The 71169-nt window shown below is 52.5% G+C and overlaps 1 protein-coding gene across 2 annotated transcripts; it reads left to right on the forward strand.

Moving 5' to 3' along the window:
• Positions 1-12451: 12451 nt before the first annotated feature.
• LOC140193831 (palmitoyltransferase ZDHHC5-like) lies at positions 12452-56535 on the forward strand. 2 transcript variants are annotated; one of them, XM_072250984.1, is made up of 12 exons: positions 12452-12569; positions 30289-31649; positions 46188-46309; positions 46436-46593; positions 46811-46983; positions 47274-47376; positions 48371-48462; positions 48876-49008; positions 49109-49232; positions 51443-51561; positions 53785-54410; positions 55667-56535. In XM_072250984.1, the coding sequence occupies exons 2-12, from the start codon at positions 31546-31548 to the stop codon at positions 55854-55856; spliced, it is 1944 nt and encodes a 647-aa protein (XP_072107085.1). In that variant the 5' UTR covers positions 12452-12569; positions 30289-31545; the 3' UTR covers positions 55857-56535. The 2 variants fall into 2 exon arrangements, with proteins under 2 accessions (XP_072107085.1, XP_072107086.1); XM_072250985.1 differs by lacking the exon at positions 12452-12569 and adding an exon at positions 12621-12700.
• The last annotated feature ends 14634 nt before the right edge of the window (positions 56536-71169 follow it).

Raw genomic sequence — 71169 nt, forward strand, 5'->3', positions numbered from 1 at the left:
CCCCTTGCCCATCCTCTGGGTTCCCCCCCACCCTTGTCTTTCTTCCCGGACCTCCTGTCCCATGATCCTCTCATATCCCCTTTGCCAATCACCTGTCCAGCTCTTGGCTCCATCCCTCCCCCTCCTGTCTTCTCCTATCATTTTGGATCTCCCCCTTCCCCACCCACTTTCAAATCTCTTACTCACTCTTCCTTCAGTTAGTCCTGACGAAGGGTCTCGGCCGGAAACGTCGACTGCACCTCTTCCTAGAGATGCTGCCTGGCCTGCTGCGTTCACCAGCAACTTTTCTGTGTGTTGCTACAAAACATCACACCTTCTGACTTCATTCTTTCCTCCTGACGCCAGCATGTCTGGGTTGCTACTCACAGCCTTTAGGAATGCAAGTTTAATCCACAAAACATTTATCTGGTATTTTATGTGCTAACACAGAGGACAATTAATACTTATAAACTATAGATAAGGCTGTCTTCAAAACCACCTGTAAACCTCACACTTCCATGCGCAGCGTCTGGGCTAGTGTTCCGATATTCACAGCTTTTAGGAAATGCATTGTTGTGAACTCAATCCACAGTACTTCGTCAAACAGATGCACGGGCCAGGCAGCATCTGTGGAAAAGAGTAAACGGCCGGCGTTTCAGGCTGAGGCGTCGCCTGTTCACCCTTCTCCACAGGTGCTGCCTGGCCTGCTGAGTTCCTCCAGCATTTCGTGTGTGAATCTTCTCCAGTGCCTCAGCGCAGTAACACAGTGGCCTCTTTGCACAACACGGGTCTGGTTTTTTTTTTGCTTTGCTTTGATGTTTGTTCATTTTGCGCTGTCTCGTACGACGTGGGCGATCATCGTCTTTCCCTGACCTGCAGGCTAGCGGAGGGAAGGAGTGCCTTACACCTTTGGTAGAGGTGTAGCTTCACCCACACCGTCTACGCCACCACCTATTTTAGCGTCATTGACAAGCGTACTATCCGTGCCTTCTCTGTCCCTTGACCCATGTATCAAATTTAAACTGCATTTGCCATCTCTTGGCCTACTTATCGAAATTAAACAGCATTTGCCCTCCCTTGGCCCACGTATCAAAATTAAACTGCATTTGCCATCTCTTGGCCCACATTGAAATTAAACTGCATTTGCTACCCCTTGACCCCATCAGAATTAAACTGCATTTGCCATCCTTTGGCACATTTCCCCAGCCGCTCAAGATTCCCATGTAAACAGTAATAATCACTTTCACTGTCTCTGTCCATTCGTTTGTTCGTTATGTGCCATGTCGCATAACGTGCACAATCAAGGTCTTTCTGCGACCATGATTTTTCTACAGATGTGGTCTGCCGTCGCCTTCTTCTGGGCAGTGTGCAAGACAGGTGACCACCCCCCACCCCCAGCCATTATCGATACTCCAGCGATTGTCTGTCTGGCGTCAGTGGTCGTATAACCAGGACTTGTGATCTGCACCGGCTGCTCATACAACCATCCACCACCTGATCGCGGGGCTTCACGTGACCCTGATCGGGGGGCTAAGCAAGTGCTACACCTTGCCCGAGGGTGACCTGCGGGCTAGCAGAAGGAAGGAGCGCCTTACACCTCCTTTGGTGGAGACGTATCTCTACCCCTCCACCCCGTGCTTATTGTTTTGATGTGTATGTGATAAAATTTGAATTTTGTGTTCCTTCTTATTAATGTTTGTTTCTTTCCTGAATGCTGTTCCTGTGATGCTACTGCAGATATACTTTTCATTGCACCCATGGGTACCTGTGCATGCAGCGATAAAATTGCCTCAAAGAGGCAGCACTTATTGTTAGTGGAGCTCTCCCCCCCCCGGCAATCTCCCTGGACATGCCCTCTCCTCACTGGCAGGAGGTACAGAAGCCCGAAGGCACACACTGAACGAATCAGGAACGGCTTCTCTCCCCCCCCCCCCCCCCGCCATGTTGAATTGTGTTCGCGGGTCTAGCGAGACTGGACGTGCACTGACTTCGAATAGGCAAATTAATCATTGACTTACAGAGGGTAGAGATTGCACCAGACACACCCGCTCCCCAAGTTACAGACACGACAAAGCTGAATACAGAACAGACGAACTGAGTTAAACGTGTGCGCAGAGCATACCTCCCCAATCGTCATGTGCACCCTTGCCTTAATCAGGGGAACGAGAGCGCAATCTCCTTCCAGGTACTGTTTTGTGTCCCCACGATATTTGAAACTGGTCACCAGGCAGCTCTCCAATGGGGAAAGGCAACTGCAGCCTCTAAGCCAACCCATCACAACGGAAGCAACTTTCAACATTCAGAATGAGGCCCACACGAGGCAACGTTGAACCCATGTGCTCTGCCGCACTGCTTTCTTCTTCTGCATGCAGTCTTGGCTACCTACCTGCAGGAAAGATGCAAATAAGGTTGAAAGAGTACAGAGAAAACTTACTAGGACGTTGTCGGGACCGGAGGGCCTGAGTTTTGAGGAAAGACTGAATAGGTTAGGACCTTATTCCTTGGAATGAAGGAGAGACAAGATTTGATAGAGGTATACAAGACTATGAGGGGTATTGATAGGGGTAAATCTCAGCAGGCTTTTTCCCGCTCTGGTTGGGTGGGACAACAACCAGAGGTCATGGGTTAAGGGTGAAAGGGGAACAGTTTAAAGGGAACTCTGAGCCTCAGAAGGGTAGGGTGAAGTCAGACGGAACCATGGTCACAGGGGACTCGATAGTCAGTGGGGACAGATAGGAGATTCTGTGGCAGAAAAAGAGACACCAGGATCACGTGTTGCCTCCCGGGTGCTTGGGACCAGGATGTCTCTGAGTGGGTGCGGGATATTCTTGATGGGGAGGGTGAGAAGCCGGAGACCGTGGTACATGTTGGTACCAATGACATGGGCGGGACAGGGGTAGAGGCCCTGTGAGGTAGGTTTAGGGAGTTAAGGCTGATTTATACTTGTGCGTCAAATGTACGCCATAGGTACGGCGTAGCAGCATACCCTACACTGTACTCTACACCGTACCCTACGCCGTAGCCTAATGCGCCCCTCCCCAAAACGTAACTACGCGTCGCGGTGTCGCAGACCTCAACAACTGTGGTCCGCTTGATTGTCCGTAAGGCCAGTGATGTTGTGGGGATGGAACTGGACTCTCTCACGGTGGTGTCTGAAAAGAGGATGCTGTCCAAGTTGCATGCCATCTTGGTCAATGTCTCCCATCCATTACATAATGTACTGGGTGGGCACAGGAGTACATTCAGCCAGAGACTCATTCCACCGAGATGCAGCACAGAGCGTCATAGGAAGTCATTGCTGCCTGTGGCCATCAAACTTTACAACTCCTCCCTTGGAGGGTCAGACACCCTGAGCCAATAGGCTGGTCCTGGACTTATTTCCTGGCATAATTTACATATTACTATTTAATTATTTATGGTTCTATTACTATTTATTATTTATGTTGCAACTATAACGAAAACCAATTTTCCCCGGGATCAATAAAGTATGACTACGACTATGACTATGACTGTGGTAGCATCGCATTTCCTCCTGCACTGCAGTAGTTTCCCGTTGGGCGACTGAAGGGCAGGGAAGGAACTCTGGCTGCAATGCGTTCCATAAAGCTTTACAGACCTCTGAAATTATGGAGGACCCCGTGCTTGACGCCAGTTTGTAGCAAGCTGCCACAGCCTGCTGACTTCCACCCGAAGCTAAAACTCGAATGGTGATGCCAGTCTCTGAGTATACGGTGCGTGCGCTGATGAGAAATAAATGGCGGGAGACGATGAACCAAATCGTCAAATCTATCTGCTGACATCCGAAAATACTTGAAATGCGTTTCCTCGTCTGTGTCTCTCAGTGGCCGGACAAGCACAGAAAATTCACCCTCCTTCAGTTTCAGTCGCCGTTGTTTGAAGTTGGATTTTCTTCGTGTTGAGTTTCAACACAAAGAAACTCAACACAGTGGCGTAGAAACCCCACCGTCAACTAGCGTTTTGGCGGTGAATTGGAAGGGGTGACCTGTACAAGTGGGACTGGTTGCCCCTTAACTGGAGGGGAGCCAATATCCTGGGAGGGTTTAGACTCGGTTTGCAGGGGAGTGGAACTGAAGTGGAGAGGCAGAGGATGGGGAGGTTGTAGAGACAGCTTGCAGGGAGTCTGTGAGGAAGGATAGGCAGATGATGGAGCAAAGATGCACTCAGCCTGATGGTTTGAGATAAGTCTATTTCAATGCAAGGAGTGTCATAAACAAGGCGCACGAACTTAGAGCGTGGATCAGTACATGGAACTGTGATGTTGTGGCCATTACAGAGACTAGGACGTCTCAGACAGGAGTGGCTGCTGAGAGTAAAGGACAGGGAGGGAGGCAGAAGAGGAGGGGGAGTGGCATTGCTAATCAGGGATAGTGTCACGGCTGCAGAATAGGAGGAGGAAGTCATGGAGGGATTGTCTACTGAGTCATTGTGTGTGGAAGTCAGAAACAGGAAGGGGTCAAAAGCTCTACTGAGTGACCCCCCCCTCCCCCTCCCCCTCCCCCCGACAGTAACAGAGACATCGAGGAGCAGATAGGGAGGCAGATTCTGGAACGGCGCAATAATAATAGGGTTGCTGTGATGGGAGATTTTAACTCTCCTGATATTGACTGGCATCTCCTTAGAGCAAAGGATTTGCATGGGGTGGAGTTTGTTAGGTGTGTTCAGGAAGGGTTCTTGACGCAATATGTAGATAAAGCCAACTGGAGGAGAAGCCGTACTTGATCTGGTATTGGGAAATGAACCTGGTCAGGTGTCAGGTCTCTCAGTGGGAGAGCATTTTGAAGATAGTGATCACAACTCTATCTCCTTTTCCATCGTGCTGGAGAGGGATGGTTGCAGACAATTTGGGAAAAACATTTAATTGGAGTGGGGGAAATATTGTTGTACTCGGCAGGAACTTGGGAGCATAAATTTTCAGGAAAAGGCACGGCAGAAATGAAACAAATGTTCAGGAAATATTTGCATAGATTTCTGCATAGGTATGTTCCATTGAGGTGGGGAAAGGATGGTATGGTTAAAGAACCATGGTGTACAAAGGATGTAGGAAATCTAGTTAAGAGGGAAAGAAAATCTTACAAAAGATTCAAGAAGCTGTGTAGTGTTAGAACGCTAGAAAATTACAAGAATGCCAGGAAGGAGTTTAAGGATGGAATTAGGAGAGCCAGAAGGGACCATGAGAAGGCCTTGGTGAGCAGGATTAAGGAAAACCACAAAGCATTCTACAAGTCTGTGAAGAGCAAGAGGATGAGCCGTGTGAGAATAGGACCAGTCAGACGTGATAGGGAACATGTGTACTTGGAGCCGAAGGAGGTAGCAGAGGTATCCATTGATGGTAGCAGTGTGAGCAGGGCATGTCCTGAGTGGTGAGGGCCGTCAATGATAATTCCCTCTGCCTCCTCATTGCCCGACCGGGGATCAGATCTGTACCCATCCACCCTTTGCGCAAGAGCCTGGAAGACCTACCACTCAAGGTTTTAGGAACAGTTTCTTCCTCTCTGCCAGAGGTCATGGTACGTATTGGGTAGGAAAAGGGAGGAGGCTACAGGAAAGCAGACTACAGGGAGCGGGGAAGGAAGTTGAGAAGCAGGACTTCAAAGGTAGTAATCTCTGGATTACTGCCTGTGCCACTGGACAGTGAGTATAGGAATAGAGTGAGGTGGAGGACAAATGCGTGGCTGAGGGATTGGAGCAGGGGGCAGCGATTCAGATTTCTGGATCATTAATGATGATGATGATTATGAAGACACACAGTCCTCTTTTATTGTCATTTAGTAATGCATGCATTAAGAAATGATACAATATTTCCTCCGGTGTGATATCACAAAACACAGGACAGACCAAGACTGAAAAACTAACAAAACCACATAATTATAACATATAGTTACAACAGTGCAACAATACCATAACTTGATGAAGAAGTCTGTGAGCACGGTAAAGTTCAAAGTTTCTCAAATATCCCACATCTCACGCAGACAGGAGAAGGAAGAAAAACTCTCCCTGCCATACCCGACTACGGTCCGAATCTGAGTCATCCGAAAACTTTGAGCTCCGATCAGTTCTCTGACACCGAGAACTGAGCACCATCTCTGTCTGAACGATTCAACCCCCTTCTCGGTCGCCAAAAGCAGGCAAGGCCGGGGATCTTGAGGCCTACCCTCCAAAAGATTCCCAGCCACACAGTAATGACAGCAGCGGACGGGCGTTTCAGCAATTTCTCCAGATGTTCCTCTGTGCTTTCACGTCCATTCTCCATCAAATCAGAATTGTCCACGGCCCCTATTTACCAGATACGATATCATTTTTCACCGAAGGGCTGCGCACATGCGGGCGCGCCGCCATCTTCTCCTCCTGCCGTTTGGGACCTCTTTTAGGGCAGGTGTGACCTGTACAAATAGGACGGGTTGGACTTGAATCCCAGGGGGACCAATATTCTGGCGGGGAGGTTTGCGAAGGCTGCTGGGGAGAGTTTAAACGAGAATTATAGGGGGGTGGGAACTGAACTGAAGAGACAGAGGGAGAGGCGGTTGGTTCACAAATAGAGAAAGCCTGTAGACAGTGCGAGAGGGAGGACAGGTAGGTGATTGAGAAGGGACGCGCTCAGAGTGAGGGTTTGAGATGCGTCTATTTTAATGCAAGGAGTATTATGGATGAGCTTAGGACATGGATCAGTACTTGGAGCTCTGATGTTGTGGCCGTTACAAAGACTTGGATCGCTCAGGGGCAGGAATGGTCACTTAGAGTGCTAGGCTTTAGATATTTCAGAAAGGACAGGGAGGGAGGCAAAAGAGGTGGGGGCGTGGTACTGCTGATCAGAGATAGTGTCACGGCTGCAGAAAAGGAGGAAGACATGGAGGGACTGTCTACTGAGTCCCTGTGGGTGGAAGTTAGGAACAGGAAGGGGTTAATTATTCTACTGGGTGTTTTTTATAGCCATCCAATAGTAACAGGGACATCGAGGAGCAGATAGGGAGACAGATTCTGGAAAGGTGTACTAATAACAGGGTTGTCGTGGTGGGAGATTTTAATTTCACAAATATCAATTGGCATGTCCCTAAAGTGAGGGGTTTAGATGGGGTGGAGTTTGTTAGGTGTGCTCAAGAAGGTTTCTTGACACAATATGTAGATAAGCCTACAAGAGGAGAGGCTGTACTTGATCTGGTATTGGGAAATGAATCTGGTCAGGTGTCCGATCTCTCAGTGGGAGAGCATTTTGGAGATAGTGATCACAATTCTATCTCCTTTACCATAGCATTGGAGAGGGAAAGGAACAGACAAGTTAGGAAAGCTTTAATTGAGGTAAGGGGAAATATGAGGCTATCAGGCAGGAACTTCGAAGCATAAATTGGAAACACAGATGTTCTCAGGGAAATGTACAGAAGAAATGTGGCAAATGTTCAGGGGATATTTGTGTGGTTTTCTGCATAGGTGCATTCCAATGAGATGTTAGGGTACATGAACCGTGGTGTGCAAAGGCTGTTGTAAATCTAGTCAAGAAGAAAAGAAGAGCATACGAAAGGTTCAGAAAGCTAGGTAATGATAGAGATCTAGAAAATTATAAGAGTAGCAGGAAGGAGCTCAAGAAAGGGTTAGGAGAACCAAAAGGGGCCATGAGAAGGCCTTGGTGGACAGGATTAAGGAAAACCCCAAGGCATTCTACAAGTACGTTAAGAGCAAGAGGATAAGGTGGGAGAGAATAGGACCACTCAAGTGTGACAGTGGAAAAGTGTGTCTGGAACCGGAGGAGATAGCAGAGGTACTTAATGAATACTTTGCTTCAGTATTCACCAGTGAAAAGGGCCTTGGCAATTGTAGGGATGACTTACAGCGGACTGAAGTGCTTGAGCATGTAGACATTAAGAAAGAGGATGTGCTGGAGCTTTGGAAAGTTATTAAGTTAGGTAAGTCACCATGACTGGACGAGTTGTACCCCAGACTACTGTGCAAGCAAGGGAAGAGATTGCTGAGTCTCTGGCGATGATCTTTGCATCATCAATGAGGATGGGTGTGGTTCCAGAGGATTGGAGGGTTGCAGATGTTGTTCCCTTATTCAAGAAAGGGAGTAGAGACAACCCAGGAAATTATAGACCAGTGAGTCTGACTTCAGTGGTGGGCAAGTTGACGGAGAAGATCCTGAGAGGCAGGACTGATGAACATTTGGAGAGACATAATCTGATTAGGGATAGTCAGCATAGCTTTGTCAAGGGCAGGTCATGCCTTATGAAACTGACTGAATTCTTTGAGGATGTAACAAAACACATTGATGAAGGTAGTGCAGTGGATGTAGTGTATATGGATTTCAGTAAGGCATTTGATAAGGTTCCCCATGCCAGGCTCATTCAGAAAGTAAAGAGGCATGGGATCCAAGGAGACCATGTTTTAGAAACATAGAAAATAGGTGCAGGAGTAGGCCCTTCGGCCCTTCGAGCCTGCACCGCCATTTATTATGATCATGGCTGATCATCCAACTCAGGACCCCGCCCCAGCCTTCCCTCCATACCGCCTGACCCCTGTAGCCACAAGGGCCATATCTAACTCCCTCTTAAGTATAGGCAACGAACTGGCCTCAACTGTTTCCTGTGGCAGAGAATTCCACAGATTCACCACTCTCTGTGTGAAGAAGTTTTTCCTAATCTCGGTCCTAAAAGGCTTCCCCTTTATCCTCAAACTGTGACCCCTCGTTCTGGACTTCCCCAACATCGGGAACAATCTTCCTGCATCTAGCCTGTCCAATCCCTTTAGGATTTTATACGTTTCAATCAGATCCCCCCTCAATCTTCTAAATTCCAACGAGTACAAGCCTAGTTCATCCAGTCTTTCTTCATATGAAAGTCCTGCCATCCCAGGAATCAATCTGGTGAACCTTCTTTGTACTCCCTCTATGGCAAGGATGTCTTTCCTCAGATTAGGGGACCAAAACCGCACACAATACTCCAGGTGTGGTCTCACCAAGGCCTTGTACAACTGCAGTAGTACCTCCCTGCTCCTGTACTCGAATCCTCTTGCTATGAATGCCAGCATACCATTCGCCTTTTTCACCGCCTGCTGTACCTGCATGCCCACTTTCAATGACTGGTGTATAATGACACCCAGGTCTCGTTGCACCTCCCCTTTTCCTAATCGGCCACCATTCAGATAATAATCTGTTTTCCTATTTTTGCCACCAAAGTGGATAACTTCACATTTATCCACATTAAATTGCATCTGCCATGAATTTGCCCACTCACCCAACCTATCCAAGTCACCCTGCATCCTCTTAGCATCCTCCTCACAGCTAACGCTGCCACCCAGCTTCGTGTCATCCGCAAACTTGGAGATGCTGCATTTAATTCCCTCATCCAAGTCATTAATATATATTGTAAACAACTGGGGTCCCAGCACTGAGCCTTGCGGTACCCCACTAGTCACTGCCTGCTATTCTGAAAAGGTCCCGTTTATTCCCACTCTTTGCTTCCTGTCTGCTAACCAATTCTCCACCCACACCAATACCTTACCCCCAATACCGTGTGCTTTAAGTTTGCACACTAATCTCCCGTGTGGGACCTTGTCAAAAGCCTTTTGAAAATCCAAATATACCACATCCACTGGTTCTCCCCTATCCACTCTACTAGTTACATCCTCAAAAAATTCTATGAGATTCGTCAGACATGATTTTCCTTTCACAAATCCATGCTGACTTTGTCCGATCATTTCACCGCTTTCCAAATGTGCTGTTATCACATCCTTGATAACTGACTCCAGCAGTTTCCCCACCACCGACGTTAGGCTAACCGGTCTATAATTCCCCGGTTTCTCTCTCCCTCCTTTTTTAAAAAGTGGAGTTACATTAGCCACCCTCCAATCCTCAGGAACTAGTCCAGAATCTAATGAGTTTTGAAAAATTATCACTAATGCATCCACTATTTCTTGGGCTACTTCCTTCAGCACTCTGGGATGCAGACCATCTGGCCCTGGGAATTTATCTGCCTTCAATCCCTTCAATTTACCTAACACCACTTCCCTACTAACATGTGGATCCAGAACCGGCTTGCTCACAGAAGGCAAAGGTTTAATTGTAGATGGTTCGTATTCTGCATGGAGGGTGGTGACCAGTTATGTTCTGCAGGGATCTGTTCTGGGACCCCTCCTCTTTGTGATTTTTATAAACGACCTGGATGAGGAAGTAGAAGAGTGGGTTAATACATTTGCTGATGACACAAAGGTTGGAGGTGTTGTGGATAGTCTGGAGGGTTGTCAGAGGTTACAGTGGGACATTGATAGGATATAGAACTGGGCTGAGAAGTGGCAGATGGATTTCAACCCGGATAAGTGTGAGATGGTTCATTTTGGTAGGTCAAGTATGATGGCAGAATATAGTATTAATGGTAAGACTCTTGGCAGTGTAGAGGATCGGAGTAATCTTGGGGTCCAAGGCCATAGGACACTCAAAGCAGCTGCGCAGGTTGACTCTGTGGTTAAGATGGCATACAGTGCATTGGCCTTCATTAACCGTGGGAGTGAGTTCAACAGCCATGAGGTTATGTTACAGCTATATAAGACCTTGGTCAGACCCCAGTTGGAGTACTGTGTTCAGTTCTGGTCACCTCATGACAGGAAGGACGTGGATACCATAGAAAGGGTGTAGGCAAGATTTACAAGGATGTTGCCTGAATTGGAGGGTGACCTTATGAGAATAGGTTGAGCGAACTTGGCCTTTTGTCCTTGGAGCGACAGAGGATGAGATAGAGGTGTATATGATGATGAGAGGCATTGATCGTGTGGATAGTCAGAGGCTTTTTTCCCAGGAATGAAATGGCTAACATGAGGGGGCACAGTTTCAAGGTGCTTGGAAGTAGGTACAGAGGAGATGTCAGGGGTAAGTTCTTACCAGAGAGTGTGGTGAGTGCACGGAATGGGCTGCCGGCGCTGGTGTAGTGGTGGCGGATACGATAGGGTCTTTTAAGAGACTCTTAGATGGGTACATGGTGGTTAGAAAAATAGTTCCTAAAATAGGTTGCGTGGTCGGCGCAACACTGTGGGCCGAAGGGCCTGTAATGTGCTGTAGATTTTCTATGTTTCTCTGAGGAGAACTTCTTCACTCAGAGGGCCGTGAGAGTGGCGAACGAGCTCGGTTTCAACGTTTAAGCGAAGTTTGGATAGGTATATGGACGGTAGGGCTGTGGGGGGCCGTGGTTCCGGTGCAGGGCGATGGGAGTAGGCAGTTTGAAGGGCTCTCGGTATGGGACTAGATGGGCTGAAGGGCCTGTTTTCTGTGCTGTACTTCTCGGAGACTTGCCATCGCCTTTCTTGTGCGCCTGACCAGCCAGTGTTCGGCCAAGACGGGAGCGACGTGCCTGTGATCAACTCGCCCAAATGCAGGCTCCGTCTGCCGGAAACTTCCGTCCCTTTAGTAGCGCTGCCACTCCCTCAGCCGACTCTCCCATCTGGAAAATCCCCTTTAATATATCCCCTTTAAGGGCAATCGCTTCTCGCTTCCTCCAGCGCTGTGGAGGACTTGGACTGGCGATTAGTGGGGCGGGGTCTCTCCGGGACTGCCTGGCTGCCAATCATATGACATCACCTAAAACGACGCGTTAAGGAGCCAATCTAAGCGAGATTTAACCTGGTGGGCGGGGCGACATGGGAGGCTGGGCTCATCGCTGAGTAATACGGGTCTCTGATAGGTCCGCACGGGTTAAATCCGCACGATGATTGGGTGTAATTCGCTGAACGGTTGTATGTGGGCGGGAAGAGCGCTGGAGCAATTGGAGGTGGCTGCAGCGATGGCAATCTACATTTCCCGCCACGCGATTGGCTGGGACGTGGATTGACAGATAGATGGACCTACTGCTGAGAGAGTCATTACTAACCGTCCTCCGTCACCGCATGCTATGATTGGGTCAAATCTCCGATTGACAGGGCGAGCACACAATCCGGAGGCACGACGGGAGCCAAGACCCGCCTCGCATGCAAGGGTCAACTGCGCGGCGAAAAAAAAATCCAGTCCGGTGATTGGCCCACAGCTGGGATTGACAGGAGCGGGGTCAGCTGGGCGAGAAGATCCGCCCACCATGCACGTCACTGCGCCGCCACATCCGAGGGTTGGTTCAAACGGAGATTGACAAATGCGTAGGCGGGTCAAATGTTTCCGACCACCTTGTACGTCAGCAGACCGCAGCCTTCGGGGATTGGTTTAGGTTGTAATTGACAGTTCCTCGATCCTTGACACCGCCTCCTCCCCTGACGTCAGCGCACCAGCACGTACGCCGTCGATTGGCACTCGACTGACAGCGTCGTGGGGCGGGCGCTCACTCGCCAACGACGACCCTCCCCCTACTGTGACGTCACTCCGGCGGACCGCTCCGCCGATTGGGTCGAGGCGGCGATTGACACCTAGCTGGGGCGGGAGTGGGGCGAGCGCTGGGCGGGGAGCCGCTCCGGATTGGCTGGAGGACCGGCGCGCTGACTGGCCGCCGCGGCCGCCCGTCACGGCGGGATTGAGGGGAGGGAGGTGAAGGCGAGCGGAGCGGAGCCGAGCGGATCGCGGGCCCCGGGCGGCGGTTATTATTCAAAATCAGCGGCGGAATGCCGCCGAGGTGAGCCTTCGAAACGGTCGTCCCCCCGCCCGCCCAAACGCCACAGCAACCACCCAAAAAAAGCCCCCCCAAAAGATGTCCGGGTTGCGTCGGGACCTCGGCGTTTCCCGGTCCCGCCGCCATTCGCTGAGGTAAAGTGGACGGCCCCGTTTCGGGCCGGCGGTCTGATGGTGGTGGATGAGGGAACTCTCCATACTCGAGGCCCGGGCTGCGGTTGCGGCCTACTCGTCCGGTGGGAGGGAGGGAGGAAGGAAGGAAGGGGGGGGGGGTTGTTGGTGTCGGGCTACGAGGCCGTGAAGATCGGACCGGGAAAGGTCGTGCCCCGGGGTGCGGGGGATCCGGATTAAGAGTCGCAGATGCGTGACTAATCTGGGTTTAAAACCGCCTGTGGCGGTGTCAGGGGTTTAAATGCAGGAGGGTGACTCGATTTAGTGGTATCTGTGTGAGATAAGGGCAGGTTACTGGGGTGTCAGGGCACGAAATGGGCGATTAACCGGGGTTAAAGTCTCCAATGTGTATATATTTGGGGTGTCAGGGCATCAAATGGGGGGCTAACCCGGGTTAAATCGCCAACGTGTGTATATTGGGGTGTCGGGGATTAACCTGGGTTAAAGTCATGAACAAGTACGTATTGGGATGTCAGGCACGGAATGGGGATTAACCAGGGTTAAAAGCTCCAATATGTATATATTGGGGGGTCAGGGCACAAAATGGGGGACTAACCCAGGCTAAAGCCACAAACAAGTGCGTACTGGGGTGTCAGGGGATGAAATGTGGGATTAACCTAGGATAAAGTCTCCGATATGTATATATTTGGGGTGTTGGGATTAAACTGGGTTAAAGTCACAAACAAGTACGTATTGGGATGTCAGGCACGGAATGGGGGATTAACCAGGGTTAACGTCTGAAATGTGTACATGTTTGGGGTGTCAGGGCATGAAATGGGGGACTAACCCGGGTTAAAGCCACAAACAAGTGCGTACTGGGGTGTCAGGGGATGGAATGTGGAATTAACCCAGGTTAAAGTCTCCCAATATGTATATATTGGGGTGTCAGGGGATTAACCTCTGTTAAAGTCAGGTTAAAGTCTCCCAATATGTATATATTTGGGGTGTCAGGGCATCAAATGGGGGACTAACCCGGGTTAAATCCACAAACAAGTGCGTACTGGGGTGTCAGGGGATGGAATGTGGAATTAACCCAGGTTAAAGTCTCCCAATATGTATATATTGGGGTGTCAGGGGATTAACCTCTGTTAAAGTCAGGTTAAAGTCTCCCAATATGTATATATTTGGGGTGTCAGGGCATCAAATGGGGGACTAACCCGGGTTAAATCGCCAACGTGTGTATTTTGGGGTGTCAGGGGATTAACCTGGGTTAAAGTCATGAACAAGTACGTATTGGGATGTCAGGCATGAAATGGGGGATTAACCAGGGTTAAAGTGTGAAATGTGTATATATTTAGGGTGTCAAGGGATGAAATGTAGGATTAACCCAGGTTAAAGTCTCCAACGTGTGTATATTGGGGTGTCAGGGCATGAAATGGGAATTAACCCAGGTTAAAGTCTCCAATATATATATATTGGGGTGTCAGGGCATGATATGGGGGACTAACCCGGGTTAAAATCTCCAATATGTACATATTGGGGTGTCAGGGCATGAAATGGGGAATTAACCCAGGTTAAAGTCTCCAATATATATATATTGGGGTGTCAGGGGATTAACCTCTGTTTAAGTCACAAACAAGTACGTATTGGGATGTCAGGCACGAAATGTGGGACTGACCTGGGTTAAGATCACAAATGTGTGTATATTGGTGTGTCAGGTCAGGTTAAAGTAATTTTTCTCGGTGTCAGGGTATTTATTTCCTTTCTTTTTGCAGTACATATTTAATTTATTTGAAACTATATTTCTTACTGTAATTAGTTTTTTAAATTATGTGTTGTAGTGTACTGCTGCTGCAAGGACAACAAATTGCATGACATATGCTGGCGATGTTAAATCCGAACCTGGGCTGAGATCTTGTGTTGGGGTGCCAGTAGTTTAAATGGTGGGATAGATCTGGATTAAAGCAAAACGTGCGATAAATCTGGGCTGAAATCACGCATTGAGGCGTCAGGAGCTTAAGTGAACTGTGAGCTCAGATTAATATTGTCAGTGATCGAGGTGTCAGGGTTTTATGTGGGTAATAAATGCAGGTCAAAGCCATAAATATGGGATGAATCGTGATGATAGTCACATCTTGTGCAGTCAGGGTTTTATGTGGCTAAAAATCACATATTCGGATGTCAGGGGTTTAGTCATAAACTGCGGTAAATCTGGGAACTGGGGATTTGGGAGTTTAAATGTGGGATAAGGTCCAGGTAAAAATCACATTGGGGTGCCAGGGGTTTAAACCCCAGTTAAAGTCGCATATTGGGGCGTCAGGATATTCATGTCGGGTAGATCCAGGTTAAAGTAATTAATTGTGGTGTCAGAAATTTAAACACAGGGATAAACCTGAGTTAGAGTCGTAAATGTGCAGTAAATCGGCACTAATTAGGGATTCAGAAGTTTTGATTTGGGATAAATCCAGATAAAAATCACATTGGGGTGTCAGGAGTGGGAAAATCCAGGTTGAAGTCACAAATGTGTGATAAATCTGGGCTAATCGGGGATTCAGGGGTTTAAATGTCAGATTGACATTTTGGGGGTGAAACCAGGTTAAAATCACATATGGAACTGTCAGAGTTGAGTGTGGCATAGTCACTTATTGGGGTTTAGAGGTGGGATAGCCCCAGATTAAAATCATCTATCATGTGATAAATTGAACCATGGGTTATTACAGCACAAAGACAGGCCTTTCAGCCCATCTTTTCCATGCCAAAATACTGTTCCACCTGCTGCCATCAACCTGTATCTGCTCTGCAGCCCTTCCATTATCGGCTAAATCTCAGGGTTTAAATGCCCAAGGAATTTCGGTTGGGATTAAAATCAAACATTGGGGTGTCAGGAGTTTAACATGGGGTAGACATGCGTTTTCAGATTTTTAAAAAGTAAGATCTAAAAATATCTCAACCTATGTTAAAATGTGAGGTAAATCGTGTACATTGGGGCCAGGGATTTAAATGTGGATTAAAGTTGTACATCGGGGTGTCAGGGGCTTAGATACGGGATAAAACTGGATTAAAGTCATATATTGGGAATGAGGAGATTAAATCTGAGATGGTCTGCATTAAAGTCCAGATGCGGGTCTAAATGTGTGTTTAAACCTGGCTGTCGAGGTTTTAAATGTGGGATAAAATCATACGTAGTGGTGTCGGGGTCTTGAGGACCACCGTGAACAAGTGTGAGGCACCATGAAATTGAGAATCCGAAGGTGTTTTAGAGCAAGAGGGTAGCTGAGGGCGAGGGAGGGAGTTTGTGTCTGCAGCCAGAGGATGTGGGCGGGGCCCCCAGTGAGTACTCTGCCTCGATATTTACCGAGGAGGAAAGTGTGGACGGTGATGAGATCAGGAGAAGGGTGTGCTGATGTTCCAGGGCAGGTTGAGATTAGGGAAGGTGAGGTGTGTGTATTGAGAAATGACCCCGAGCTAGCAAGGGAGGAGACTGCTGAGATTTCTGTAACTCCTTTAGCTACAGGCAAGGTCTCAGAAGACTCAACTTTGGCAATGTTGTCCATTTGTTTAAGAAGGGTCTCAGGGAATTGTAGGTCAGTGAACCTTGCCTCACTGAGAGGGAAATTAATGGCGGGGGTTGGGGGAGAAATTCCTTAAAGGATCGGCTTTTCTTGGATTTGGAAAAGCATGGGCTGTCCTCGCTGCTGCCATCAGAAAGGAGGTACAGGAGCCTCAAGTCTCACTCCACTAGATTCAGGAACAGTTATTACCCCTCAAGCTTCGGGCTCCTCAACCAGTGGGGATAACTTCACTTGCCCCATCACTTCAGTGTTCCCACTTTCAAGGCCCTCGATATTTATTGCTTGCTTGTTTATTTATTAGTATTTTATTTGCTTTTTCTCTTTTATATTTGCACGGTCGGCTGTCTGTGAGTCTTGTTTTGTGTAGTTTTCCATTGATTCTATTGTGTTGCTTTGTATTTGTGGAGAATCCCCTCGAAAACGAATTCTCAGGGTTGTACAGGGTGACACATGTGTACTTTGATAATTTGAACTTTTTATACGTCTTACAAATTTGATTGAGAGGCCAGGGATGATTGATGCAGGTCAGTGGGCATTATAGTCACAGAGTAAAACAGAACAGATATAGGCCTATTGGCCCAACAGGTCCCTGCTAACCACAATGCCCTCCCATTTAGACCCAATTTCCTGCATTCCACCCTCAATCCTTTCACCCACCCCGCCCCCTGCTAGTCCCTGTCCGAGTGCTTCATAAACAATGAGCCTTCCTCGACCACTTCCGCTGGCAGCTCGTTCCGTGTGCTCACCTCCAACCTCAGAATCGGGACTATTGTCCCTGACAATGTCGTGACATTTGTGGTTTTGTGCAAGAGGCAAAATGTCACCAACGCCAGAAAACCTGCAGGTGCTGGAAATCCTGATGCAAGGCTGTGTCAGCCAGAAAAGGCACCGGCTTCAGTCCCAGTTCCCATTCCCATTCCCATTCCAACATGCTCCGCTGCCGCGATGTGGCCACACTCAGGTTGGAGGAACAACACCTTGTATTCCGCCTGGTTAGCCTCCAACCTGATGGCATCAACATCGACTTCTCAAACTTCAAGTAATTGTTCTCCCCCACTTCGCCATTCCCCCTTTTCTGTTTCCCGCTCTCACTTCATCTCCTTGCCTGCCCATCGCCTCCCTCTGGTGCTGCTCCCTTCCCTTTTCTTACATGGTCATCTACTCTCTCCTAACAGATTCCCCTTTCTCCAGCCCTTTATCTTGTTCACCAATCGGCTTCCCAGCTCTTTACTTCACCTCTCCCCCCTCTTCTGGTTTCACCTGTCACCTACCACCTTGTACGTCTTCCCCACCTTCTCACCCGACTTCCCATCTTCCTTCTCAGTCCTGATAAAGGGTCTCGGCCTGAAATGTCGACTGTCTGCTCTTTTCCATAGACACTGCCTGGTCTGCTGAGTTCCTCCAGCATTCTGTGTGTGTTGATAAAACATTACCCTAGGTTACAATATTTTAAAAAGAGAAATAGTGAGGTATTGTTCACGGACTGTCCACAAAGCTGTTGGTAGAGCGGAAGAAAACGTTAAGGAGGCTGTTCCTAAAACTTTGCGTGGTAGGTCTCCAGGCTCCTGTACCCCCTGCATTGATGGTAGCAGTGTGAGCAGGGCATGTCCTGGGTGGTGAGGGCTGTGAGTGATAGTTCCCTCTGCCTCCTCATTGCCCGACCGGGGATCAGATCTGTACCCATCCACCCTTTGCGCAAGAGCCTGGAAGACCTACCACTCAAGGTTTTAGGAACAGTTTCTTCCTCTCTGCCATCAGATCGCCTGTACGGTCTGCAAACACTGCCTTGTTATTCATCTTCTCTGCTAGTTCTTTTTGTAACTGATGGTAATTTTTATGGCTTGCTACTGCAAAGCAACAAATTTCACAACGTATGTCAGTGATTCTTTACAAAGTCACCTCCCAAGCCCCCCATTTCTCCTGCGCTCCAAGGAATACACACCTTGCCAGGACAACCTCTCGCTATTAATCTACCCTACGCTCTTTCCACTTCAACACTATCTCTCCTTTAACAGGGTGACGCAGACTGTGCAGGCCTCACTAATGACACATACAACTGCAATGTAACTGCCCAGCACTCACATTCAATTCCCTGACTGGTGAAGGCCAGATTGCCGGGCCTGTCTTGCATTCCCCGTGACTCTTCACTTGTCCTCCGAGGTCCCTTTATTCCTTTACACCCCCCCACCCCCCCCCCCCCCCCAAGCGCCCTGCTCTCCACAGTACAAGTCCTACACTTGGCGGCTTTGTGGCCGAGATTTGTGGACTGCGCTGCTGGTGACTGTCGGTGTTCCACGGGGATCAGTGATGGGCCCTCTTCTCTTTACATTGTCTGTCAGTGATGTGGACGACGGAATCGGTGGCTTTGTGGACGGTACGGAGATAGGTGGAGGACAGGACAGCTGGTGTTGAGGAAGCAGGGAGGCTACAGAAGGACTTGGGCTGACTGGGAGATTGGGCAAAAGAAGTGGCAGTTGGAATACAGTATTGGGAAGTGCATGGTTGTGTGCTTCGGCAGAAGGAGTAAAGGCTTCGGCTATGTTTCTAAATGGGGAGAAATTTCAAAAATCTGAGGTGCAAAGGGACTTGGGAGTCCTTGTGCAGGATTCTGTAAAGGTTAACTTGTGGGTTGAGTGGTGAGGAAGGCAAATGCAACGTTAGCGTTCATTTCAAGAGGACGAGAATATAAAAGCAAGGATGTAATACTGAGGCTTTATAAAACACTGTTGAGGCCTCGCTTGGAGTATTTGTGAGCAGCTTTGGGCCCCTTATGTAAGAGCAGATGTGCTGGCATCAGAGAGGTTCCGGAGGAGGGTGAAGAAAATGATTCTCGGAATTAAAGTGTTAATGTATGAGGAGTGTTTGATGGCTCTGGGGCTTTACTTAATGGAGTTTAGAAGAATCAGGCGGGGGGGTGGGGGAAGATCTCATTAAAACCTATTTAATATTGAAAGGCCTTTAGAGTGGATGTGGAGAGGATGTTTCCTATGGGGGGAGACGCAGACCAGAGGACACAGCCTCACGATAGAGGGATGTCCATTTAGAATGGGGCTGAGGGGGGAAAAAAAATCTTTAGCCAGTAGCTAGCGAATCTTTGGAATTTGTTGCCGCAAGTGGCTATTTAGGCCTGATCATTGGGTGCATTTAAAGCGGAGGTTGATGGGTTCTTGATCAATCCGGATGTCAAAGGTTATGGGTGGAATGGGGTTGAGAAGGTTAATAAGTCAGCTCTGATGGAATGGCACAGACTCAATGGGCCCAATTGGCCTCATTCTGCTCCTATGTCCTATAAAACCATAAGAAATAGGAGCAGAATTTGGCCGTTTATCCCATTGAGTCTGCTCTGCCACTTTATCATGGCTGATCCATTTTCCTCTCAGCCCCAATCTCCTGCCTTCTCCCCATATCCCTGTCTACTCAAGAGTCTGTTGACCTCTGCCTTAAATATAAATAAAGACTTAGCCTCCACAGCCGCCTGTGGCAAAGTATTCCACAGATTCATCACCCTCTTCATAAGGACGCTCCTCATCTCCATTCTGAAACGGTGCCCCTCTGTTCTGAGGCTGTGTCCTCTGGTCTCAGACTCCCCACTGTGGGAAACATCCTGTCCACATCCACTCTATCTCGGCCTTTCTCCATTCGATAGGGTTTCAATAAGGGTCACCCCTCATTCCTCTGAATTCCAGCGAGTACGGGCCCACAGCCATCATATTTCAAGTCATTCAATCCTGGAATCATTTTTGCGAGCTTCCTTTGAAGCCGCTCCAGTTTCAGCACATTCTTTCTAAGATAAGGGGCCCAAAACTGCTCACGATACTCACCAGTGCTTTCTGACCTTATGGATTTCACAAAGAACATCACCTCACAATTACCTGTGTTGAAATCCATTTACCTCTTCTCGCTCCACTTCCCCGGGTGATCGAGAACCCCCTGTCATCTATGACAGCCCTCTTCACCCTCAACAGTGCCTCCTAATTTGGTGTCATTCGCAGAGAGACTGACCCTGTCCTGAGCATTTGCATCCAACTCATTGGCTACATTTAACTCTGGTCCCAAAGATTAATTCCCTGGGGACTCACAACAAAGTTGATAAGTTGGGAACAAAACACGAGGAAATCTGCAGATGCTGGAATTTCAAGCAACACACATCAAAGTTGCTGGTGAACGCAGCAGGTCAGGCAGCATCTCCAGGAAGAGGTACAGTCGACGTTTTGGGCCGAGACCCTTATGAAAGTTGGGAACAAAGCTGGCCTGGCCCTGGAAGACAGAAGGTAGTGGTGATGGAGGGGTGTTATTCTGACAGGAGCTCTGTGACCAGTGGTGCTTTGCAAAGTCAGTGCTGGGACCTCTTTTTATCGATCTGGGTTGAAACGTAGCTTTGATGGGCAAGTTTGGAGACAAAATGAACATTGTTGTAGAATCTACACTCGGTGGCCCCTTTATTAGGTACACCTGACACCAATGCAAATATCGAATCAACCAATCAGGCAGCAGCAACTCAATCATTAAACACGCAGACATGACAAAACATCAGAACGGGGGAAGAAATGTGATTTAAGTGACTTTAACCAGGGAATGACTTGATTGTTGGTGCCAGGCAGGGTGGTTTGAGTATCTGAGGGACAGCCGATCTCTTGGGATTTTCATGTACAGCTGTCTCCAGAGTTCGCAGAGAAAGGTGTGAAAAGTAAACTGAAACCTCGAGTGAGCGGCAGTTCTGTGGGCAAAAATGCCTTGTTGATGAGAGAGGTTAGAGGAGAACAGCCAGCCTGGTTCAAGCTGATAGTAACTCAGATAGCCACGTATTACAATGGTGGTGTGTGGAAGAGCATTGGACAGTGAAGTGGATGGGCGACAGCAGCAGAAGACCACTGACGTACACTCAGTGGCCACTTTATCAGGTACAGAACATACCTAATGAAGTGGCCACCAGATCTGCAGATTTGGCCAGAGAAATGGAAGGTGGAGTTTAACCTGAGCACACGCAGGCAGAAGGCATTTCCCTCAGTTCGGCATTGTGTCCAGCACAGATACGATGGACCGAAGGGCCTTTCCCCCGTGCTGTTCCCACTACAGGATGAACCTTGGTGAATGCCCAGGTGTTAGGGCTGAGAGAGTGGTGTCATCCTGGTTCAAATGTGATGCAATTTTGTGGCATTTCGTAACTCTTATCTCCAAAGCTGAAATCTAATTACTGGCATATTACATTCTGACATGTCCTACGCTGTCAAGAAACATTCAAAAGAGAAACGTTAATATTTGCAGGCTGGGACCGCGCACAGTGTATAATTTTTGTAGAGCCACCAATCAATTTCAATTACTGGCAGGTACGATCCAGTCCAGTGGCGAGAGCAAAGCATACAACGTGAGCAACCCAGTACTGAATTCTGTTTTCTTGCGAGTTACTTTGCTGTGTAGCTGTTGCAGTTCATGTAAAAATGCCGTGTCAGGTGCTAAAGTGTAGTCTGGTGTAAATTAAAGCAATGTTTTTGCAGTCCAGTAGAGGCTCAGGCTGCGAAAACATTCTTTTCACTTGCAGGGGTGTGTGTAATTACAAAGGCCACAAACAAGGGACAGGGCCAGTGCTCACCACGGTGCTAATTTCAAGTAATCCCATCTGTTTACACACGGCCCGCGTCCTTCAACGTCCTGCGCAACTGTCTGGTGACACGCCTCTCCAACGTACCCGTTCCACCATCTCCCCAGGGAAACACCGGGTGGGATAAACATTGTTTTCCCTCTTACGAAAGACTGAAATTAGAAACATAGAAAACCTACAGCACAATACAGGCCCTTTGGCCCACAGTGCTGTGCTGAACATGTACTTGCTTTAGTAATTACCTAGGGCTACCCATAGCCCTCTATTTTTCTACTTCTCTTTAATATTGCAACTGAACTCATATCTGGCACTTCTGCTGGCAGCTTTTTTCCACATCCTCACCATCCTCTGAGTGAAGAAGTTCCCCATCATATTCCCCTTAAACATTTCACCTTTCACCCTTAACCCATGGCCTCTAGTTCTAGTCCCGCACAACCCCAGTGGAAAACGCCTGCCTGCATTTAGCCTATCAGAATAGGGTTTATTATCACCGAAATTGCTGGCAGGTTAATGCTGTTATGAAAACATATTGTTTAATAAGCTACTTTGTGAGATCAGGGAAAATGCTGAGGTGAGGTGGTTTAAAATCATGCAATATCACGACATATGCCAGTGATTAAACCTGGTTCTGAACTGAACCCGGATAATCTACCGTCCAGTGTCTGAAATCCCATCGTCTTAGCCGTCGTCTCGCTGGGCGATGTTGCCTGTTTAACCTGCTTGGTTATACGGCTCAGCAACATCTTAAAGATAGATGAATTAAAATTGTGTAGGGGTAATAATATTTCCGTACTGCCAGGGAGCAGTCATAGCATGCGGCTGGTGAAACGAGGGGGATAATTTCACTCGCCCTCAGTATTGGACTGATTCCACAACCTATGGACTCACTTTCAAGGACTCTTCAACTTCCATAGGTACTGCCTGACCTCCTGAGTTCTTCCAGCATTTTGTCACGGTCTCGATGTCTATTACGTCCCCTCACCGGTCGGAGCGTTGAGGACAAGAGTTGGGAAGTTGTATAAAACTCTGGTCAGGCGTCACTTGGAGTGTGGTGTGCACAGTTCTGGTCAGGAGGCTGCAGAAGGGGTTCACCAGGATGCCGCCTGGTTTAGAGGGCGTGAGCGATAAGTTGGGGTCGGGCAGACTTGGGCTATTTTCTCTGGAGCAACAGAGGTTGAGAGGAGATCTTGTAGAGGTTGGTAAGATTACGAGATGGAGTCGACAGCATCTTTCTTTCGACACCAGTCATTGAAAGTGGGCATGCAGGTACAGCAGGCGGTGAAAAAGGCGAATGGTATGCTGGCATTCGTAGCAAGAGGATTCGAGTACAGGAGCAGGGAGGTACTATTGCAGTTGTACGAGGCCTTGGTGAGACCACACCTGGAGTATTGTGTGCAGTTTTGGTCCCCTAATCTGAGGAAAGACATTCTTGCCATAGAGGGAGTACAAAGAAGGTTCACCAGATTGATTCCTGGGATGGCAGGACTTTCATATGAAGAAAGACTGGATGAACTGGGCTTGTACTCGTTGGAATTTAGAAGATTGAGGGGGGATCTGATTGAAACGTATAAGATCCTAAAGGGATTGGACAGGCTAGATGCAGGAAGATTGTTCCCGATGTTGGGGAAGTCCAGAACAAGGGGTCACAGTTTGAGGATAGAGGGGAAGCCTTTTAGGACCGAGATTAGGAAAAACTTCTTCACACGGAGAGTGGTGAATCTGTGGAATTCTCTGCCACAGGAAACAGTTGAGGCCAGTTCATTGGCTGTATTTAAGAGGGAGTTAGATATGGCCCTTGTGGCTAAAGGGATCGGGGGTATGGAGGGAAGGCTGGTACAGGGTTCTGAGTTGGATGATCAGCCATGGTCATAATAAATGGCGGTGCAGGCTCGAAGGGCTGAATGGCCTACACCTGCACCTATTTTCTATGTTTCTCCCTTGCCCAGTGCCTGAGGGAGAGGGAAGAAGCTTTGAAGAGACCTTAAGAGGCAGGTTTTTATACAGAGAGAGTGGTGGTGGCCTACCGTGATGGTGGAGGCAGTTACGGTAGTGGTGTCTGAGGGGCTTTTGGAAAGACCTGAATATTCAGGAAGCGGAGCGATGACCATCACTTGCTGGCAGCAGGGTTGAGTTTAATTTGGCGTCGTGTCAAGCTCAGATGACATGGGCCGAAGGTCCTCTTCCTGTGCTGTGATGCGGAGGGAAGTTGTGTTGCAGCCTGCCATTGTGTGAATGAAGTCACCAGAGAGAAGTACTGGTAGCTGTGAAGCAGCCTCTGTAGTCAACAAAACAAGGCTCGGCAGACGTCGTATGGAGACCCTTTCAGTTGCCCGTGCCCAACTCTACACAACTTTTTATACGCTAAAGATCAGAGAAAATTCATGGCGATTCCAACAAATCCATATTTATGATGTTGCCTTGAACTACACGTAACAGTTTAAAATGTCTGGATCTTCCCACCATCACACCTAAAATGTGTTAATTACTGTTGTAGCAGGGTGTGGATTGGGTTCGTGCATATGTAGACTATCGGTTAAGTGCCTGTTTCCTGCTCCGTCTGGTCTGCATTTTAAATTTAATCTTCATTGCATATCCCAATCTGACTGCTGGTGGCCAAAGTCAGTTAACTTCATTGCTGCATGTGATTAAAAACCTAAAAAATCACTCTAATGCAGTCCTGCTGAAGGGTCTTGGCCCAAAACGTCGACTGTTGACTCTTTTCCACAGATGCTGCCTGGCCTGCTGAGTTCCTCCAGCATTTTGTGTGTGTGTGTGTGTTGCTCCTACACAGTCGATCATATCTAGCCCCTTGTAATGGTGTACACCTTAAATCGTTAGGAAAATGAACTTGTATTACAGCTTTGTATAATAAACAGAAATTAAAATCCTAAATTTCTTATTCTGCTCACCGGCAAAATATACCACAGTTTAATGTTACACCGCCAATTAAAGTGTTACTGCTGGTATATTGTATCAAAGATTAAAATGCAACCTGACATCACAACCTGAAAATGTCGAATAGCTGTGAAATGATATTTAAAAAAAACTACCACAGAGCTTGAGTCTTATCTCATTTGGCAGTCTGATTGAATGTGCTACATTTGGTGGATGTAGCTGTGCAAGCATGTCGCCGGATCTCATCTGTCACTTCTGTTGAGTGGTGAAACGTAGCCACAGTAGTTCAGTGGTCTCAGGTTGACGAGTCCTGACGAAGGGTCTTGGCCTGAAACGTCGACTGTACCTCTTCCTAGAGATGCTGCCTGGCCTGCTGCGTTCACCAGCAACTTTGATGTGTGTTGCTTGAATTTCCAGCATCTGCAGATTTCCTCATGTTTGTGTTTTTAAGTTCAGTACCGTGTCTGGCCCGGAAAATGCCTTTTGTCTGGAGCAATCTGGACTGTCGAGAACTTTTACCACCTTCTGCAGCACAATACTGAGGTGCGGGGGGGTGGGGGGGATATTGGCAGCTGGGCGGCTGATAGGATTTAAAGTTCAGAGTACTTCTACAACCCTGAGATACTTTTTCTTGCAGGCATACTCAATAAATCTGTAATAGACTAATAGCCGTAACAGAATTACTGAAAGGCTGCACTGAGCTGGGTACTCAACCGGAGTGCAAAAGGCAACGAGCTGGGCAGATACAGAAAAGAAAGAAATAATAATAAAAAATGGGCAATAAGTAAATATCAAGAGCATGAGATGTAGGTTGTGGCCTCGGGAGAGTGCATGCTGGTGCGTTTGGGGAAGTTAAACCAGGCCAGGGCTCTACACTGTTGTGTTAGAGCTACAGCCTGCCGGCCCTACAAACCACGGCAACCCACCTATTTAACCCGAGCTTAATCACAACAATGCTGAGACACTAGTCGGGCTGCACTTGGAGCGTTGTCGAGTTCTGGGCCCCGTATCTCATGAAGGATGTGTTGTCATTGGAGGGGTAGATGGTGCTGAGGAAGCAATGCAATTGCAACTGAACTTCGACAGATTAGAAGAATGGGCAAAAAAATGGCACATGGACTCCAGTGTTGGGAAATGTGCAGTCATGCATTTTGGTAAAAGCAACAATAGTGCAGGCTGTTATTTAAATGGGAATAAAAGTTCAAACATCAGAGGTGCAGAGGGACTTGGGAATCCTCGTGTAAGGCACCCAGGAGGTTAATTTACAGGTTGAGTCGGTAAAGAAGGCAAATGCAATGTTGGCATTTATATCAAGGGGAATAGAATATAAAAAGCAAGGAGATAATGCTGAGGCTTTGTAAGACACTAGTCGGGCCGCACTTGGAGTATTACCAACAGCTTTGGGTCCCATATCTCAGAAGGGATGTGTTGTCATTGGAGAGAGTCCAGAGGAGGTTCATGGGGATGATTCTGGGAATGAAGGGGTTAACACATGGTGAGCATTTGGCAGCTTTGGGCCTGAACTTGTTGGAATTTAGAAGAATACGAGGGTGGTTTCTCATTGAAACCCACCGAATGTTGAAAGGACCGGATAGGGTGGGTGTGGGGAGGATGTTTCCTGTGGCGGGGGTATCCAGAACTAGAGGGCACAGCCTCAAAATTGAGGGGTGACCCTTTAGAACAGAGGTAAGGAGGAATTTTTTAGCCAGAGATTAGTGAGTCTGAAGAAGGCTCTGTCACAGACTGCGGTGGAGGCCAAGTCCCTGGATGTATTTAAAGTGGAAGTTGATCATTTCCTGATCGGTCAAGGGGAATAGGGTGAGACGGCGGGTGTATGGGGTTGAGTGAGAGCTGGGATCAGCCATGTTGAAATGGCAGAGCAGACTCGATGGGCTGAATGGCCTGATTCTGCTCTATGTCTTCTGGCCTTCATCACAGGGCAATTTGCAATGACCAACTAACCTACTAGCCAGGCCGTTCTTTAGAGTGTGGGAGGAAACCAGACCACCCAGAGGAAACCCGCGCTCTCACGGAGGAGCGACGTGGAGACCCAGGGGGTAGAGGTAGGTCGCTGCCCCGAAAGTGACAGCACAGGCGGACAGGGGCGGTGAAGGAGTCTGGTGTTCAGGGCGCCGAGTACGGTACGGCTGTATGAGCCCTCGCGGAGAGTGTTGCGTACAGTTCTGGTCTCCCAGCGACAGGAAGGATATGATTAAACTGGAAAGCGAGCAGCAAGGATGTTGACACAGGGAAGCTGCGGCTGCTGGAATGCAGCAACGCACGGTCTGCCCCGGGCACTCAGCAGGCTGAACAGTATCTGCAGAGGGCAAGGAATCCTCTGGCCCCCTGCAGGTGCTGCTCGACCCGCCGACCCTCCATCCCTCCAGCAGACTGTGTGTCAATCCACTAGAGGGCTTGGCTCACGAGGAGAGGCTGGGGTTGGGCTGGGATGTTCCCTGGAGCTAAGGAGGCTGAGGGATCACGTGCTGGAGGTGTGGGCCAGTGTGTGTAAGGGTTGGAGGTGGTGGGGGTAGATTGCCCACACACAGTGAGCTTACGAGGAGGCAGGAATGCAACAGCGTCGATGCCACGGGTTAGCAGGCCAGAGAGGCGACCCGAGCCCCACCCTCGTTGGCGCACATTACAGAGACGCTTGCTTGTCGTTCTCTAATCCGTCCCCTCCCTTTCTGACTTTTTCCCCAGAGGGGACCAAGCCCAGTGCCTGAGACGCTCGAATGCTCTGTAGCTGAGCTCCTATACCGGAAGAAAATTGTGGCTGGGGCGTTATCCATTAACACTGAGATCATCACCCTCTGCGCCTCACCCCAACCCCACCCCGACAGGTAGCGGGTGAGGTCTCAGTGCCACTCCCAGGATCGAGCCTGGTAAATCACTGGCACGGCGTCATACAGCGGCGAGGGATTCCACAGGCCTGGGCTACGTGACGGTGGGAGAAATATTGCTTAGAAATGGTATTTGTGGTGACTTTAAATCAGAAGGTAGTAAAATTGTTGGGTGGGGCAGGACGAGGAGAGGGCCTGCAGCTTTTAAACTAAAGTATTATCCTGTCCTTGGTTGTCTGTTGTGTCCAACGAGGACAGGGGGGACTTTTTAAAGTTCCACTCTCTCGGCCTCGTAAGTCGAGGTCCAGTGACATGAGTAGCTGTCGCAAACTGGGCTCATCCTTGCTCGCAGTGGATGGCAGTGACGTCTGTGTCTGGTTGTGCCCTTCGCTCTCCACAAACCGCTGCAGAATCGCCTTCCTCGCTGTCGGATCTCCACTGCCGCTGACTTCAGAGTCAGGATCTGCTTTAATATCATCGTGAAACTTGCTAACTTTACGGCAGCAGTACAATGAAATATTGGATAAATATAGAGAAAAAGAACTGGGTTCCAGTAACAGACCAGAGAAAATCTGCAGGATGCTGGAAATCCGAGCAACACACTCAAAAAGCTGGAGGAACTCAGCAGGCCAGGCAGCATCTATGGAAAGGAGTACTAATGCTGAGTTCCTCCAGCAATTTGTGTGTGCTGCTTGAGTTACGTTAATTATATATGTCCGTACAATAGTAAATGTAAAATAGGTAGTGGAAGAACAGAAATAATACGTACTTTTTAAAAAGTGAGGTGTTGTGCATGAGTTCAACGTTCATTTAGAAATCGGATGGCAGAAGGGATGAAACTGTTCCCGAATTGCTGTGTGCGCGCCTTCAGGCTTCTGTATAGTCGGGGAATTAAGGGCTATGGGGAAGAGGCAGGTAGGTGGAGATGAGTCCATGGCCAGATCAGCCATGATCTTACTGAATGGCAGAGCAGGCTCGATGGGCCAGATGGCCGACTCCTATTCCTATTTATGTTCTGTACCTCCTTCCTGACGGTAACAATGAGAAGAGGGCACGTCCTGGGTGGTGGGGGTCCTTAATGACGAACACCGCCTTCCTGAGACACCGCTCCCTGGCGATGTCCTGGACACTGCGGAGGCCGGGACCCATGATGGAGCTGACTAATTTTATAACTTTCTACAACTTATTTTGATCCTGTGCATTACCCCTCTCTCCCCCAATACCAGACGGTGATGCAGCCTGTCAGAACGCCCTCCACGGTACATCAGTAGAAGTTTTCCGAGTGTTTTAATTGACAAACTGAATCTCCTCAAACTCCTAATGAAGTATAGCCACTGTTACGTACCCCGTAACTGGGTTGCCAAACCAGCAGAAATGGACCACTTGGTTGGAGTCTGGTTTAACAGAAGCTAATAAAGTTTTATTAAAGAAATAAGTAACACAGTACTCTAATCGTAAGGATATAAATGCAACAGGTTACCAATGATAAAACACACATGTACACAGAACTAGGGTAATAGGAATCAACCAAGCTCTATCGCAGTCTAGGGGTAAAATGATCAGTCTCAAGTGACGCTGAGTTCAGTTCAGCTTAGTACAGTTCGCAGTAATCGCTGTTGTGCCGTTGGGGGGAGAGAGAGAGATAGAGATATTCAAATCTGATTCAGCAGACCTTTGATGTTCTTCACAGTTAGCTCTCGGGTGGAGCCTTTTTAATGTCTTCTGTGGTCACCGACTGTGACCCCTCCGCTCCGGATACGACCGTTCTTCCGTGGTGAACCCGGCACCCAGGCAAGGGCAGACACACACACCAGGTTCCCGCCGATCGTACCCTTTCACCCTGTGCGTCTATGGTTGGTTCCCTCGAACCAGACCTCCAACTCCCACCAACTTGTGGGGGCACACCACTCTTCCAGGGTCTCGTTATCTCGTGATCTCGTGGTGTGTGTCGTGCCTTAGCGAACCTGTTCCTTATATCCCCCTACTGGGGTATCACCTGTCCATCAAACTTCAAACAGTTCAGGTTCAAAGCAACTGGTCTGTCAATATTCTGAAATGTGTTTCTTTCTCGTTAATCTCTCTCTTCTCTCTTATTAGCATTTTGAATGTTTCTCCATTGTCTCCCTTATCTCTCTCATCAGCATCAATCTTCTGATAACTTGCTTTCTCGTCACACCACATCAATGTGTTGGGACCAGGTTAGATCCTCAGAGATGTTGACACCCAGGAAGTTGAAATTGCGCACTCCCTCCCGCTCTGATCCCTCTGTGAGGACTGGACACGCTAGGGCAGGCATGCCCCTATCCCAGTGAGGTATGAGGCCCGCAGAATGCCCTCACCTGGTTCAGCCCGGCTGCCGAAACAGCTAATTTCACGAAGTGCTGTACATCGGTGATAGTAAACCTGATCCTGACTCTGAAGTTACTAATCTGATTTGTCACACGTAGATGTGGAAAAGGTATTTGAACCGTGCAACTGGTAAAACTGGTCTGAAGTTGCAATGGAGAGCCTGCTGGCCTCTTCCTTCCCCGGAACCCCTTCTGCCTTCTCCTGTTGAAGTCTGCATTGAGAAGTGCATGAAAACTGTGAAGGGGGGCAAATAAGGGTGGGTGGTGGGGCGGTTCCCTCCTTGGGGCTTCCCTCTCGCTCCCGGGATACTGAAAATCTGCTCTCTCCTTTTGTCTCCCGCCTCCCGGCCAACAGGAAGAAGAGAAAGCAGAGCAGAGAGTCAGCCGGAGGACCCGCCACTCCGAGAGAGGCCGTCTCCCCAATGTAGACGCGGAGTCTCTCCCTGGGACGGCCCGGAAACGGACAGACGACGAAGGACAGACACAGATCGAGTTGAAAGGAAGGATTATTCCCACCCAGCCGTCGGACTTCACCCCCGTCCGTCCAGGATAGTCGGACCTGCGGAGGGGATCGGCACAGCGGTTCGGACACTGCCTTTATTTCCCGCGGCGGCAAGGGGGTGAGGGGCCTGGCGGGGGCCCCTAGAGTCCCGTAGGAGGCACTCGTTTGGCACTGAGCTCGGGAGCCTGCACCCGTTGCCCTCCGAGAGGGGATCCCCTTCCCCACCCCCCCCACCCCTGCTTGATGGATGTTGGCTGATTGGTCTTGATCCTACTGCTTTCCGGAGGAACACAGGCAAAGCTAATCGACAAAGAGGACAGAGGTGGGGGGGTGGCGCGGGGGAGCAGAGTGACGCTGTCTTTACCCCACTCCACTGAGGCATCCCGCCTGGAACCAGGATCTCCGCGTGCGGACCGCCGACAGCATTCATCAAGTGGTATTAAAACCCCTTTTACTCTCGAGAGCCCTCGCCTCTCCACCGGATCCCTGCTTTCTTCATCCCACGTTCCCCCCACCTCCCGGTTCCTTTCCCAAAACAAAATTCCTCCCTTTGCTCATTTCAGTTAACTCATCCCCACCCTCCTGCCCAAAGCTCTCTGCCACCTCTGCAGATCCTGGTCCGGATCTGAGAGCCACTACTGTAAATAGCCTGTGTAGTAATTTGCACTTCGATTCCTCCTGGCCAGTAAATCGTTGAGCCCCACTCAGACCCCGCAGACTGCTGTTAATCACCTCAGGTTTAACGGTTTTAACTACACCCTATCCTGGACAGCTGAGCCAAGGTCTGTTATACAAGTTCTCCCCCGACACCACTCTTTCTCCCTCCCTCCCTCCCAGTTCTCTCTCCCACCTATCGAAACGGAACAGGTTCCTGCCCAGCACCGGGAAGGGTTCAGCGAGGAGGCGGCAGGTATCTGTCTCGGGGACTTGCATCTCCTCCTCTCTCCGCCCCCGCCTTTTGAGGCCTTGACGCCACGCCCCTCCCCACCCATCACCCCTCCCCTCGCACACAGGAGCGACTCTCTCCCCTCCCTCCCTTCCCTTCCCCCTCCTTCCCCACCTGCACTGTGACCCTGCTATGCTGCTGAGGGAGTCCGGAGCCAGAGCAATATGCCATCGGGAACAGAGGGGAGCTTCAAACCCAGCAAGTACATCCCGGTGTCAGCCGCCGCCACCTTCCTCGTGGGCTCCACGTCTCTCTTCTTCGTCTTCCCGTGAGTACAGACTGGTTCTTCCTCCTGGTTTGGTTGTCGAGGTGGGGCGGGGAGAGAGGGTTAGCAGTGTCGTGCTGTGGAGTGGCTCGTCGGCACCGGGACAGGCGCCTCAGCCCACGGTGTCGAGGCGAGCTACTCTCAGTGGCCAGCCGCGCCTGCTGGTCAGTGCACGTATCTGATCGGCCAATCATGTGGCAGCAACTCAGTGCAGAAAAGCACGCAGGCACGGGCAGGAGGCTCAGACTCAGACCAAACATCAGAATGGGGACTTTGTGACTTTGTTCCGTGGGACGATCGTTGGTGCATCTCAGAAACTGCTGGTCCCCTGGGATTTTCACATGCGCGACAGACTGAAGAAACCAAAACATCCATCGAGCAGCAGTTCTGTGGGCGAAAGCGCCTTGTTAGTGAGGGAGGTCAGAGGGGAATGGTTCCAGCCAACAGGAAGGCAACAGTAACTCAGCTAACCACGCGTTACAACAGTGGTGCGCTGAAGGGCTTCTCTGGAAGCACAGCGATAACGTCAGTGATATCGACGGGCCACAGCTGCAGAAGACCACAAGCATTAGGTACAGAGTGGCCACTGCGTGTGCCTAAACCTCCTACTGCAGCAGTCTCCTACGCGGCCCGTTGTCCTCCGTTTTCTTTCGCCGGTCTCTGCGCCCATGTAGGACACGTGCGAGCCCAGATTAAGGAAGAGTGAGAGTGAGCTGGGGGAGGGGTTGGAGCATGAAGGATTAATGAGCATGAAACAGCCCCTTCAGCCCAGGACGTGCCGCCGCCCAACTAATCTCATTCCTGCTGCCGGCACAGTGTCCAGTCCCCTCCATTCTCCACACCTCAGAGCACCTCGAGTGTATCAGCTTTTTCACTACCGTCCCCTGGTAGTACTCCCAATAAAACTCGGCTCGTCAACTCAATCCCCTGACTAATGCGGACCAACACACCACACGTCCTCCTAACCACCCTGTCAACCTGTGCGGCAGCGCTGGACGTGGACCCCAAGATCCCTCTCTTCCTCCACACCGATAAGAATCCAGCCATTAACCCTTCGAAGGTGAATCACTTCACGCTTTTCTGGATTGAACTCCGTCTGCGAGTCTTGTAAATGTCCCTCGTGCATCCTCGACACTACCCACTCTTTGTTTGAAGAGAAAAAACCTGCCTCTGACGTCTTCCCCTCACCTGGTAAAAGATGTTTTCTGACGTGGGTCGTTGCTGCTTTGGGTCCTCTCTGTCTTTGCTTTTCACAATCTCATCCCAAGTCTGCATGTCAGTACTGCGAAGTAATACAGAAAGCAGAATGAGGTGTTGCAGCTAGAGGGAAAGAGCAGTGCAGAAAGGCTTTCAGGTGGGGTAGGTCACGCCGCCACCCTAGCGTAGGAGGGGACCAGTCAGTAGTCGTACAACAGAGAGCGTTTACGAGGACGCTACCGGGGGGTCATAAGGAGAAGTTAGGACTTCATTCCCTGGACTGTGGGAGAATGAGAGCAGATACAAAATTGTGAGGAGTACAGATGGGGTAAATTCAAGCAGGCTTTTCCCGCTCAGCAGCACACACAAGGTGCTGGAGGAACTCAGCAGGTTAGGCAGCGTCTATGGAAATGAAGCCTGCTTGACTCCTGCTGTGGGGTGCAGAGAGCAGAACAGTTGATGTTTTGGGGCGAGAGCCTTCGTCGGTTCCGGGAAGGAAGGGGGAAGACCCATTTTGGGCAGAGATACTTTTCCAGGACTGGGAAGGAAGGGGAATGAGTCGTTTTGGGCAGAGACTCTTCAGGACTGGGAAGGAAGCGGGGAAACATTTCCAATGATGTTGAGTGAGAAGAGTGGGTTACGGGTGAAAGGTTGAAATGTTTAAGGGAGGTGCTCTTCATTCGGAAGTTGGTGACAGTGTGGATGGGAGGGGTAGTGAGGACATTGGTCTGGGAGCAGGTCGATGGGACTGAGCGCACTAACAGTTTGGCATGGACTAGATGGGCGGAGTGCCAGTTGTTGGGGTGCAGTGCTCTTTAAGACTCGATTTCAGCGAGGTCGACGCGCCCCTGGAGCCCGTTTTCAGGATTTTGTACCCTCTGCCTGACGGGAGAGGGCAGAAGTAAGGAAGAGCGGTCCTCGATGAAGTTGGCTGCTTCCTCTGGAACACAGGGACCGGGTCAGGGATTCAGTGCGGAATATCAGAAAATGACCTACATCGTGATATCTGTTTTGTGGCAAGGCATAACAACTACGACAAGTTACAATGAATGTGATCAACCGTGAGGTCGTGCTCGTGGGTTGATGGACTGCGGGGAAAGACCTCTTCCTGAATGGCTGAGTGTGAGTCTTCGGGCTCCGTGCCTCCTCCCCGATGGAGGATGACCACAGTTCCCCTGCTCCCGGCAGAGGCTGAGCTCCTCCTGCAGCTTGCAGCGGTGACGGAGAAAGCAAGGGCCGTCGGCAGAGAGATTGGCAGATGAAGAGGCCGCCCTTTGGGCAGACGGGAGGGAGGTGGCGCGTGTGCTAATGTGCAGCCTGTTGGTTCTTTGGCAGATGTAGGAGGTCGCGGAGACCGGCGGGATGGGAGGAGTGGGCAGCGAACAGGCACGTGGAGGATATAAGCAAGTTACACATATAAAGGTTGAGGGGAACACGGAGACGGGGAGAGAGGGAAGGGAGGGGCTGATGGTGATGAAGATGGAGAGGGGTGTAGGGGAAGGAGGAGATGACGGGGAGGGAGAGGGTTGACAGAGACAAGGAGGGGATGACAGAGGGAGAGGTGTAGGGGAGGGAGGAGGTGGGTGAGGGATCTATGTGTGGTAAAACTCCTGGTGTGATATTCAGTACCAGGAACCGTGCACAGGAAAAGTCCCAGTGTGACATACTGAAACCAGGAGCCTGCTTGGCTCCTGTTCTGGGGTGCAGAGAGCAGAACAGTTCCTGGTGTTAAAAAACGATACAGTGCTTGGTAGCTCCAGCTTATCATCTTGTCTTCTCAGTGTGAAGCAGACATCTGCCCAACACCTCATAAGTCCAGCACTACCCTGCTCTCAGCAGTGGAGTGCAGACAAAGGAGGAACAAAATGCTCGATTCCCACTATTCGTCCTCCTGTTGGCTGTCCTTGCTGTTGTTTTGAGCTCATCGAGTTCAGCACTGAACTCCTCAGGAAACAGCAAGCTTTCCATTCTGATCTGGTGCCTGCATCACTTGTTAAAGCGATGGGTGTAGACTGGGATAGGTCTCTCTGAGGATTTTGCCCTCACTTTATCCCCAGTTCTAGACACGGTGTGGAGCTCCCTCTACATCACCCCCACAGTGTCCCCCCCCACTTTATCCCCAGTGTGGGCACCGAGCGCTCCCGGGACACGGGTCAGACACGGTGTGGAGCTCCCTCTACATCACCCCCACAGAGTGTCACCCCCACTTTATCCCCAGTGTGGGCACCGAGCGCTCCCGGGACACGGGTCAGACACGGTGTGGAGCTCCCTCTACATCACCCCCAGAGTGTCACCCCCACTTTATCCCCAGTGTGGGCACCGAGCGCTCCCGGGACACGGGTCAGACACGGTGTGGAGCTCCCTCTACATCACCCCCCCAGTGTGTCCCCCCACTTTATCCCCAGTGTGGGCACCGAGCGCTCCCGGGACACGGGTCAGACACGATGTGGAGCTCCCTCTACATCACCCCCACGGTGTGTCGCCCCACTTTATCCCCAGTGTGGGCACCGAGCGCTCCCGGGACACGGGTCAGACACGGTGTGGAGCTCCCTCTACATCACCCCCACAGTGTGTCCCCCCCACTTTATCCCCAGTGTGGGCACCGAGCGCTCCCGGTACACGGGTCAGACACAGTGTGGAGCTCCCTCTGCCTCTGTTCCTGTATTCATGTATTAATGCACTGCTGTTAATTGTTCCCCATGGTGTGTCAGTGAGGGTTGGGATCTAATGCCCCCTCCGTCCCAAAGCGGTGAGGTGGCAACTGAGAGATTGTGCCACTGTACAGTTAGGGAACATCTCTCTCCCTCTACGTGTAGTCAGCCTGCTGATTTATCCCGGGTCTCCCGATTAGTCTCACAGATGCTGTCCTACTTCTTTGGATTTACTCACACCCGCAGCTGCCAGGGAACAGATTACGGGCTGCTAATCCCTCACTCACAGCCCAGAGTGAGGGCGGGAAGAGGGACAGAGCAAGGGGTGAAAGGAAAGAACATTCAGTGAGGAGACACACCTGTGGCGTTGGACAGTCCCACAGCGATGGGTGTAGCAGGCAGGGGTGAGCAGGTAGTGTGATGGTCTGGTCCCCCGTCCCTCACTGGGTCAACATCCCTACCCCCACCCCGTTCTCTCCCTCCTCTCTCTCTAAGTTGTGAGGTGGAATGTGGCTGGGTGTGTCTTGCTGGCACAGGGCAGGCCCGGAAAATGTTCTCTACAGAGCACCCTTCCTGCTTTGCTGGAGTGGAAGCTGTGACGCTGTGACACTCCCCTTGTCCTGTTCGCCAACTGGTCTGCGCCTCCCCTGTCCCCTTGCCTTGTTCCCCAGCCTGGTCTAACCCCCCTCGTTCTTTGTTATGAAACAACAATCATGGAGTGTCAATCGAGTGGCCTTTCATGCCAGCGCGTCCACGTCGACCGTGTTTCCCAACATTTCCACTCTGATTGTCTACCCTGCGCAACGTCCCGCTGAACCCCTCCTGCACCCTCTGCAAAGCCTCCCCACCCTTGCTGTCGCCGTACACAATGCTCCCAGTGCGGCCTGACCAGACTTTTGTACAACTGCAAGGTGTCTTCTCGACTCTTGTACTCACTCCCTGGACCAATAGAGGCACCTAGCCTGTCTGAATTAGTCTTAGTGTTGTGAGCCTGTCTGTTTGTACCATCGTCGAGGCCGGTCATTTTCTTCTCGATGTCAGGTATTCGCAGACTATTCACGGCGAGGTATGGGGAAGTCTGAGAGAATTACTCAACAAGTTTTTTTCCCCCACGGAGAGCAGTGGGTGTTTGGACTCTGCCTCCAGGGGTCAGGGTGGAAGCGTTTCAGAGGCTGTTAAACAGAGACATGAACGGGCAGGGCATAGACCCAGTACCATTCAGCAAGCTGTCCTCAAGTACCATTCCTCCACCTGTCTCACCTGACCTTCTACCCCATCCACAATGTCGCCCATCTTTGTGTCATCTGCAAACATTCTCACCAACCTGTGGGGTAGTTTAAACGAAAAACTGCCCGTGTATTTTCTTGGAAATTTTTCCCTCTCACTTTAAGCCTCTGCCCTGCATTGTTTGGCATATCTACCCTGTGGGGGAAAGACTCGGACCGCCTTCCCCTCATAACCTCAGAAACCTCTATCCGGTCTCCCGGCAGGCTCCACTGAGAAATAACCCAAATGTACCCAACCAACACACAGGAATTGCTGGAGGAACTCAGCAGGCCAGGCAGCATCCACGGAAAAGAGTGCAGTGGACATTTCAGGTGGAGACCCTTTGGCGGTACTCTTTTCCATAGGTGCTGCCGGGCCTACTGAGTTCCCCTGGCATTTTGTGTGTGTTGCTCGGGTTTCCAACATCTGCAGATTTTCTCTTGTTTGTGACCAAATCTACCCAACCTCTCTTTATTGCTTTAATCCGGGCAACATCCCCGTGAATCTTTCCTGCACTCTCTCCACAGCCTCTGCAGCGTACAGGGGTACCCAGTCCAGGGTCCACAGACCCTTTGCTGTCATGGCTTTAAGAAGGTTGGGAACCTCTGCTCTGCATCCTCCGTGTAACAGGGCCAGACCAGGACACAGCCACAAATGAGGCCTGCCTGGTGTTTTATGCCACTGCAGTACAGAGAAGGTGGAGCAGAAATTTAGCAATTTCAAGTTCCTTGGTGTCAGTCTCTCCTACAGCCAAACCTGGGCGCAACGTATGAAGAAGGCAAGACTACGGCTATATTTCATTTGGAGTTTGACGAGATTTGGCTTGCCAACTAGAATACTCGAAAACTTGTAGAAGTGTACAGTGGAGAGCATTCTGACTGGCTGCATCACCGTCTGATGTGTGGGGGCGGGGGGTGGAGGCCACTGCACAGGGTCGGAGGAAGTTTCAGAAAGTTGTAAAGTTAGTCAGCTCCATCATGGGTCCCGGCCTCCGCAGTGTCCAGGACATCGTCAGGGAGCGGTGTCTCAGGAAGGTGGCGTCTGTCATTAAGGACCCCCACCACCCAGGACGTGCCCTCTTCTCACTGTTACCATCGGGAAGGAGGTACAGAAGCCTGAAGGCACATACTCAGCGATTCAGGAACAGCTTCTTCCCCTCTGTCATCCGATTCCTGAATGGGCATTACACATGCATACACATAATGGAACTCAGTCCTTTATCAATCATGTATTGCATTGAACTGCTACTACTAAGTTAACAAATTTCACGACAAAAGCCGGCAATGATAAAAAAAAAATCTGACCCCAATCCTGTAATTCCTGGGACAAGAGGGTTGTCCCGTCAACCGAAAGCTGAGGAAACTGAGCCCACGTTCCATCCTCCCTGGAAACTGGGACATGGCAGGTCCGGTGGGGTGTGGTGACGGGATAGATATTCGTACCGTTGGGAGAGTCGCGAACAAGACGGCACAAAGAGAATGAGGGGAGGGGACCCTTTGTTTCCCTGACACAGCATCTGGACCGGCTGTGAAAATGGGCTGGAAGATGGCAGTTGGAATTTAACGCGGACAAGTGTGAGGTGTTGCACTTCGGGGGGACCAGCTAGTAGGGAGTGCGAAAGAACAGGTATCTGAGAATACAAATCCATCATTCCTTGAAAGCACATTTCGGTAGGTAGCTTTATAAAGAGAGCTTTTGGCACATTGGCCTTCATAGATCAAAGTATTGAGTACAGGAGTTGTCATCTAATGTTGAAGTTGTATAAGATGTGGGTAAAACCAAATTTGTGGTATTGTGCGCGTGTATATATATATATATTTGTGCGTATGTGTGTTGAATAGTTAAATTAAGAATATCGCAAAAGCATGAATAATTTTTATAAAAACGTGAGATAGTGTTCTTGGATTCAATGTTCATTTAGGAATCGGATGGTAGAGGGGAAGAAGCTGTTCCTGAATCGCTGAGTGTGTGCCTTCAGGCTTCTGTACCTCCTTCCCGACAGTGACAATGGGAGGAGGGCACGTCCTGGGTGGTGGGGATCCTTAATTAATCAGTGAGATTTAGAAACATAGAAAACCTACAGCACAATACAGGCCTTTCGGCCCACAGAGTTGTGCAGAATATGTCCCTAGCTTAGAAATTGCTAGGCTTACCTATAGCCCTTTATTTTACTAAGCTCCATGTACCTATCTAAAAGACCCTATCGTATCCGCCTCCACCACTGTTGCCGGCAGCCCATTCCACGCACTCACCACTCTCTGAGTAAAAAACGTACCCCTGACATCTCCTCTGTACCTGCTCCCCAGCACATTGAACCTGTGTCTTCTTGTGGCAACCATTCCAGCCCTGGGAAAAAGCCTCTGACTATCCACACAATCAATGCCTCTCATCATCTTATACACCTCTATCAGGTCACCCCTCATCCTCCGTCGCTCCAAGGAGAAAAGGCCGAGTTCACTCAGCCCATTCTCATAAGGCACGCTCCCCAATCCAGGCAACATCCTTGTAAATCTCCTCTGCACCCTTTCTATGGCTTCCACATCCTTCCTGTAGTGAGGCGACCAGAACTGAGCACAGTACTCCCAGTGGGGTCTGACCAGGGTCCTATAGAGCTGCAACATTTCCTCTTGGCTCCTAAGTTCAATTCCACGATTGCTGAAGGCCAATACACCGTACGCCTTCTTACTTTCACTGGGAGCTCCAGCTGCCTCGCTACAGGGATGGTGTGATTGAGCTGGAGAGGGGGCAGAAAGGGTCAATGGGGATGTTGCCTGTACGAGAGGGCGCAAGCTGTAAGCAGAGGTTGGGTAGACGTGGGTCATTCGGAGGCTGAGGGGAGACCTGAGGCGGGTTTGTGAAACAATGAAGGGGCTTATCAGCAGTGGTTGGCAGCTCATCTCAGAGATCTGTAATCTCAAACCTGCGTTGCCTTGCAACTGTACGCACTCATGGGGAAGGCTTCAGGAGTAGAGTCCAGAGCTGCAGTCCCACCTTGAGTTCAACACGGACTGACAACTCCTGCCATGCCGCTGCTCTCTGCCGTTCCTTTCGGGTCATCAGGTGCGTGGCGAGGTGGGGTCTGCTGCAAGGGCACTGGCTTGCTGTCCGTACTGCATCGTACTGACCAGGCTTGCGTAGCCCGTAGACAGCTGGGACACAACATCTACGGTCGACCCTGACTGACAAAAGGCCTTAGAGTAGAAAGTCAGAACTCATAGTGTCGCTCAGCAGGGAGACACAACCCTCTGAGCCATCGGTCCATGCCAGCCGAGATTCACATCCAAGCTGGTCTTGTTTGCATACATTTGGCTCATATCCGATAAAGCTTTCCTTTCCGTGTCTCTGCCCGAGAGTATTTTAAGCGTTCCTGCCTCAACCACTTCCTCCTTCCACATGCATATCACCCTTTGTGGAAAGAATGTAGAAGTTTGCATTTCAAGCTCCTGTTCACTCTCACCTTACGCCTGTGCCCTCTGGTTCTTGATTCCCCAGACCCTGGGTGCACAGTCGGCCAAAATCCTCCCCCACCCCCACCACCAAACCCAGTACAGACGTTCAAGGTGGAGAGGGGAGCGTGAAGGGGAAAGGAGATGTGAGGAGGATGCTGTGTCTGTTTGACACAGAGTGGGCTGCCCGGGGTAGCGGTGGAGCAGATTCGACGCAGACGTGCCACAACCTGTCAGAAAGACGCGTGAATGTGCAGGCAAGGGAGGCGGAGGGAGATGGGATTGAGTGGAGATTGGCACCGTGGTTGGTACAGCCCTGGTGGGCCGAGGGGCCTGCAGGAGAGCCGAGCGGTGAGAGAGGGTGGCTGCAGAGGGACTCGGTGGTGATGACGGGATTGGAGGAGTGAGAGAGTTTGTTTGGCCAGAACAAAAGGAAAGTCGAGGGGTAAGAGGGGCTGCTGGAGAGGAGCTCAGTGGAACTGAGGGTATAGGAGGGAGGAGGAGAGAAGAGAGAGATGTCACAGGCGAAGGAGAGTCAGGGCACAAGGGAGGGTGGTTGCAGAGGATCTCGGTAACAGGGCGAATAGAGGAGGTGGGAGAGAGAGTGGTCAGGCAAGCGTAAGTGGGGGGTTGATAGATAAGAGTGGGTGGTTGGAGAGGAACTCAATAGTATCGGTGGACTGACAGAGGTCAACATCCTCCGGCCTCAATCAGTTGTTACTGTGGGGGAGTGGGGCTAGCATGGACTCGAAGGGCCAAATTACTGCCTGTTACAGCAGACAGATCTGCAGTGAGTGAAAAGTGTGAGAGTGAAACAGTGGTTTCCAGCTCAGGGAGGTGCAAAGCCAGTTTTTCCTGCTCTGAGTCCTCTCTCCTTTCTCTTTCGGGTGTAGCGACAAGATTTGCAGAGATGCGGAGGAGCATGGGGGTTGTCACAGGGACACGATGCAGGAGAGAGGCGGGTGCTGACAGATTTGGGGAGGAACGCATGTGAGGGAGAGGGTGCTGGAGCAGGGAGGGGATGATAGAGATGTGGAAGAGCGTAGGGGAGTGAGAAGGTGTCAGTGAAGAATTGGTGGGGTGGGGGCATGAGTCAAGGAGGGTATTAGAGGAGGGCAGAGCAGTTATGGAGTCCAGCAGGAGCATGGGGGAGGGAGGGGGGTCACGACAGGGAGGCTCGTAAGGGAAGAGAGGGACGCCGGAGATGAGGAGGGAGGTGGTGGCATAGAGGGCCTCTCGGACATGGGGAGGGGAGGCGAGGCAGGTGGTGGAGATGGTGAGGAGCATAGTGGAGGGGGGCGTTAAAGAGATGGGAAGTGGCTTAATGGAGTCGGGGTAAGGTGGAAAGGAGAGGTGTAGAGGACGGAAACAGGGTGTTGGCGAGAGAGGGAGCGACGGAGATCAACAAGGGCGCATGGAAGGGAGGGAGGGTTAATGGAGGTGGGGAGAGCACAGGAAAGGGAGGAGGGTAACAGACGGGAAGAGATGAATTTGTGTTCAGTCCGTCGGTAATGCTTTCCTTGTGGACTTCTTCCTCACCTCCTGTCTAGTGTATTATTCCACCACCTTCCCTCTGCCTCCTTCACTACCTCGGACTCTCTTGGTCTTGCTCGCTCCTCGCCTCCCCCATCTCTCCTTCCTCCCTGTCTCTGTGTGTGTGTCTCTCTCTCAGTCCTGTCGTGACCAAGCAGCATTCTTATGACTGAGCGGTTTCCTGTTTGGCTTTCTTCACCTCCCACCTTTGCTTTGTCTGATATTTTTAGCGCATGTTCTTTGCCAATGCCCTGTGTTGTAAAGGTGACGAGGTCTGAAGGGAGAATGTAGGTAGAAAGCTAAGAAACAGGACCCCCAGGGTAGTAATCTCTGGATTGCTGCCTGTGCCACGTGCCAGTGAGGGTATGAACAGGATAATTTGGCAGGTGAATGCGTGGCTGAGGAACTGGTGCAGAGGGAGGGGTTTCAGATTTATGAATCACTGGGATCTTTTCTGGGGAAGGTACGATCTTTATAAGAGACGGGATACACCTGAACCCAAGGGGGCCCCACATCCTTGTGGGCAGGTTTGCTAGAGTTGTTCAGGAGGGTTTAAACTAGTTTGGCAAGTGGGAATCAGAGTGGTCGTGTTGAGAGCAAGGTAGTTGGTTTACAAACAGAAGCAGTGTGTGGTGAAACTCCAGGCAAGGAGAGGCTGATGACAGGGCAAACTTGCCGTTAGCTGGATGAGTTGCAATGTAAAAGGCAGACAAATGGGAAAGGTTGAATACAGAACTGAAGGTGTTATATTAGAGTGCGCGCAGTACACAGAATAAGGTAGAGGAACTTGTAGCACAGTTACAGACTGGCATGTCTGATGTTGTAGGCATCACTGAATCGCGGCTAAAAGAAGATTACATCTGATCATTACATCTAATCATTAGAGAGAGGGTCGGAAGGTGTTGTATCATTGTGGACAGAGCTGAGGAACTGCAAGGGTTAAAAAGACCCTGATACGGATCTTCAAACTGTCGTCAGGATCTGGTTCACAAATTACAATGGCAGATAGAAAATGGCAATGTTACAAAAGTAATGGGGGATTTCAATGTGCATGTAGATTGGGAAAATCAAGTTGATGCTGGATCCCAAGAGGGGAAATTTCTAGAATGCCTACGAGATGGCTTTTTAGAGCAGCTCATGGTTGAGCCCAGTTGGAGATCAGCTGTTCTGGACTGGACGTTGTGCAGTGAATCGGAATTGATTAGAGAGCTTAAGGTAAAAGAGCCCTAAGGGGACCAGTGATCACAGTATGATCAAATTCACTCTGAAATTTGAGAAGGAGAAGCTAAAGTCAGATTTATCAGTATTGCAGTGGAGTAAAGGGAATTACAGAGGCATGAGAGAGGAGCTGGCCAACATTGATTGGAAGGGGACAACTAAAAAAGTCACTAAGAAAAACGAAAATGATAAGCTAGTCAATAATATTAAAGAGTGTCTTCAGTATAGTGTGAAAGCAAGAGTCGAGAGAAGTTATGGGACCACTGGAAAGTGATGCTGGACAGATAGTAATGGGGATAAGGAATTGGCAGAAGGACTGAACATAATTTTGCATTAGTCTTCACTGTGGAAGACACTAGCTGTACGCTGGAAGTTCAAGACTGTCAGGGGTCAGAAGTGTGTGAAGTTGCCATTACTAGGGAGAAGGTGCTTGGGAAACTGAAAGGTCCGAAGATAGATAGCAATGATTTTTCCAGAATCATTTGATTATGGCATGGTTCCAGAGGACTGGGAAGCTTTCAAAGGGTCACTCCACTCTTCAAGAAGGGAGAGAGGCAGAAGAAAGGAAACTAAAGGGCAATTAGTCTGACCTCAGTGGTTGGGAAGATGTTGGAGTCGATTATTAAGGATGTGGTTTCGGGGTACTTGGACACGTGATAAAATATGCTTTGGTCAGCACGGTTTCCTCAATGGAAAACATTGCCTGACAAATCTGTTGGAATTCTTTGAAGGAATAACAAGCAGGATAGCCAAAGGAGAATCAGTTGATGTGTGCTTGGATTTTCAGACAAGGTGCCACACGTGAGGCTGCTTACAGGCTATGAGCCCATGGTATTACGGGAAAGGTACTGGCATAGATAGAGCATTGGTTGATTGGCAAGAGGCAGAGCCTTTTCTGGCTGGCTGCCGGTGATTAGTGGTCTGAGATGGGACCGATTCTTTTTCTGTTCTATGCCAATGATTTGGATGATGAAATTGATGGCTTTGTTGCAAAGTTTGCGGACATTATGAAGGTAGATGGAGGGGTAGGTAGTGTTGGGGAACCAGAGAGGCTGCAGAAGGACTTGGGTTAGGAGAATGGGCATAGAAGTGGCAGATGAAATAATGTCGGGGAGTGCACAGTCATGCACTTTGGTGGGAGACTATTTTCTAAACGGGGAGAAATTTCAACAATCTTGAGTTGCGAAGGGATTTGGGAGCCCTTGTGCAGGATTCTGTAAAGGTTAGTTTGCAGGTTCAGTCTGGTGAGGAAGGCAAATACAATGTTAGCGTTCATTTCAAGAGGACTAGAATATAAAAGGAAGGATGTAATGTTGAGACTTTATAAAGCACTGGAGAGGCCTCACTTGGAGTATTGACAGCAGTTATGAGCCCCTTGTGTAGAAAGGATGTATTGAAACTGGAGCGGGTTCAAAGAAAGTTCAGGAAAATGATTCCGGGTTTTAGTGGTTTGTCATGGAAGGAGCGTTTGATGGCTCTGGGCCTGTATTCACTAGAATTCAGAAGAATGAAACCTATCGAATGGTGAAAGGACTTGATGAGTAAATGCGGAAAGGCTGTTTCCCTCTGTGTGAGAGTCTGAGACCAGAGGATACGGCTTCAGCATAGATGGGCATCCTTTTAAGACAGAGATGAAGAATTTCATGAGCCACATGGAGTTGAATCTGTGGAATTCGTTGCCAGGTCAATGGGTATACTTAAGGCAGAGGCTGTTAGATCCTTGATTAGACAGGGCATGCAGAGATACGGGGAGGAGGCAGGAGATTGAGGCTGAGGGAAAAATGAATCAGCTATGGTGAGATGGAGAAGCAGGTTTGATGGGCCAAATTGCCCAATCCTGCTGCATGTCCTATGATCTTCAGGTGCTCCAAGGTCACCCCCACAGTGTGTCTCTCTCCCCCCCCCCCCACTTTATCCCCAGTGTGGGCACCGAGCGCTCCCGGGACACGGGTCAGACACGGTATGGAGCTCCCTTGACATCGCCCCCACAGTGTGTCCCCCCCACTTTATCCCCAGTGTGAGCACCGAGCGCTCCCGGGACACGGGTCAGACACGGTGTGGAGCTCCCTCTACATCACCCCCACAGTGTGTCCCCCCCACTTTATCCGCAGTGTGAGCACCGAGCGCTCCCGGGACACGGGTCAGACACGGTGTGGAGCTCCCTCTACATCACCCCCACAGTGTGTCCCCCCCACTTTATCCCCAATGTGGGCACCGAGCGCTCCCGGGACACGGGTCAGACACGGTGTTGAGCTCCCTCTACATCACCCCCCACAGTGTGACCCCCCCCCCCCCACTTTATCCCCAGTGTGGGCACCGAGCGCTCCCTGGACATGGGTCAGACACGGTGTGGAGCTCCCTCTACATCACCCCCACAGTGTGTCCCCCCCACTTTATCCCCAGTGTGGGCACCGAGCGCTCCCGGGACACGGGTCAGACACGGTGTGGAGCTCCCTCTACATCACCCCCACAGTGTGTCTCTCCACTTTATCCCCAATGTGGGCACCGAGCGCTCCCGGGACACGGGTCAGACACGGTGTGGAGCTCCCTTTACATCACCCCCACAGTGTGTCCACCCCACTTTATCCCCAGTGTGGGCAGCGAGCGCTCCCGGGACACGGGTCAGACACGGTGTGGAGCTCCCTCTACATCACCCCCACAGTGTGTTCCCCCTCCCACTTTCTACCAAGTGCAGAGTGTGTGGTTCTCTACTTGTGTGGAAAAAACTTTAACTTGAGTCATTGTGTGTTGTTGGGATGGCTTTTCTAGTTTTGAGTGCATCACTCTGTAAACCACTTCAGCTGGCAGGCTAAACCACGTGAGGGGGTGGTGTTAACACAGCACCACTGGGCAAAAGAGTTCCATGATGAGGTCCCCGGCCGGGACGGAACGGTTCTCTGATGAACTATACTGGCCACGTGTTCACAACCAAGGCGAGCCACCGAGTTGGGGGAAATCGGCTGTGGTCGAGGATGGCGAGGGATGGGCTCCGCCAGGTTTCAGACGCCCAAGACATGCTGCATGATGGGCACACCAGAAAGCTGGTGCAAAGCCCCGACGACCGCACCAGGAGTTAGGGCGCAAAACGAGTGAGAACTCTGTATGTAAGTACGGAGGGGCAGCGGCCCCTGTGGCAGGTGCAGGGGTCAGAGTGGGGGCTTGTGGCTGTAATCATTGACTCTAACTGTCTCTCTCACTGTCCCTCTGCTTCCTCCCTTCGCCACCCTCAGGTGCCCGTGGCTCAGCCAGACCTTCTCCCCAGCCATCCCCGTCTACAACGTGATCATCTTCCTCTTCGTCCTGGCAAACTTCAGCATGGCCACGTTCATGGACCCTGGCATCTTTCCCCGAGGTAAGTCTGCTGTGCGTCAGCATGTCCTCGCCCTCACCCTCCCCCTCGCTCTGTCCTCCGCTGTCCAGTTGCGATCTCTCTAACGCAGTGTCCCTCCGCTCTATCCGCTGCCCCCGCCGGCTGCAGCCGAGGAGGACGAGGACAAGGACGACGATTTCCGGGCCCCCCTCTACAAGAACGTGGAGATCAAGGGCATCCAGGTGCGCATGAAGTGGTGCTCCACCTGCCGCTTCTATCGGCCCCCTCGCTGTTCGCACTGCAGCGTCTGTGACAACTGTGTCGAGGTAGGAGCTCGCGCCATGAGGGAACGGGGCGGGGGTGCTGGACGTCTCCCACGTCTGGATCCGCACTGGGGAGGGAGGGTGAAGAGGGGAGGTTCCCTCACAGACCCTCAGTGGGAGAGAGGGTAAATAGTCTGTCACTCTGCAGGACTGTTGGAGGGAGTGGGCATGAATGGGTGCTGCTGTCAGGGCTGACTACCCCTTTTCTGTCCCCGGCCAGGAGTTCGACCACCACTGCCCCTGGGTGAACAACTGCATTGGACGGCGCAACTACCGCTACTTCTTCCTCTTCCTCGTGTCGCTCACCACCCACATCATCGGCGTCTTCTCCTTCGCTCTGCTCTACCTCCTGTTCCACCTGGACAGGCTGTCCACCGTGCACACTGCTGTCACGTATCCTGCGCCGTGAACTGCACTGCCCTCCCTCTTGGCTCAGGCTCCGTGTGTGAGGCCCGAGAGGACTCGTGGGCATCTGCGTGCATGTGTCGGTGTGTGTGTGAGAGAGAGGGAGATGCACGGGGAGGGAGTGTGTGTGTGCCTGTGCACTGCGGTGGGGTCGGGGGTGTGGGTGGAAACTGGCCCTGCTGCCAATGGGCTTGTCTCCCTGTGTTTGTGTGAGCACATGACCGGGCTGCGGGTCTCTCACCCCCCTCCCACTGTGACCTTGACTCCCTGGACAACAGTATGGCCGTGATGTGTGTAGCCGGACTGTTCTTCATCCCCGTGGCCGGTCTCACCGGCTTCCACGTCGTCCTGGTCGCCCGGGGTCGGACCACCAACGAGCAGGTAGGGCAGGATCTCTCCGCCAGCCGTCCCTCACAGGGTATCCTCCCCACCCCTCCTGATGACCACTCTCTGTCCCTCCCTGACAGATCACCCTTTCCCTCGCCCCCTTCAGCTCCCATCCTCTCCTCACAGACGGTTCAGACACGGCTCTGCTTGTTTATTGTAAGTACATTGACACATACAGTTCAGGCAATTCTAGCCAGCACAGTACACGTTCCGGCAGCAACACAGCATGCACAGCAGAACACCAAGCACGACAAGTGTTAGAACAACAGTGGCCAAATAAACCCCTTTCCTTCCTACCCTGATGTGTGCAGATGTATGCGCGCACGCACACACACACACACACAGACACACGCACACAGACGCACACATACACACACACACTCAAACACACACAGACGCACACGTACGCACACATACACACATAGACACATGCGCACACACACATACGAACACACACAGACGCGCGCACACCTATGCACATGCACACACACACGTTACCACAGACACACATACACGCAGACACACATTCACACACAGACACACATTCACACACACAGACACACATCCACACACATACACTCACACACACATTAACACACACACATACATTAACACACTCACAGACACACACACACACACACACACACACACAGATACACACACACAGACACACACATATTCTCACACACACATTAACACACATACACACATACACACAGATACACACACACACTAACACACAGACACACACACATTAACACACACACACACAGACACACAGATACACACACACATTAACACACGCACACAGACATACACAGACACACACACACCTCAGCCTCCTGTCTCCAGGCGAGTGGGTTGGTGATCTTATTCGGGGAGCTGACATGCCAAGAGTGGTGGCGGGGCAGGCTCAGCAGAACCGCAGCCCCCGGCTGTTCAGCTCCACATCCACTCCTGCTGCTCACTCGCTCTTCTTGGTTTGCAGGTCACGGGTAAATTCAGGGGGGGAGTCAATCCTTTCACCCAGGGCTGTTGGAGAAACATCTCTTATGTACTGTGCAGTTCACAGGCACCCAGGTGAGTGTGAAGCGCTTCCTCCCTCCCTACGCCTCACTGTTCCCTCCCTCCCTCATCTCTCATGGTGCTCCCTCCCTCCCACCTAGCCCCTCCTGCAGAGTGCTCTCCCTCTCCCTCCCTCATCTCCCACAGCACTCACACCCCTTCATCCCTCCTCACCCTCTACTCCAGTATTATCTCTCCTAATGCCCCTCCCTCGCGGTTCGCTCCTCCCCCTCCCTCGCGGTTCGCTCCTCCCCCTCCCTCGCGGTTCGCTCCTCCCCCTCCCTCGCGGTTCGCTCCTCCCCCTCCCTCGCGGTTCGCTCCTCCCCCTCCCTCGCGGTTCGCTCCTCTCCTCCCCCTCGCGTTTCGCTCCTCTCCTCCCCCTCGCGGTTCCCTCCTCCCTTGGTCATTCATCAAATATACCCTGACAGATATATTTCCCGGGAGAAGAGGGAGTACCAGGTCCCGGTGCAGACACCGTTTCTGCGGCCCACAGTCTCCGACACCGAGGTCACCATGAAGCTGATGGACAACGGCATCCAGACCAGCCTCACACGGACCCGGGTAGGTGGGCCGGGCAGGTGGGGGGAGCGGCAAATGCGGGGCACTGGCTCCAAAGGGCCCGATTCTCATTGACTAACGCTGGTCCTCTCTCCTCCACCAGTCGAGGGGAAGCCTGGTGGTGCTGGAGAGCCAGTCCACAGATATCGAGCCTCCTCCGCCTCCAAAACCAGACCTCAACCGCTATTCTGGGCTGCGGACTCATCTGTCGCTGGCAACCAGTGAGGGTAAGGCATCTGTTTCCCTTCTCAGACCCAGATCCCACCTCTCAACCCCAGTGTGGGCACCGAGCCCTCCCGGGACACGGGTCAGACACGGTGTGGAGCTCCCTCCACATCACCCCCAGAGGGTGTCCCCCCCCACTTTATCCCCAGTGTGGGCACCGAGCGCTCCCAGGACACGGGTCAGACACGGTGTGGAGCTCCCTCTACATCACCCCCATAGTGTGTCCCCCCCACTTTATCCCCAGTGTGGGCACCGAGCGCTCCCGGGACACGGGTCAGACACGGTGTGGAGCTCCCTCTACACCACCCCCACAGTGTGTTCCCCCCCCCCCCACTTTATCCCCAGTGTGGGCACCGAGCGCTCCCGGGACACGGGTCAGACACGGTGTGGAGCTCCCTCTACATCACCCCCACAGTGTGTCCCCCCCACTTTATCCCCAGTGTGGGCACCGAGCGCTCCCGGGACACGGGTCAGACACGGTGTTGAGCTCCCTCTACATCACCCCCCACAGTGTGACCCCCCCCCCCACTTTATCCCCAGTGTGGGCACCGAGCGCTCCCGGGACACGGGTCAGACATGGTGTGGAGCTCCCTCTACACCACCCCCACAGTGTGTTCCCCCCCCCCCACTTTATCCCCAGTGTGGGCACCGAGCGCTCCCGGGACACGGGTCAGACATGGTGTGGAGCTCCCTCTACATCACCCCCACAGTGTGACCCCCCCCCCACTTTATCCCCAGTGTGGGCACCGAGCGCTCCCGGGACACGGGTCAGACATGGTGTGGAGCTCTCTCTACATCACCCCCACAGTGTGTCCCCCCCACTTTATCCCCAGTGTGGGCACCGAGCGCTCCCGGGACACGGGTCAGACACGGTGTGGGGTTCCCTCTACATCACCCCCACAGTGTGTCCCCCCCACTTTATCCCCAGTGTGGGCACCGAGCGCTCCCGGGACACGGGTCAGACACGGTGTTGAGCTCCCTCTACATCACCCCCACAGTGTGACCCCCCCCCCCCACTTTATCCCCAGTGTGGGCACCGAGCGCTCCCGGGACACGGGTCAGACACGGTGTTGAGCTCCCTCTACATCACCCCCACAGTGTGACCCCCCCCCACTTTATCCCCAGTGTGGGCACCGAGCGCTCCCGGGACACGGGTCAGACACGGTGTGGGGCTCCCTCTACATCACCCCCACAGTGTGTCCCCCCCACTTTATCCCCAGCGTGGGCACCGAGCGCTCCCGGGACACGGGTCAGACACGGTGTGGGGCTCCCTCTGCATCACCCCCACAGTGTGTCTCCCCCCCCACTTTATCCCCAGCGTGGGCACCGAGCGCTCCCGGGACACGGGTCAGACACGGTGTGGGGCTCCCTCTGCATCACCCCCACAGTGTGTCCCCCCCCCACTTTATCCCCAGCGTGGGCACCGAGCGCTCCCGGGACACGGGTCAGACACGGTGTGGAGCTCCCTCTACATCACCCCCACAGTGTGTCCCCCCCCCACTTTATCCCCAGTGTGGGCACCGAGCACTCCCGGGACACGGGTCAGACACGGTGTGGAGCTCCCTCTACGTCACCCCCACAGTGTCCCCCACTTTATCCCCACTATGGGCACCGAGCACTCCCGGGACACGGGTCAGACACGGTGTGGAGCTCCCTCTGCATCACCCCCACAGTGTCCCCCCCCCCCCCACTTTATCCCCAGTGTCAATGTTTATGACAGTAAATGCAGTGATGAGAATCTCTGGTGCCCTTGGGTTTGGGTCTCATAATGGCCGTGCCTTCTAGTGTCTTCCATTTGTGTTATTAATGACCCACCCTGTCTTTCCCTCCTCCATGTTGCTCTCTTCCCTCTCTTCCCTCTCTTCCCTCTCTTCCCTCTCTTTCCCCTCTTCCCTCTCTTTCCCCTCTTCCCCCTCTTCCCCCTCTTCCCCCTCTTCCCCCTCTTCCCCCTCTTCCCCCTCTTCCCCCTCTTCCCCCTCTTCCCCCCCTCTCCCCCTCTCCCCCTCTCCCCCTCTCCCCCTCTCCCCCTCTCCCCCTCTCCCCCTCTTCCCCTCTCCCCCTCTCCCCCTCTCCCCCCTCTCCCCCTCTCCCCCTCTCCCCCTCTTCCCTTTCCCTCTTCCCCTCCCTCCCTCGCTCTTCCCCCTCTCTTGAGCCACCCCCTGCTATCCCTCCCTCTCCCTTTCTCGCTCCCTGTCCTGTTGCGTCTCCGCAGAGAGCAGCCTGCTCCACCGAGCGGAGAATCCTCCGACTCCCACAATGTACAAGTACCGGCCAGCTTACGGCAGCCCCGGACGTAACCACGTTGCCCTGACGCACTCTGCCAGCGACAAGGTACGTTCCTCTCGCTCCCTGGCAAACCATCGGCTCTCCCACTCCATGCCGCCTCGATTTAGCCCTTTTGCCAGCAGCTCCTCCTCCCCTTCAGCCCACTGACTTTACCAGCTGGAACCTCCACGTGGTCCCAGCTCCTCTGCGATCTCTGTTCTGCTGCCTGCTCCATCCCCGGAGGAGTCTCACAGGTTGGGCTGTTTTATCGCAATGCATATTAGTGGAACCTACACGTTGCAATAATTGTGCAGACTCACTCTCATCATTATGTGACTTGGGCAATCCTGGCCTTTGACGTTGACAATTTTGTCCACAGATGTGGTTTGTGTGGTTTGCCTCCTTGTGTGCAGAGTCCTTACAAGACAGGTGCCCCCCCCACCCTACCCCGGCCATAGTCAATAAATACCCCTCAGCGATGGTCTGATTGCTACACCTTGCCCAAGAGTGACCTGCAGGCTACCGGGGGAAAGAGCGCCTTGCACCTCCCTCGGTAGACTTATCCCCACCCGCCACCCACTGCAAAAGGAGAGGGGAAAATACCCCTCAGTGTCCATTCAGAAACCTGATGGCAGTAGGGAGGGAGCTGTTCCTGAATCACTTCTTCCGTCTCCTGAACCTCCTTCCTGACGGCAGGTCCTGGGCAATGGGGTCCTGAATGCTGGGTGCCACCTTTTCGAGGCACCCTCTTTTGAAGATGTCCTGGATGCTGGCTAATACAGCTGGCTGAGCTGTATCATGGGGCGCTGGGCGTGTATTTCTGTGAGGTTGCCAGAACTGAAGGTCATGGTCAGTGGCAAAGCTGGGCACAGCCAAGGCACAGGCAGCTTAACTCTCATCAGTACCTCCTGGGAGATCCAAGAAGGGTCGGACACACACCGTGAATTGTTGGGAGTGTCGAGGGACAGAGGGACCTCGGTGTACGAGGGTAGGACACGCACCATGAACAGTGGGGAGTGTCGAGGGACAGGGGGACTCGGGGTACGAGGGTCGGACACACACCGTGAACGGTGGGGAATGTCAAGGGACAGAGGGACCTCGGGGTACAAGGGTAGGGGACACGCTGTGAACGGTGGGGAGTGTCGAGGGACGGAGGGACCTCGGTGTACGAGGGTAGGGGACACGCTGTGAACGGTGGGGAGTGTCGAGGGACAGAGGGACCTTGGTGTACGAGGGTAGGGGACACGCTGTGAACGGTGGGGAGTGTCGAGGGACAGAGGGACCTCGGGGTACAAGGGTAGGGGACACGCTGTGAACGGTGGGGAGTGTCGAGGGACAGAGGGACCTCGGTGTACGAGGGTCGGACACACACCGTGAATTGTTGGGAGTGTCGAGGGACAGAGGGACCTCGGTGTACGAGGGTAGGGGACAGACGCAGAGACACACACTGTGACAGAGGGGAGTGTCGAGAGACAGAGGGACCTCGGTGTACGAGGGTTGGGCACACAATGGTGGGGAGTGTCGAGGGACAGAGGGACCTCGGGGTACGAGGGTGGGACACACACCGTGAACAGTGGGGAGTGTCGAGGGACAGGGGGACTCGGGGTACGAGGGTCAGACACACACCGTGAACGGTGGGGAGTGTCGAGGGACAGAGGGACCTCGGTGTACGAGGGTAGGGGACACGCTGTGAACGGTGGGGAGTGTTGAGGGACAGGGGGACTCGGGGTACGAGGGTCGGACACACGCTGTGAACGGTGGGGAGTGTCGAGGGACAGAGGGACCTCGGTGTACGAGGGTAGGGGACACGCTGTGAACGGTGGGGAGTGTTGAGGGACAGGGGGACTCGGGGTACGAGGGTCGGACACACACTGTGAACGGTGGGGAGTGTCGAGGGACAGAGGGACCTCGGTGTATGAGAGCAAGGATCCCAGAAGGTGACAGCAGAGCTAGATCAGGTCATGAGGAAAATGCAGGAGAGACTCGCCATCTTTAGTCTGGGCACAGAATATAGGAGCGGGTAGTTTACAGAACAGCTTTATAACACGCTGGTCAGGTCATTGCCGACAGACTGTGCGCAGATCTAGTCAGCACGCGCCAGCAAGCATGGGATAAAGCGGGAGAGGGCGCTGAGGACTTCCCCCTGGTCTTCTTTGCGACGTATTGTATCCGAGACTGGGGCAGAAGGGAGAGGCGTGGGAATGTGAAGTGGATGTACGAGGGGCACGAGTGGGAATCCCCCCAACTCCTGTTGCCGTGCTGTATGACTGATCTCTCTCTTCTGCACAGGTTTCTCCAGCAGATCTCTCCCCGGATCCAGCCGCCGCTGAGGGAGCAGGCAGCTGCAGCTTGCGCTCCGAGGGGCCGACCTCCCCCACCCTGTACGGCAGCCTGCCACTGGAGCCGGCGTCCGAGGGCTCCCGCTCCTCCTGCAGCCTCCGCTCGGCGCCGGGAACGGGGGACGGGGCCGGTGCCGGTCCCGGGCTTGACGAGGGCACCACCTCCACCTCCTACAAGAGCCTGGGTGAGCCCACCCACGAATACAGCCCCTCCCTGGACAGCCTCCCGCCCACCAGCCCCGAATCCGAGGCTCCCGGCTACCACTCACCCTTCCTGTCCGCCCGGCTGGCCATGCAGCGGGAGGCCGACCTTCTGGCCCGCTGCCCCCGGGAGCGCGAGGGGCTTCTGTCCCAGGCCCCGGTCCAGGTGCGGGGCCGAGAGGAGACCCGGCGCCGGGCACCCTCCTCTCCCCCTCACCGGCCCGGCTTCCCGGGGCCGGCCCCTCGCCCCTTCCGTCCTCTCTCACCTCCCGGGCCCCAGCCACCGCAGGGCAAGACGTCCCGGGGCCCAGCCTTCCCACGGCAGACAGAGGACATCGAGGGAGCCGGGTCTACACACCCTCTCCTGCCTCCCAGGTAAGTCAACAGGGACTCGGGTGTTCTGCACTTCTGGAAGGAGGGGGGGGAGAGAGATGAGGTGGGAGGGGGAGAGAGGCCTGGTGAGCGATGGAGACGAGAGAGCGGGCAGGAGGCAAGGAGTGGGAGTGAAAGGAGCCTTTTCTGATGTTCCACAGGGATTGGTGATGGACCCGCTTCTGTTAGCATTGTACATCAGTGATCTAGACGACGGAATTGATGGCTTTGTGGCTACGTTTGTGGACGGGACGGAGATAGGTGGAGGACAGCTGGTGCTGAGGTAGCAGGGTGGCTGCAGAAGGACTTGGGCCAACTGGGAGACTGGGCAAGGAGGTAGCGGCTGGAATATCGTGTCAGGAAGTGTGTGATCCTGCACTTTGGCAGAAGAAATAAAAGCATCGACTATTTTCTAAATGGAGAGAAAATTGTAAAAATCTGAGGGGCAAAGGGACTTGGGAGTCCTTCTGCAGGATTCCCTGAAGGTTAACTTGCAGGTTGAGTCTGTGGTGAGGAAGGTGAGTGGACTAGAATATAAAAGCAAGGATGTAATGTTGTGGTGTTATGAAGCACTGGTGAGGACTCGCTTGGGTACTGTGAGCGGTTGTGGACCCTTTATCTGAGAAAGGATGTGCTGACATTGGAGAGGGTCCAGAGGCCGTTTACAAGGATAATTCTGGGAACGAAAGGCTTATTGTATGAGGAGCAATTGATGGCTCTGGGCCTTGACTCCCTGGAATTTAGAAGAATGGGGTGGGCTGGTCTCATTGAAACCTGTCGAATGCTGGAAGGCCCAGATAGAGTGGATGTGAAGATGTTTCTTTTGATGGGAGAGTCTGGGCCCATCGGGCGCAGCCTCTGATACAGGGGCGTCCATTTAGATCGGCGACGGGGAGGAATTTCTTTAGCCAGAGGGTGGTGAATCTGTGGAATGCGTTGCCACAGGCAGCTGAGTAGGCCGAGTGTATTTAAGGTAGAGGCTGATGGTTTCTTTATTAGTCAGGGCGTGGAAGGTCACGGGGAGGAGAAGGCAGGAGGCTTGGGTTGAGGGAAATGGATGGGCCATGGTGAAATGGGCTGAATGGCCTAATTCTGCTCCTATGCCTTATTTATGGGAAAGAGAGGACAGGAGGTTATGGCCACACAATGTTGGACCTGTGTCCCACACTGGGGATAAGGCTGGGGAAGGGAGGTTTGTTCACCCCATTTCACTAGCTAACTCTCTGTCCTCTTCCCTCCCCTCCCCTCCCCTCGGACAGGGACGAGGTGCAGATAAAAGCGACCCACGTCCGGAGCAATGGGCAGCCCCGGCACCTGAGTAAGTCCGAGCCACGACGCACGTCGCCGCCCCCCGCCCCAGGCACCTCCGGCGGAGTGACCCTCAGTCCCAACAAGGGGGTGAAGAAGGTGTCAGGTGTCGGAGGGACCACCTACGAGATCTCGGTGTGAGGCTGGGGAGGGGGTGTCCGGAATGGAGCCGTATCAGACTGGATGGAGGACAATGTGAGGGAGCGGGGGGAACGTGGGCTCCCAGGAATCCCACAGAAACTGTCAGCGTCTCTCTTTCCCCTGCCATGGATTTGGATTTTAACCCTACCTGGGTCAGCGCCGCGGACACCATGTGCAGAGAAATTAACTGGGGAGCAGAGGACTGTAATGGCAGCAGCCTTCTCCACGCCGGGACTGGACGGTGGCAAGGGGAATACTCCGCATGTGTCCGGCTGCCTCGCGCTCCTTCCCTCCTACCCCCCTCTCCTCCCCTCTTCTGTGGACTCCATCGTCTGCTCCTCCAGCCCCCTGTGTCTGGTCCCTGCTCTCTGTGGTTCAAGCCAGCTGAATCCTCCCTCTCTGCTCCTCATCTTTTTTCTCCCTCGACCCCCCCTCTCCACCTTCCCCCTCCCTTACTCTCTCCCACCCACCCACCCATTCCCTCCCTCCCTTCTGAACTGTGAGTTGGATTGGTGACAAGTGGACGTTGTGCAATTGCGTTCAGCTGGGGTGTGGTCTCCCGTGATGCAGGGCCTCTCCTTCGATCCACCGGAGCCGCGAGCAAGACAGAGACTTTTGCAAAAAAAAACTTAAGAAACAAATGTTTTTTTATATATAATTAAAGGGATTATTTACTCTGTATCTGTGCATTGGCAGCACGCTACACACAGCCCTCCCGCGAAATGATAGGCCATATCAGTATCTCCCCTCACCCCCCCCCCCCCTTCCTGTTCATCTGCTCTCATCTGCCATGGTGCTCCCTGCCTCCCTCCCTCTTCTGGTGTCTCAGCATCTGGTGCGTCTCCCTCAAGGGAGTCGGAGATGGGCTCCTCAGCCCTGCCCTTGTTCACTGAAAGGAGGGACGGGGGCTGAGACCCCAGCTGCAGCCAAGAGACAGTGAACCCGCACCCCCGCTCTTCTCTCCCCCCGCCCCCCCCCCCCCAGATGAGCTAGTGGACTCAGACCGTGCACCAGCTGGAGTGGTGGGTCAGAGAGGGCCTCGCTGGAGTCCACAATCCCAAATTGGATTGGGAGTCCTGTATCTGGGACCCCCGGGGTCGTGATTGGGGAACACAGAGAGAGAATTTCCCCCGCTATTGTCGGGAGAAGGGCTGGTTTTGCAAGCACTCTTCCAGCGTTAGCCTTTGTCCTCCACCCCTCAGGGAGGAGTTGCTGTCAACAGCAGGACAATTCCTCCAGAAAAGGCTGGAGAATATCGCCCGGTGCTGGAGTACGCGAACTCACAGACGTAACGAAAAACGTGACTGGCACAGGACAACGGATGAGCAGTATCCACAAGAAAAACAGACCCACAAACTAAGCCCTTTTTAAAAGAACAAAGTACATTTTTAATACGTCAATTGTACTTCAGCAACACGAGGTTCTGCAGATGCTGGGGATCTTGAGCGATACAAAGAGCTGGAGGAACTCAGCAGGTCGGGTAGCTGCGATGGAGTGGAGTTGTCGTTTTGAGCTGAGACCCTTCATCAGGACTGGAAAGCAGCCAGCATATGAAGGTAGGGGGTGGGGAAAGTGATAGGTTGGGGGGGGGTGGGGTGAAGTGAGCAGCTGGGAAGGGAGCAGGTGGAAGAGGTGAGGGGCTGAAGAATTCTACTTCCAAGTGGTGACAAAGTGGCTAAGTTGTTCAGGAATTAAACGGTTGAAGGGAAGCTTCTGTTCCTGGCCCTGGTGGCGTGGGACTTCAGGCTTCGAGACCTCCTGCCCGAAGGGAACTGCGTGGCCCAGATGGTGGGGATCTTTGATGATGGATGTTGCCTCCTGTGAACACTGACAATGGTGGGAGGGATGTGCCCGTGATGTATGAGGCAGAGTTTGACCATCTGAGTTGTCATACCAGACATCAAAGCAACCAGTCAGGAGGCTTTCAACAGTGCGACTGTAGAAGCCGGGGTGTTTGGTGAGTGTGAACCTCCTTGACCTCAGAAAGTCAAAGGTGCTGGTGCGCCTTTCTTGTGATTGAGATACCTGTGCTGGGCCCAGGATAGGTCGTATGATGTGTCAACGTCCAGGAACTTAGCGCTCTCCACTGCCAACCTCCCAACATCAACGAGCGCATGTTCGCCCTCCTTTTCCCTTCCTGAAGCCAACAGTCAGGTCTTTGGATTGCTGACGTTGAAAAGTAGACAGGCAGACGAAAGCTACTGCTGTGATACCACTCGGGTAGTAACAAGTGACGTGGGTCATGTAAAGACACTCTAGGGGGCAGAAACTGTGAGAACTTGCACCGACAATGGTGGCTAAATTCCTCTGGATATGAAGATAAAGGAAAGCAAGTACAGTAAGGGGGGGATTAGCTGTGTAAAGGCAGTGGAAACTACTGCAACTTGTATGGTAATAGTGGGGAAACTCCTCCAGAAAAGGGGGAGAAAATGAAAACAGCAGGGGAAGTTAACCATGTAAACAGTATCCCGGGATGGAATCCGCAGCAACTTCTGCCGACAATAGCAGGGAAACATTTCCAAAGGGGTCAATGGGGGTAGCGGAGAGTAGTCGTAGAAAGACTCTGCCAAGGTGGAAATTGCTGCCCATTCCATCAACAACAGTGGGGAAATACTTCCAAAAACTGTGAATAAATGCAGCAGTATGAAGACTATCTCAGGGTGGAAATTACACTCGTTTCTGCCGACAACAGCAAGGAGATTCTTTTGGAGATGTAGAGTGAAGTAGACAGAGTGAGGGGAGGTAAGTTGTAGATGACATCCACAGGGGGAAACTGCAGTAACTTCCACCGACAATAGCGGGTGAAGGACTGTGCTGACAGTAGGACAGTCTCACTAAATCTATCCCTGCAACACTTGACCCACGTGACAAGGAACTCACCCCCCGGCCCCAGTTAGTTCCACCTTGGTTCAGTTATCCTATCTAACTATGTCCCACATCCTGATTTACCCCAACCCTGCTGCTCTGAATCCCACAAGGACCCCAAGACTAGTTGTTTCCAGTCCTGATGAGGGGTCTCGGCCCGAAACGTTGTATGTTTACTCTTTTCCATAGCTGCTGAGTTCCTGCAGCAATTTGTGTGTCTTGCTTTGATTTCCAGCATCTGCAGAGTTTCTCTTGTTTGTGGTCCCTGTGCCTGGTTTAGTTTCTGGGACATGTTCTTTAGTTCTAGGCCTCCCTGATTTTCATAGGATCAGTGGACATGGTGCCAGGTGCATCGAGATGCAGCTCCTTAGAGACCGTGTTAAGGAACTGGAGCTGCAGCTCGATGACCTTCGGCTCGTTAGGGAAAGTGAAGAGGTGATAGACTGGAGTTACAGGGAGGTAGTGACCCCAAGGCTACAGGAGACAGATAAATGATTGACTGTGGGGAGAGGGAAGGGAGAATGTCAGATAGAGGAGAGCACCCCTGTGGCCACCCCCTCAAAAATAAGTACACCATTCTGGGTACTGTTGGCAGGGATGACCTATCTGGGGGAAGCAACAGCAGCTGTGCCTCTGGCACTGAGTCTGGCCCTATGGCTCAGAATGGCAGAAAACTGGAGAGGATGGAAGCAGTGATCAGGGACTCTAGAGTTAGGGGGACAGATAGGCGATTCTGTGGATGCAGAAAAGAAACACGGATGGGAGTTTGCCTCCCAGGTGCCAGGGTCCACGATATTCCTGATACCCTGCAATGGGAGGGTAATCAGCCAGAAGTCGTGGTACAAATTGCTACCAACGACCTAGGTAGAAAATTGGAATTCATCCTTAAAACAGAATACAGGGAGTTATGAAGAAAGCTGAGAAGCAGGACCTCAAGGTTCGTAATCTTGGGATTTCTGCCTGCGCCACACGACAGTGAGGGTAGGAATAGAATGAGATGGCAGAAGAATTGGAGCAGGGAGCAGGGACTCAGATTTCTGGATAATTGGGACCTCTTCTGGGGCAGGTGGGACCTGTACAAAAGGGATGGGTTGCACTTGAATCCGAGGGGGACCAATATCTTGGGGGAGGTTTTACTAGAGCTGTTGGGAGTGGTTTAAACTAATACGGCAGAGGGATGGGAACCAGTATGATAGAGCAGAGGATGAGCCAGCAGATTTACAAGTAGATGATGGGTGTAACAAGAACGTAAGGGAGGACAGGCCAATGATTGGGTACAAATGCAGACAGCGAAGAGTTAAATTGTACCACAGAGGCAAAATTCAAAAGGGCGAAGAATGCAGAACTGAAAATGTTGTATTTAAATGCACACACAATTCGGAATAGGGTGGATGAACTGGTGGTACAATTGGAGATTGGTCGGTATGGCGTCGCGATATCACTGAGTCACGGCTGAAAAAAGGCAATAGTTGGGAGTTTAACATCAAAGCATATGCTTTGTATCAAAAGGACAGGCAGGAAGGCATAGGTAGTGGTGTCTCTCTGTTAGAGATGGAATTACATCTTTAGAAAGGGGTGGCATAGGGTCTCTTTGTGGGTGGAGTTAAGAAACTAAAGGTAAAAAAAGATGGAAATCATATATAGACCTCCAAATAGTAGCCAAGATATGGGGTTGACATTGCAAAGGGAGCTGGAAAAAGCATGCAATAAAGGTAAAGACAAGATTGCAATGGGGTCTTCGATATGCAAGGGGATTGAGAAAATCAGGATGGTGTCGGATCACAAGAGAAGGAATTTGTTGAATGTCTATGAGATGGCTTTTTAGAGCAGCTTGTGCTTGAGCCTACTAGGGGAAAGGCTATCTTAGGTTGGGTGTTGTGTAATAACCCAGATCTTATTAGTCAGCCTATTGTAAAGGAGGCAGTGATCAGAATATGATTGACTTCATACTGCAGTTTGAGAGGGAGAAGCATAACTGGCATGTATCTGTATCGCAATGGAATAAAGGGAATTACAGAGGCATGAGAGTGCAGCTTGCCCAGGTGGATTGGGGGGTGGGAGAGTACCTGTGGGGTTGACAGCAAAACAGAGATGGCTGAAGTTTCTGAGAGTAGTTCACAGGATAGATATGAAGAGGTAGTTCTCAAATGGCAGGGGTAGGGAACTGTGGCTGACAAAGGAAGTTAAGGACTGCATAAAAGCCCAGCAAAGGGCATAAAAGGTAGCAAGAGTGATTGGGAAGCTTTTAAAATCCAACAAAAGACAATTTATAAAGCTGCGAGAAAGGAAATGAAATATGAGGGCAAACTAGCCAATAATATAAAGCAGGATACTAAAAAACAATTTGGTTATATAAAGAGTAAAAGGGAGCTGAGTGTTGATATTGGACCACTGGAAAATGATGCTGGTGAGGTAGTAATGGGGGACAAAGAAATGGCAGATGAACTTAATGGGTACTTTGCTTCTGTCTTTACCGTGGAAGGTGCTAACAGTGTGCCGGAGGTCTGTGAGTGTCAGGGACCAGAGTGAGTACAAAGGCAAGCTGAAAGGTCTTAAGGTGAATAAGTCAGATGGACTACATCCCAGAGTCCTAAGAGAGGTTGCTGAAGAAGTAGTGGATGCATTGGTCATGATCTTTCAAGAATCACTTGATTCTGGCACAGTGCCGGAGGACTGGAAGATTGCAAATGTCACTCCACTCTTTAAGAAAGGAAATGATAGACCAGTTAGCCTAACCTCCATGGTTGGGAAAGTGTTGGGGTCCATTATTGAGGATGAGGTTTCAGGGTAATTGGAGACTAATGATAAAATGTCCAAGTCAGCATGGTGTCTGTGGAGGGAAATCTTGGCGGAGAAATCTGTTAGAGTTCTTCAAGGAAGTAACACGCAGGGTGGACAAAGGAGAGGCAGTGGATGTCACTTACTTGGATTTTCAGAAGGCATTTGATAAGGTGCCACACATGAGGCTGCTTGGCAAGATAAAATCCTATGGGATTACTTGAAAGATACTGGCATGGATCACGGAATGGGTGACGTGCAGGAGACAGTGAGTGGGAATAAAGGGGGCCTTTTCTGGTTGGCTGTCGGTTCCTCAGGGGTCAGTATTGGGACCACTATTTTTTCACATTGTTTGTCAGTGATTCAGATAAATGGAATTGATGGCTTTGTGGCAAAGTTTGTGGATGATACAAAGATGGGTGAAGGGGTAGGTAGTGCTGAGGAAGAATAGATTAAAAAAAAGTGGCAGATGGAATACAGTGTTGGGAAATGTACGATAATGCATTTTGGGTAAAGGAACAACAGTTATTTAAAGAGGGAGAAAATTCAAACGTCGGATGTGCAGAGGGAATTGGGAGTCCTCATGCAAGGCTCCCAGAAGGTTAATTTACAGGGCGAGTCTGTGGTAAAGAAGGCAAATGCACGGTTGGCATTTATTTCAAGGGGAATAGAATACAAAAACGTAATGCTGAAGTTTTATAAGACCCTAGTCAGATGCACTTGGAGTATTGTCAATAGTTTTGTGCCCCATATCTCAAAAAAGATATGTTGTCATTGGAGAGAGTTCAGAGGAGGTTCATGAGGATGATTCCAGGAATGAAGGGGTTAACATATGAGGAGCATTTGGCGGCTTTGGGCCTGAACTCGCTGGAATTTAGAAGAGTGCATGGGGAGGGGGGAAATCTCATTGAGACCTACCGAACATTGAAAGGACCAGATAAGGTGAATGGGGAGAGGGTGTTTCCTATGGTGGGGGTATCCAGAACAGTCTCAAATTTGAGGGATGACCTGTTAGAACAGAGGTAAGGAGGAATTTCTTTAGCTAGAGAGTGGTGAATCTGTGGAATGCTCTGCTACAGATTGCGGTGGAGGCCAAGTCTGTGGGTATATTTAAAGTGGAAGTTGATCGTTTCCTGATCGGTCAGGGCATCAAGAGATATAGTGAGAGGGCAGGTGTGTGGGGTTGAGTGGGATCCGGCATCAGCCATGATGGACTGGTGGAGCATGGGACCTTGTGAAACGAAATGGACCAGCTTGAGACGAGGGTGGGGGTTGACAGACGAGAGTTTAATCCAGGGCTGATGCGAGATGTTGCACTTCAGGAGCTCCCAATGTATAAAGGACGGGGTAGGAGCATCGACACGCAGGGGGAGCTTGGAGGGGGGGGGGGTCCAGCACCACGGCTCTCTGAAAGTGGCCAACGAGTAGACAGGGGCGGTAACAGGGCTTGGCTTCGTCGGACTAGTGCCAGAGTCAGGATTGCCAAACCGGCCAGGCCACACTTGAAGACATCGTGTGCTGCTTCTGGAGAGGGTGCAGAAGGGGTTCGCCGGGATGCTGACAGGATGAGAGGGCGCGAGTGAACAACTTGGGTTGTTCTCCCCGAATCTTGTAAAAGATCCTTTTACAATGCTGCTGGCAGTGGTGGTGATGGGAGCAGAGATGACAGAAGCTGGTAAATGCTTGGGCAGGTGTGATGGGGCTCGGGTGAAGGCAGAGGGGGGTTCAGTTAGATTTGGTGACATGTCTGGATTGCACATTGAAGGTTCAAGGCCCATTTTCTGTCCGATGTTCCACGAGCGTTCCCGGGACACGGGTCAGACACGGTTTGGAGCTCCCTCTGCATCACCCCCACAGTGTGTCCCCCCCCCACTTTATCCCCAGTGTGGGCACCGAGCGCTCCTGGGACACAGGTCAGACACAGTGTGGGGCTCCCTCTACATCACCCCCACAGTGTGTTCCCACGCCGCCCCCCCCCCCGTGCCTCAGGGCTTGCGGAAGGTTCTGAGGACGATGTAGGCGCTGATGTGGAAGAAGACGAGGAAGAGATGGAGGACGAGGAGGCTGGCCCAGTCAGGGAGGTGGATGCCGTAGATGTCGAGGATATCTTGTCGGGGGATGAAGGCTGTGCCGTTGTACCAGTTCTCCATCTGGGTGCAGTGATGGAAGGCAGAGTTCTCGCTCTTACATCTGTGGGGTGGTGGGGGTAGGGGTCAGCGTCTGTCCAAGCACAGTGAGGCCTTCTCTCCTCACCCCTCCCCTCTCCCTGCTTCCCACCCTCCCCATCTCCCCCCTTCCCCACTGTACACTGTACACCCCTCCCCGATTCACTTCTCCCTATCCCTACTCTTTCCTGTCACCACACCCCCCCCTCTCCCTCCTCTTCCCCTTCCTCACCACACCCCACTCCCACCCTCTCCTCCACTCACCCTTATCCTCCTCTTTCCATTCCTCACTACACCCCTCCCTCCCCTCCTCATCACGCCGCTCCCCCCCACTCGCCCCTCCCCCTCTCTCCCCTCCTCACCCTCACTTTCCCCACCCCTGCCGCCCCTCCTCCATGAGGGCCTCTCTTGCTACTTGCAGCACGTTCCATACCCGACCCCCCCCCCCCCCAGCTCCCGGTGGAAACGACCCGTCCCTTCACATCTAGCCCCCACCCCAGGAGTGAGAAAGACGGTGATATCCATCCAGGGAAAACGGTCCCAGCCCGACCACACAGCACAGCACAGTACAGGCCGTTCCGCTCGCGGGGTCGTGGGGTCGTGCGGCCGTCCCGACCCTTCCCCGCACGCACTTTCCCGCCGTCGCAGTTTCTTAAATCTCCCCAGTTGTATCTGCCCGTCCCAGGATCCTCGGGAATATGTGTGTGTGTCTCTCTCTCTCTCTCTCTCCCCGTGTCAAATCAAAAACTGACCTCCCCGCCGCCCCCTCCCACCACCACCCTTCCTCCGCTCTCGTTAAAAGGATATTAGATACCACCTCACCACACCCCCCAACCTTCTTGGGGGGCGCGGAGCTCTGTTCTGGGGACCCTGCGCCCGGCCGTGAGCCGTGACCTTCACGCCTCCGCCGGTTGAGTTCCACCCGCCGCCTCTCGGCCCAGCTCTGCGTCCCGGCTGCCTCTCCCTCTAACACCAGCCTCGGCAGCGTCCCTGCGGACCTCTCCAGACGACCTCCTCCCCAACCTCCCGGCCCCCTCCGGCTCAGCCACAGCCTCCCTGTTCGGCGGGAGCAACACTCACGACACGCTGGAGGAACTCGGCAGGTCGGGCAGCATCCGTGGAAAAGATCGGTCGACGTTCCGGCCCGAAACGTCGACTGATCGTTTCCGCGGATGCTGCCCGACCTGCCGAGTTCCTCCAGCGTGTCGTGATTGTTGCTTTGACCCCAGCATCTGCAGAGTATTTAGTGTTTTACTGTTCGGTGGGAGAACAGGAATGCACAGGAAACTGTCCGTGCGGGCAACACACACACACGCTGTCACTCTCACTCTGTGCTGGGGGGTCTTGTCAGATCAGGCAGCATCTACTGAAAAGAGTACAGCCGACGTCTGGAAAAGCCGAGGCCCTCCATCGGGACTGGAAAAGAGAGATGAGGGGAGGGGAGGAAGATGTACAAGGAGGTAGGTGATAGGTGAAACTGGGAGAGGGGAAGGGGCTAGGATTGGTGAAAGAGATACGGGACTGGAGAAGGGGGGTGTCTGATAGGAGAGGGCAGAAGGCCACGGGAGAAAGAAAAGGGCAGAGGAGCGCCAGAGGGAGGCGATGGGCAGGTGAGGAGATGAGGTGAGAGGCGGGAAATGGTGAAGGAGGGGGGAAATTAAAGTTTGAGAAATCGATGTTCATGCCTTCAGGCTGGAGGTTAACCAGGCGGAATACAAGGTGTTGCTCCTCCAGACTGAGCGTGGCCTCATCGCCGCAGTTGGAGAAGTCTCCGCTGTACGGAGATCGGGGAGGATGCGTTGTGTCTGAACAAGCAAACCAACCGATCAAGTTGTACAGGTTTGTGCTTTTTTCTTTAGCGACATCCCTCAGGCGGTAATGATTTAGCGAAGTTTGGAAGACGTAATTGAGGAACCGTCTCTGAACTGCCTGGGAAGGGGGCGCCTCACATTCGCCCCCCACCACCCCATTCCTGGGCTCTTCCCTTTGAATTAAGGGCGAAATCCAAACTTAGCTAGCGATAGAGGGACTTTTCCTCGGTTGCCTGCCACGGGGCGCCATGGTTGACCGCAATTCTCTTATCTGCAATCATAGACGGTCCTCAGGTATACCCAGAACGCAGATTTCCTCAAAAGAAAACCCGCCGCTGTGCAGATTGAAAGGAGAAAATCTGCAGATGCTGGAAATGCAAGCAAAGCAGGAGGAACTCAGCGGGTCAGGCGGCAACTATGGAAGAGAGCAAACAGTCGACCAGGCTTTGGTGACTGTGCAATTGAGACGGACCAGCACCCTCCATCAGCAGGGAGCGTCTGTCAAATGCCCCATTCCCTGCAGATCGGACGTACGAGCGTCAGACATATTGCCCCAGTACAATCAATGTGCAATTGAGGGACGGTCTTTGCTCCCCGAGTATGGAGCTTCTCACAGCTGCCTCATTCGCCGGGGGTGGGGGCACCACCACGCATGGAGTGACTCCGCCCCTGGCCGTCCTCTGTTCAATTGATGGACGGTCCCTAGTCCGTCACTGGCTGGAGGTGGGGTGGGGTGAGTTTCTCGCTAGTGCCCTCTGGCGACGGGAGGAACTCCCCAGCAGGGAACATCTCACAATGCAATCCAAGCTATTTAAAACTATTCGATTCAGGAGCAGAATTCGGCCGTTCGGCCCGTCGATTCCGCTCCGTTCCATCGTGGCTATTTTTCCCTATCGACCCCCTTTCCCCTGCTTTCTCCCCGCGCTCTGACGAATCGAGAACCTCACAAAATGAGTACATGAGTACATGAGAAATTAAGAACCTGGTGGCATGGTGCGAAGGCAATAACCTATCCCTCCACGTCAGCAAGACGAAGGAATTGGTTGTTGACTTCAGAAGGAGTAGCGGACCGCACGATCCAATTTACATCGGTAGTGCGCAAGTGGAACAGGTCAAAAGCTTTAAGTTCCTCGGGGTCAATATCACAAATGACCTGACTTGGTCCAACCAAGCAGAGTTCACTGCCAAGAAGGCCCAACAGCGCCTTTACTTCCTGAGAAAGCTAAAGAAATTTGGCCTGTCCCCTAAAACCCTCACTAATTTTTATAGATGCACCGTAGAAAATATTTTCCTCGGGTGCATCACAATCTGGTATGGATGTTGTCCTGTCCAAGACCGGAAGCAGCTGCAGAAGATCGTGAACTCGGCGCAGCACATCACACAAACCAATCTTCCGTCCGTGGACTCACTTTACACCGCATGCTGTCGGAGCAGTGCTGCCAGGATAATCAAGGACACGAACCACCCAGCCAACACACTTTTCGTCCCTCTTCCCTCTAGGAGAAGGCTCAGGAGCTTGAAGACTCGTACAGCCAGATTTGGGAACAGCTTCTTTCCAACTGTAATAAGACTGCTGAACGGATCCTGACCCGGATCTGGGCCGTACCCTCCAAATATCCGGACCCGCCTCTCGTTTTTTTTTGCACTACCTTACTTTCCATTTTTCTATTTTCTATTTATGATCTATAATTTAAATTTTTAATATTTACTGTCGATTTGTACTCCAGGGAGCACAAAGAGCAGAATCAAATATCGCTGTGATGATTGTACGCTCTAGTATCAATTGTTTGCCGATTGCATCTATGGAAAAGAGTGAACTGACGACGCTTCAGCCAGAGACCCTTCCTCGGGACTGGTGATCTTTCTGATGCTGCCTGGCCTGCTGCATTCCACCAGCATTTTGCGTGTGTTGCTTGAATTTCCAGCATCTGCAGATTTCCTCGTGTTTGCATCTGCAGATTTGCCATTGTTTCTAATCAGGAAATTATTGACCTCCGCTTTAAAGTATAACCAAATGGGATTGGTCTCCACGGCCGTCTGGGGCTCTGATTTCCACGGATTCACGATCCTCTAACGAAAGAAATTCCTCCTCCTCCTCTCTGTTCGAAGTGGACGCCCCCCTATCTGGAGTGGGAGGGGGTATTATAATGCCACAGCGCGATTGGCGGATGGTCCCTAACCACTGACCAGCAGCAGGGAGCGTCTCTCAATCGCAGCGCCCGGTACTCACAGGAAGGTGTGGTCGTCGGCGAACTCGGTGCTCAGCATGATGGCGAAGATGTAGGTGGACGGGCAGAGGTAGCGGGCCCAGAAGAGCCAGGTCGGCAGCCGCTGGATGTAGAAGCCTCCGAGAAGCAGGATGGACAAGAAGGCCATGGTGCTGGCGCTGATGGACTGGTCGATCCGCAGGAAAGAGACGGCGATGACGAAGCCGATCGACTGAAGGAAGGAGGAGGAAGAGACAGATAGATAGAGAGGTCAAATCGGCTTTTTGTTCATTTGCACACGCCACCACCAGACCGTGTGCGGGAGCGCTCGGTGCCCACACTGCGGATAAAGTGGGGGAAGACACACTGTGGGGGTGATGTAGAGGGAGCTCCACACCGTGTCTGACCCGTGTCCCGGGAGCGCTCGGTGCCCACACTGGGGATAAAGTGGGGGGGACACACTGTGGGGGTGCTGTAGAGGGAGCTCCACACCGTGTCTGACCCGTGTCCCGGGAGCGCTCGATGCCCACACTGGGGATAAAGTGGGGGGGGGGGACACACTGTGGGGGTGATGTAGAGGGAGCTCCACACCGTGTCTGACCCGTGTCCCGGGAGCGCTCGGTGCCCACACTGGGGATAAAGTGGGGGGACACACTGTGGGGGTGATGTAGAGGGAGCTCCACACCGTGTCTGACCCGTGTCCCGGGAGCGCTCGGTGCCCACACTGGGGATAAAGTGGGGGGGGGAACACACTGTGGGGGTGATGTAGAGGGAGCTCCACACCGTGTCTGACCCGTGTCCCGGGAGCGCTCGGTGCCCACACTGGGGATAAAGTGGGGGGACACACTGTGGGGGTGATGTAGAGGGAGCTCCACACCGTGTCTGACCCGTGTCCCGGGAGCGCTCGGTGCCCACAGTGGGGATAAAGTGGGGGGGACACACTGTGGGGGTGACGTAGAGGGAGCCCCACACCGTGTCTGACCCGTGTCCCGGGAGCGCTCGGTGCCCACACTGGGGATAAAGTGGGGGGGACACACTGTGGGGGTGACGTAGAGGGAGCCCCACACCGTGTCTGACCCGTGTCCCGGGAGCGCTCGGTGCCCACACTGGGGATAAAGTGGGGGGGGGGACACACTGTGGGGGTGATGTAGAGGGAGCTCCACACCGTGTCTGATCCGTGTCCTGGGAGCGCTCGGTGCCCACACTGGGGATAAAGTGGGGGACACACTGTGGGGGTGATGTAGAGGGAGCTCCACACCGTGTCTGACCCGTGTCCCGGGAGCGCTCGGTGCCCACACTGGGGATAAAGTGGGGGGACACACTGTGGGGGTGATGTAGAGGGAGCTCCACACCGTGTCTGACCTGCGTCCCGGGAGCGCTCGGTGCCCACACTGGGGATAAAGTGGGGGGGCGGGGGACACACTGTGGGGGTGCTGTAGAGCGAACCCCACACCGTGTCTGACCCGTGTCCCGGGAGCGCTCGGTGCCCACACTGGGGATAAAGTGGGGGGGGGGAACACACTGTGGGGGTGATGTAGAGGGAGCTCCACACCGTGTCTGACCCGTGTCCCGGGAGCGCTCGGTGCCCACACTGGGGATAAAGTGGGGGGACACACTGTGGGGGTGATGTAGAGGGAGCTCCACACCGTGTCTGACCCGTGTCCCGGGAGCGTTCGGTGCCCACACTGGGGATAAAGTGGGGGGGACACACTGTGGGGGTGACGTAGAGGGAGCCCCACACCGTGTCTGACCCGTGTCCCGGGAGCGCTCGGTGCCCACACTGGGGATAAAGTGGGGGGGACACACTGTGGGGGTGACGTAGAGGGAGCTCCACACCGTGTCTGACCCGTGTCCCGGGAGCGCTCGGTGCCCACACTGGGGATAAAGTGGGGGGGACACACTGTGGGGGTGACGTAGAGGGAGCCCCACACCGTGTCTGACCCATGTCCCGGGAGCGCTCGGTGCCCACACTGGGGATAAAGTGGGGGGGGGGACACACTGTGGGGGTGATGTAGAGGGAGCTCCACACCGTGTCTGATCCGTGTCCTGGGAGAGCTCGGTGCCCACACTGGGGATAAAGTGGGGGACACACTGTGGGGGTGATGTAGAGGGAGCTCCACACCGTGTCTGACCCGTGTCCCGGGAGCGCTCGGTGCCCACACTGGGGATAAAGTGGGGGGACACACTGTGGGGGTGATGTAGAGGGAGCTCCACACCGTGTCTGACCTGCGTCCCGGGAGCGCTCGGTGCCCACACTGGGGATAAAGTGGGGGGGGGGGACACACTGTGGGGGTGATGTAGAGGGAGCTCCACACCGTGTCTGACCCGTGTCCCGGGAGCTCTCGGTGCCCACACTGGGGATAAAGTGGGGGACACACTGTGGGGGTGATGTAGACGGAGCTCCACACCGTGTCTGACCCGTGTCCCGGGAGCTCTCGGTGCCCACACTGGGGATAAAGTGGGGGGACACACTGTGGGGGTGATGTAGAGGGAGCTCCACACCGTGTCTGACCCGTGTCCCGGGAGCGCTCGGTGCCCACACTGGGGATAAAGTGGGGGGACACACTGTGGGGGTGATGTAGAGGGAGCTCCACACCGTGTCTGACCCGTGTCCCGGGAGCGCTCGGTGCCCACACTGGGGATAAAGTGGGGGGGACACACTGTGGGGGTGATGTAGAGGGAGCTCAACACCGTGTCTGACCCGTGTTGGGAGCGCTCGGTGCCCACACTGGGGATAAAGTGGGGGGACACACTGTGGGGGTGATGTAGAGGGAGCTCCACACCGTGTCTGACCCGTGTCCCGGGAGCGCTCGGTGCCCACACTGGGGATAAAGTGGGGGGGACACACTGTGGGGGTGACGTAGAGGGAGCCCCACACCGTGTCTGACCCGTGTCCCGGGAGCGCTCGGTGCCCACACTGGGGATAAAGTGGGGGGGGGGACACACTGTGGGGGTGATGTAGAGGGAGCTCCACACCGTGTCTGATCCGTGTCCTGGGAGCGCTCGGTGCCCACACTGGGGATAAAGTGGGGGACACACTGTGGGGGTGATGTAGAGGGAGCTCCACACCGTGTCTGATCCGTGTCCTGGGAGCGCTCGGTGCCCACACTGGGGATAAAGTGGGGGGGACACACTGTGGGGGTGACGTAGAGGGAGCCCCACACCGTGTCTGACCCGTGTCCCGGGAGCGCTCGGTGCCCACACTGGGGATAAAGTGGGGGGGGGGGACACACTGTGGGGGTGACGTAGAGGGAGCTCCACACCGTGTCTGATCCGTGTCCCGGGAGCGCTCGGTGCCCACACTGGGGATAAAGTGGGGGGGGGACACACTGTGGGGGTGACGTAGAGGGAGCTCCACACCGTGTCTGATCCGTGTCCTGGGAGCGCTCGGTGCCCACACTGGGGATAAAGTGGGGGACACACTGTGGGGGTGATGTAGAGGGAGCTCCACACCGTGTCTGACCCGTGTCCCGGGAGCGCTCGGTGC

The sequence above is a fragment of the Mobula birostris genome, unplaced genomic scaffold (genome assembly GCF_030028105.1).
Source record: "Mobula birostris isolate sMobBir1 unplaced genomic scaffold, sMobBir1.hap1 scaffold_892, whole genome shotgun sequence".
Lineage (NCBI taxonomy): Eukaryota > Metazoa > Chordata > Chondrichthyes > Myliobatiformes > Myliobatidae > Mobula > Mobula birostris.

Coding starts and splice junctions, on each gene's coding strand:
- LOC140193831 (XM_072250984.1), top strand. CDS start 31,546: ATGCCATCGGGAACAGAGGGGAGCTTCAAACCCAGCAAGTACATCCCG. Junction 46,310..46,435: donor CCCTGGCATCTTTCCCCGAG/GTAAGTCTGCTG, acceptor CGCCGGCTGCAG/CCGAGGAGGACGAGGACAAG. Junction 48,463..48,875: donor TGCAGTTCACAGGCACCCAG/GTGAGTGTGAAG, acceptor ATACCCTGACAG/ATATATTTCCCGGGAGAAGA.